Genomic DNA, 61,986 nt, shown 5'->3' with positions numbered 1-61,986 from the left:
CAATTTAAAACTAAACTATTTCACTGCATCGAGTGTGATACAAAATTCTCTGATCAAGACATGTTTTTAACTATTTAAAATTTAACTGATAAAGTAATCGTAATATCGCAATAGCAAAATCAGAGGAAGGAAAGAAAATGAGACTTCATGAACAAGTTTTTAATAATGAAGAACTGAGATCAAGTAAACCACATGTTGATTTAAAAATGATTATCAACAATTTCGGGAAAGTATAAAGAAAGATTAGAGAGAATATTCTATAAAAAAAAAATACGTATCTTTAATATATTTTAAGGAAAAAGATCAGTGATTACTGACAATTTCTATTGAATAATATATTTAAACTACACACACCAGTAATATATAGAGAAACACATTTACCTGCGACAAAGACTGCCACTACAACTGCTAACAAGATTGTTGCCTTCATGTTGTACGTTTTGAGTTTCAAGGGAAATCAAATTAAATTCCTAAATTTGAAAAAAAACAAGAAATGATAATAAATGAAAATTGTACAATGGAAAGCTTTAGGGTAACATTTTTGCAAATTTGAACGATATATCTGGAATTTTTTTTTTTTAAACCAAATATAATTTTCTACATTCAGTAATAAAATTAAATTAAACGAATTTCATTAAGCTGTGAATTTTTAACATATTGATACTCCTTGAATTGTGTGCTGACGTATGGCATATGATTCGGAATATTATCAGTTGTTGAATTGAGAGATAATCTCGGTGTTTGTTAGAAATAGATTTTCAATATTTTCCTTTTACTTCAGTACTCGTATAATCTAAAAAAAAAAGGATTTTTATAAAAAGATTAAAAATTTAAAGCAATTTATAAACAAGACGGATCATTATACTTTAGAATTAAAGTAGATTGATTCAACGATTTTCAGCATTCAGAAGCAGATCCTATGGGGCCCGCCTTCCCAAACCCTCATGACCGATATTAAATTTTAGAATATTTCTCTGTTTTTTTTTCAGGCATTCCCCTTATTTTCAGTGAGATCCCTTAATGATGATACTGCCACTATTATTCTATCTAATTTTTTAAAGAATGTTATAATTTGTAGGTTTACCTACCTTTCTTGCAATCTTGAAAACGCAAAAATATAATGTTAGATAGTATATATATATATATACATATTTCCTAGACAGGAAAGACGAACATTGTGGTTTAACCAAGCATCAATTGTTTTTGCGTAGTTGTTTTTTTTTCTTGTGCATTAGCTGATCTTATGAACTACTCTTTTTACGTAGTATATTTTTAGTGACTGTAGAGAAAAATTAACCGACTATTTTATTTTACATTTTTATTCGGAAGGACAATGTTAATCATCTGCATCACAATACTTCATAGTCGCCTGCGTTAGATATAATTTTATTCTTCAATCAACTTAACAGAATTGTCTAAGAAGAACATTATCTAGGTTTAAAATGAAAATAACACTTTTTTAAAAGTTTATGCGTCTAAAAAGCTTTTCTGGATTTACCTTGCAAAATAACAAATTTCTTTAAATTCGTGTCAATGCGATCAACCATTTGACATATGAGATGTTTGTACATCTGGGTTTTCTAAAATCGAAACAACATCTCATACAAAAATATAATAACACTTTTAAATATTTGGATGATATTTTGGCTCTCAATAATGATGACTTCAGTATGTAACCTAAAGAGATTTATCCTGCTGAACTGACTTTAAATAAAGCTAATACTAACAATGAACACTGTCCTTTCCTGGATCTTGATATCTATATCTTTAACGGGAAGCTGAATACCAAAATTTACGATAAAAGAGATGATTTTTCATATCCTATTGTTAATTATCCATTTTTAGATGGTGACGGTCCCTTGTCACCATGTTATGGTGTTTATATATCTCAGCTTGTTCGATTCGCTCGTGTATGTAACAAGGTATTTGATTTTAACGAAGGAAATCTCAGTATTACTGAAAAAATTATTACACCAGGGTTTTCGATATCACAAACTAGTCAAAACATTTAAAAAATGTTATCATCGGTACAAGGACATCATTCGTAAATATGAATCAACATGCAGACATCTTATACGTTCAGGTATTTCACATCCAATCTTTAATGGTAATATTCTATACAAAGCACAAAAATGTCGTCATTCACCTCAAAAGTTAACCAAGCCTTTAAACAGACTTACTCAGAAGGGATATAGTTACGATACTGTTGTCAGGTCATTAAAGATGGCATATTTTGGAATTAATATTAATTCACTCATAGGGTCTTTGCATCGGAAATAAACACATTTATTCTAAAACCAGTTTTGGCATGTTACGGATTATGTTCTTTTCATATATTTTATGATGGTATGATACTAAACCCCTAACGGGAGGGATTGTGCTTGATTTTCATATGATGAAGACATAATCTTTCAATCAGTTTAATTGAGGTCTGGAGCTGGCATGTCAGTAACTGCTAGTAGTCCTTTATTATTTTATGTATCATTGTCATTTTGCTTAGTGTCTTCTGTTACCTATTCTAACATCTGACTCGGACTTCTATTTAGCTGAGTTTTACTGTGCGTATTGCCGTTTGCTTTTTTATTCTACTTTGGCTTGAGGTATAGGGGAGGGTTGAGATCTCTCAAAACATGTTAAACCCTGCCGCATCTTTGCGCCTGTCCCAAGTCAGGAGCCTCCGGCCTTTGTTAGTCTTGTATGTTCATTTATATGTTTCGGAGTTTAGTGTGTCGTCCATTTTCACTGAACTAGTACACATTTTTGTTTAGGGGCCAGCTGATCATGAAGCCCGCCTCCTGGTGCGGGATTATCTCGCTGCGTTGAAGACCCTTTGATAGCCTTGGGCTGTTTTCTGCTCTTTGGTCGGGTTGTTGTCTCTTGTACACATTCCCCATTTCCATTCTCAATTTTATTTCTGAAGAGTTTTTGGCAAGGCCGACAAAAATATGGGTAATAAGGAGCCGGAAGAGATTTTTCTAGCCTGATGCACATCTTTTTATTTAGATTAGATTTCGATGCAGCTTTCTCTGTATTTAAAAGCTATTTCCATAGTTTAAATTAACATATACCTGGGCAAGCATTTTGAAGTTGGAATAGCGAAATGAAATTGCAAAATTACATATTGAAAATACTGTAACTTTTAACAAATTTACGCGGTCTTAGTTCTTTAGAAACCAAATAGTAGCCTAAATCCATGCTCTGAAAAGACAGCTCCATAATACAGTAAACTACATACTCTGAGGCCGCTGCTAATCATATGTTGATACTGGACAACTCGAAATATCTCACTGATTCAAACAAAGAATTCTCTGAAACTGACATCGTCAAGATGCATGATTTTGTTTTTATTTATAACTAATTAATTAAGGTTGAAAGGCGTATTTTTCAACAAACAATCACCATTCTCTTGGGAACTAACGGTGCCCCTTTTCTTGCCGACTTTTTCCTTAATGCATATGAGACAGATTTCATACATGAGTTTCTCAGGAAGAATAAAAAGAAGCTATCGATAATCTTTAAGTTCCCTTCCAGCTATATAGGCGATATTATTTCACGAAACAGTACAAAGTTGGATGACTGTTGAACGTCTCATTCCCATTGAATCCAAAATAAAGGATACCACAGATAAAGTTAAGTCTGCCTCATGTCTTGACTTACATCTATATATCGACGTTGAGGGTCAGTTGAGAACAAAATGGATGATGTCAGCTTCCAAGTTGCGATCTTTCTATTTCTATATAGCAACATTCCATCAGCGCCTGCATATGGAGTATATATGTTCCAGTTGATACGATATTCAAGAGCATGCATTTCTTATCATGATTTTTCTTGATAGCGGGTTGCTGCTTAGAAAGAAACTATTGAACCAAAGGTTCCAAGTACTGAAGATAAAGACATCGCTTCGAAAGTTTTATATTGACCGTTATGAAATATGTGTGTCAAAGATGATTCCGTCCTTTCTTCCTCGTTTGTAACATCACCAAATGTGACCTACCACCAGATACGTACCTGCATGAAAAATACGACGGGTGCCACTTGTGAAGCCGGAATTGCTAACCCTTCCGGAGTACATTAGTTCACCCTGGACTTTGGTGGTGTTCATGTTGCTCAATCTTTAGTTTTCTACCTAGTGTTTTGTGGATTTGTTCGTCTTTTTGTTGTTTTTCCTTGGCGGCGTCAGTTGTTCTTCGACTTATGAGTATTGCATGTCCCCTTGGTATCTTTCGCATCTTCTTATGATACATTACATTATGTAATTTATTCATATAATATTAAAGTAAAACAAAAAGATAAAACACCTTGTAAGAGCATAATAAACTTTTTATACATATTTACATTTTAAAGTATTATTATATATTCCTGTACTTTAATACTTTCATAATTATACAATTCCATGACACTGACAAGCGTACATTAATACATGTAAGCCGATGTAAATGATTGTATTCATGACTTGTTGATTGATCTAAGATGTTTTAACATCACTTTCAGCAGTCTCATTTATGGCAAGGTGTGGAAGATGATGGTGTACCGAGAGAGGACCAGTAACATTCTACAGGAAAACTGGCAATCCTAGTATATCATGCAACTACCACAAAAATTGTATAATAAAAATCATCACATAAATTAATATAAAAACAACTCTAATGATGAAAGGGTTGGAACGTATTTTGATTTTTGTCACCTCGCAAGTGACCCATCCAAAAGGTATGATTTCAATTATTTAGAGGAAACATAAGAAGAAGGAAGATTAATATGCTTTTTCATTGATATCTATATAAAATTGTATATTGTGTATATTCCATTATGATATTGTATGTACTTTATGTATATGTTATTATTATTTTGAGTACTCTCATGATGATTAGTTTTAACTAATGGGATTATCCGTTTGAAAGAAAGATTATTTATTTTATTTATTTATTTAAGAGAGTCTGCCCCCTCCCCTTTCCCCTAGTTCTGGTATGTTGATAGTTATATACCTTAAAGTTCAATTATTATCACGATATTTTGTTGAAAGAGACTTTCAAATAATCAGTTACAATTGTCAATTGTATTACATGTTACGGATGCATCACAGGTGATGCTTTCTTTGTCAATCCACCAGACAATACAAGGTTGTGTCTACATTTGTAAATGAAATAAAAGTAAATATGATTAATACATTTTGCGTTTTATCTGAAACTTGTTCTTGCTTATATTTTTACATATCATATGTTGATGTTCTGTGGTAAAAAAAAAAGACGATTTAGATCACGTATATATGCAGAGGTTTTTATTACATGTTTGGTCGGACATTAAAATCAAAACTGTAGGAAATACTTGTTGTTGTTTTTTCCTATTAAAGTCGGACATTTATATCCTTAACTTTGCAAAACATTATAAGAAAAGGCAATGAACGAACGGGAGAAATCTGTTAAAACTACATTAGATGTTTCTTTAATTTTTCAAAAGTAATTTATACAATAAAAGTATATTGACAAAATTTTGATACATGCATAGCAGGAGACGCTAATCCTTTCGACGCATCCGCTATCGCTTCTTTTGGAGTTCACACGATTCCCTCAGTGTTTGTTTGTTTCCTATTTCTAGTCGATTAACGAGATTTAAACATCGTTACACTGCTGTCGCCTTATTTCATTTAAATTTCCGTGAAACTATGAATTACCTTACTTGAAGGACTGAGTATTGAAAAATGTAAACATTTTTTTTTAAATATTTAATAAGTACGTTTTTATAATTTTGTAGAAACATCTAGACTTGATTTGTCTATGCTTGAAACCAATATTCCCCATGCTTAATTGAAAAACTACATCGCCTCATTCAATAGTGCTGTTTCTACAAAAATTGAATTCGTAGAAACAAATTCCTTCTTTGAATTCATGACAGATCTTATTTGTTGACAACCACATTGATTTCAACAACAAATTCACCGGAGATGATATCATCAAAATGCTGGACTTTTCATCGACATCATATTTGTTGAGTTTGGTGGATTGATCATTTAACAGGCATTTGATATATATGTGGGTGCTAATTGTTCGCTAATACTGATCAACTTGTTTTTGTACTTTATAAAGCAGAAATCATAGAGAACCTCATGCAAGACAAACACAAAAAAAAATCTTAAGCAACGTGAGATTAATAAAATTTCCGAAAATAGAAAGTCTGCTCCATATCTTGATCTTTTATATCGACACAGATGAACGACTTCAATCCAGAATCTATGACGCACATGATATTTTTTCACATTCAAATTGTCAACTTCCCATTTTCTTAGAAGAAACCTACTCGCAGCCCATCGTATGGCGTTAGTATATCCAAAATAATACGATTCGTGCGTGTATGTTAACACTATACGGATTTCTTTACATGTAACAGCGCTAACTACACAAAATATACTCCCACAGAGATTTGAGTAAGAACACACTGAAATCCACACTACATACGTTTTACGTTCACCATCATAAATGGTAAACCGATACAATACATCAACGTCTCAACTCACAAGCGATTTGTTTTCACGTTGTTTGATCTGCTATTTTACCGATAATGTTCTATTCTAAATATAATATTTTGAATGAGTGTGGATTCGCTTTTGTGAATGATGCATACATAACAGGTTCATACAATAACATAAGTTTGTTTTTTTTTTATCTTTATTTGTATCTTCTTAATGGAATTATGAAATTGGAAATCGATAAACAATTGTTTTTTTTTTTCAACTTTGTTTTTAAAAATGCGCCTTCTATCGGTATTGTAAATTAAGGTGACAATAGTTTACCGATGTTCAAATCTCGTAAACGATAAGGAAGATACAAGCAAATGTAACAACTGACGAATCCAATGTCTTAGAAGTAAAATTGATTATTTATATGTGATGTCAACATACCACAACTCAGAATTTAAAATGGGACAATTCACGGTCCAAACTATTAAACAATTACTAAAATAAAGTCTTGGCGATATAACTTTGATGAAACCACGACGATGTCACTGTGTATATCAAAATGTATAAATAAAAGTTCCTGAAAAAAGACCAAACAAATGATATCTTGGTTTATGATAAATCAGTTCATGAATTCATTTGTTGTAATAATAACCAGTCTATCTTTAATTATAAAAGTGATACAATCAAGTCGTTGTTCCTTGTTTGACAATTATTTTAATCGTCATGATAAGATTTTATACCAACGAATTATTGGAATTCCCATGAAACCTTTAAAAGAGAGGCGAAATATACCAAAGGGACATTCAAACTCATAAGTCGAAAATAAACTGACAACACCATTGCTAAAAAAAGAAAAAGCCCAACAAACAATCAATAGTACACAAAACACAACATAGAAAAATAAAGACTGAGCAACACGAACGCCACCAAAAACTGGGGGTGATCTCAGGTACTCCGGAAGGGTAATTGCAGTTGATTTTATAACTGTTATGAATCAGTTATACATTGTTACACGATTATCTTTTTATTAAGTATTTTATGAATAAAGAAGTTAAATCTAGGGTTGATGACCAAATAGCTGGTATAAGATTAAAAATTGACAAAACAGGTAAGTGTACATATCATCAAGAATATTTTTTTAAACAAGAAATTTGAGTTTTCTCTTATTCCGATGAATATTACCATTCTTCTGTCAATGTAAAAATATTTTTAAAACAACGGAAGCCATAATTGAAATTCAATTCCATTAATTGTACAAAGTTGAATTTGATATCACCGGATTAAACAAATGTATTATTCTCTTCTCTTTTATGAACGAACAAAAAATGTCAGTTTCTTGTTTAACCATAATCTTTTCTCTCAATACACATCATGTTATCAAACTAAAATACGTATTAATAGTTCACTTGTTTTATCAAGTTATCAAGTATATTGATTGATTGATTATAATGTGCAAAAGCTTGTTCATCAATATTTTTACTAAATCATTTCTTCTATTTTCTAATTACAAAAGAAATCCAAAATATAAGTTTAACTATACGTCTATTTTTATCGACGTTGATAATAGAAACAGCACATCTAAGCTCTCGGACTGTGAACATCCTCAGTCTAGATATAATCCCTGTGGTCATATTATTACAGGAGACCTCAGTATTGTCCAGCACATGGAACTGGTGAATTTGTAAGGAAGGGACCGATATTTCGACCATCTTCAGAGATTTTCTTGAAATAATTTCTAAAGCGACTCACACCTCTTGCATCAGGAACGCTCAAAGCCAAAACCCGATAGCTGGATGCATATCTATAAATACAGAGTCACGTCAAAGGTCAAACGACCAAAAGGAACATAGTAGCACAAGGACAAACAAAGGGAAAACTGTAAACAAAAGAAATAGACAACTTCAGCAACTAGAATCTTTAACTCAAGACCATCTTGTATTATTTGTAAAGTAGACACTGAATATTTATCTATTAAGTTTTGGTACTTCCCGATTTATATTTTTTTTTTGGAAAATAAGACAAGACGTTCTTTGACAAATCCCTGGCTCGTTTTCTGCTCAGACACCATTGCCGTTTTACAAAGTCTGAATAGCAGCTATAACCTCATTAATATCGTATGAGGATAGATATGTATACTCCATTCGAGAGTGGCACTGCTAAGGTGGGGAAAATTCATAATTTAAAAATTGAAATCGTCTCCTCTATCATTAAAGTGTTACTGTTACGCTTATTTTATCAGATGATTTTGTTATGTTTGAGAACAATATGACAAATTTATCTGTCCGAACAAGTATTCGGTTCTTAGTTCTTTTCCAAAATAGTCACTTCCTAAGCTCATTTTAATTACAGTATACGTAGAGATTTCATTTTTAAGTGAACATAACATCTTTTGTTGTAACAAAAAGACAACTTGGGTTGGATTTTGATGACTATTTGTGAAAACAATATAAACCCGCACCAGTCAACTAGCACTAGATACAAGGATAAAAAATAGAAGCGAAAGATACCAGAAGGGACATTCAAACTCATGAGCGAATACGATCTGACAACGCTATGGCAAAAACAAAAAGAAAAAAAACTAAAAAGGATCAAAATACAAACAACTATACACAAATCACAACATAGAAAACTTAAGAATGACCAACACGAATTCCACCAAAAACTGGGGGTGATCTCAGGTGCTCCGGAAGGGCAACTAATGCAAAGCATAGACATTTGTCCATTGTGCTTGGCTGACCTTTGGATTTTTTCATATTCCATACTTTCATAACTCCTTAATAAATTTGCAGTCAATTATTTTGACATTTTTTTAAGTGTCTTCACAACAAAGTTTGTCAAAATACATCACAAAGGGATGAACTAAAAATACCCTAAAATATATCAATAAATATGCACAAAATATTTGCTAACTGATTCACGCTAGGAACCTCGTCAATTATTATTGTTGTTGTTCCTAACTTTTTTCTGCACATTATAGAATCTTCCAAAATCGATCTATTTGGTTGTCTCTTATAAGTAATTTCAAATTTATAAACAAAGTGGTGATGTTGGGGGATGCTTCAATGACATAGAAACCTAACAACACAAACACCCAAAAGACATCTAAAAGTCATACAATTACGAGCTTGACATAATATTTGCGCTTGTTCGTTATTGAATATCATTTTCGCATTCTAGGTGTCAATTTTTCATTTGCTTTTCTTATTCAATTGCCGACTCATAAACATTTAACACACACCTTTTTCTATTCATGCCAACAATTCTAAAAGAAGATCACACAAACGGTATCCGTATAAGAATAAGGAGATGAGGTATGATTGCCAATGAGACAACTATCCCCCAAAGTTCAAATGAAGTAGATGTAAGCAATTATAGGCAACCGTACGGCCTTCAACAATAAGTAAAAACCATACCGTATAAATTACATGCTTAATTATTATAAATGATATAAATTAAACCTTGTTTAAAATATTATAGAAAAAAATAAGAAGATTTGATATGATTGCCAATGAGACAACTCTCCACAAGAGACCAAATGAAACAGAAATTAACAACTATAGGTCACATTACGGACTTCAACAATGAACAAAGCCCATACCGCATAGTCAGCTATAAAAGGTCCCGAAATGACAAATGTAAAACTATTCAAACGAGAGAACTAACGGCCTGATATGTTCTATTCATAGCAGCAATGATGAAAGGGCTTAACCGAGCGAATCTTGATAACTCCGCCGCAAGTTGAAAAAAGTGTTTAATTGTGCAACTTTAAAGAAAGTGTTATGTTCTTGTATCAAGTCAGGATATTTGAACCATTTGTTGTTCGTTTGTTGTCTGTCTTTGTTTGAACGTTTCTTTTTTCGGATCTGTTGAGTGTTTGGGGTTTATGGGAGTTGCTCTATTGTCCAAAAATTTTGGTAATCCCTGTGAACCTGTTCTTGTCTTATATAGTTTTCCTTTACCAAAATAAGTAATATGAATGAAATTGTAAATTGCTTGACACAGACGAGTATTTACACAAAAAAATGCAATTATCTGTCACTTTCGACACTGAAACTATGAAGCTATATGAGTTATGTAAATGAGTTTAAAGTTTTATTAGATAAACTTACTGCATTTCACATATAATGCACCTTTGCTGTATGGTCAATGGTATCTTAAAATCATAAAGGCATAGGTTGTATTGTATATTTGTATTACGCAGACATATATTTTATTAAAAAAAAACCCATTAAAATAGGATTTAGAATAAAATGAATAAAGAAGATGAAATTTTAAGACTGTAAATGCTACATCTAATATGGTGACATACTTCAGAAACAGATTGATCTTTAAAAAATCATCAATTTTACCACAATTACCATAATGTACACGAATACTAGAAAAGAAAACAATGTTATAGCCCATTTTGGCCCTTTTCCTAAAAACATTTCTTAAAATGAAATCGGCTCTTCAGCTTCGTACTTTAATTGGCCTTTAATCTTTTTTGATTCGAGCGTCATTAATGCGTCTTTTGTAGACAAAACGCGCCTGGCGTACACAATTATGAGCATGGTATTTTTGATGAGTTTTTTTACGGCAGTTCTGAATTTTAAATCTTTTTTTTAAATTTCACTTGAAGGCATTTTATTCGTCAAATGGTTGCATGCAAGAAAATGTTTTCATAATTTTGATATGTTGTCAGGTAGTTTAAGTTTTACTGAAATTGTAATTTGTTGTTTTCACAAAAGGTTGATATATAACGCAAACGACCAAAAAGTAATGATTTGATGAAGATGATCTATATTGGCCTTCAAATAACAAAAAAAGGATAGTCGGTTATTACGCAGATAGATATGACAATATTATTGACAGATTGACATAAACTTAAAACTACGCTTTTAAATTTAATGCAGAAACAACCACGTACAATGTCCGCTTTCCTGTTCAGAACATATATATATATATATTATACTATTACACATTTCTTTAACTTCTACAAGATTGTACGAAAGGTAGGTAAATTTACAAATTATATCACTCTTCAAACACATTTGTATTGGCTTTAAATGAAAAGGCAAAACTGTTTTTACATTAAGCATAGTTGCCCATCTTGTATTATTAGTTTCATTTAAATTTGGTTCAATAACGTGACGAGAACTGAAGGAAAATCTAATTATCAAAACCCAGAAACAGATTAACACCGATAGAAGAACAAAAAGGAAGATAACTTGCAAAAAAATATTCACAAAGACATGCTTGTATATCTATATAACACACAATACTAACAATTTGAACAAGGAGTACTAATACGGTTTTATTTCCATGCAATTCGCTTCATATAATTTTTGATACCCATAATTATTTCATTCTATTTTAAAATATTCAGATTGTTTTGAATTTTGAAATGAAATACCCTCTTATTATCTTTACTGACAATGTTGTTCGTTAAGATTACCATCTATCACCATTTCATGTTGTCTTTTTTTTTTATTTAGGTCGATAATTTAGGATTCCTCAAAACTGAAAACTTTTAACATGAAAGCAACAATCTTGTTAGCAGTTGTAGTGGCAGTTATTGTCGGAGGTAAATATCTTTATCGAAATTTATATGTGTGTATGTTTGCGTTAAAAATATATATTCAAAAATTTCTTTGTTATAATGATAAATGATTACAAACGATATATTTTTTAGTTATTTAGAATTATATGTAAATAATTAAATTACATGTATGTTTCATTAGAATCCGTATTTTTGATTGACTGACAACAATAGCGAGGCACTACAAAATCATATTTTATTTCCGTTTAAAATACAACAGCTATGACTGCATGTGCTATCCGTGACAATGTTAAGATAATGCATTGAAAAAAACGAAAAGCTTGATATACTCTTTATTTCATGGTTGTAGCATCACAATGTAATTATAAAAATTGAATGCTTCTTTTAATATTTTTCTTAGTGTTGAAACATCTTTGATCTTGCGCACATTTTAAATTTGAAGCGCTTCTGCGCTTCATTCAAAACGTGATTCGGTCAACGCTTTTACACCCAAATAAAATTATGAAATGAAGCATTCAATTATTAAACAAACGTTTACAGAGGCATCGTTATTAGTTCACAAACTTTAACATACTTATTTTTGAATTATATTTTTCTTATTTCAATTGAAGTTAAGGAAACCCAATCAATACCTTGCACATCGTTCTACTGTAGTAAGTTCTGTGGGACTGCTGGCTGCTCATTATATGGATGCTACAAACTTCATCCAGGGAAAATTTGCTACTGCCTTCATTGTAGCAGAGTTGAGTCCCCATTTGCACTTTCCGGAAGTGCTAAAAATGTAAACGAAAAGGATAACACTCCAATGTAAGTATTTAATTAAAGATTTCATTAAACCAAATCAACTTTTATAAATAAAACAAATATTTGTCTACATACCAACATATGAGCTGTGTCGGATAGAAATCGACCTTATGCAAATTGATATCATTACATCTGTTAACCTATTTCGGGTTGAAAATTTTCTACGTAGAATCTCTAACTGTGTTAAAATTGAGTTGTTATAAGAACCCTACAAAACAGACCAAAATGTATCTTTTATTTCGTATTTGAATGTTACAAAATCAATCAAAGTCTTATATATGTACATGTATACGTGCACTTGCATAAGGTCGATTTCTATCCGACGCAGCTGATATGTTGTATAAAAGATGTATACCCATTTTTGATATAGACCATTTTAAAATTTGAAAATAAAGAATTCCATCTTGAAAATATGATTGGTAGAATACAATATGCCATTATATACTCAGTCGTATAATTCAAAATCGTAGGAACAAGACGACTGCCTGAAACACTAGTACTCCTGCAAGAATCGGAAGGGACGGCTATTGGAAGGACGGAAATTTTCTTTCCATTTCGGTTAATGAATGGGGAAGTGGATATGGTGTCTTTCATTGTGTCTCTTACATAATTGCGTTCAAAAACACTTTCCTTTTAATCGCTGACTGGTCAATTGCACGAAAAAAATCAGAAGTAAAACTGGAATTTGAAATGATCTAGTTTAATTTGTGATAAGAAGAACACATCTCAGAAAACATTTACTTTTTTCAGAATGAATGAGATGGAAAATTTGGACCAAGGAATGGAAATGTTCTAGACAAACATTTGACATGAAGATTACAACTGTGTTATTTAGAAAATCAGCTATACGTCTTCCCTTGATGATGAACATTTTGTGCCTATTCTGTTATCAAAACTTGTATTATTAAATCTTCTGTCTCACTTTTAGCTTTTAAGCTTGAAGTAATATTATAACATTTAACAAATAACATAAGCGTGTCAAGTCGTCCGGATTTATATCTGGTAATAAAAGTTAGTTTTTTCCCTGTCTTGTTATGCAAAATAGGTTTTTATGCAGTTTATTATATTTCATTTCCTCCTTGGTGTCTTCATGGTCAAATAAAAATAACTTTAGAAGCTTATTGGAGTTGTGATTTGAATTTCCAAATAACCAATTTTAGGCGGTAAAAACCTCCCCTCGTATTAACCAGTAGTTTTACCTGTATTTACCACCCGGTCAATACTCCTTAATTGTTCAATACTTATAACTTGAAATTTTTATTGTGATATTCACTACTAATTCTAGTACACAAGTTGTGAAGTGGAGAACTTATTTAAACTGGGTTTTATTTTTGCACGATTCTGTTTAAAGCATATGTGATATTGGTATGTTTTATCAACTTTAAGATTGTATAAACATTCATAATTACTAATATAGTCTTTAGGGGTAAAGATTATGAATATTTATTATACTTTTGATATTTTTAATTACTAAACTATATAAAAATATTGTTTGTGATGAGACAAATGGGTCGGAACATTTTTTCACAAGAGTTGGCAAAGAAATATTGTAATACGGAACCCCTATCCTACCCATCTTTGGCTAAAATGTAACATTTTTCACTTTTTTGTTTTCAAAAAGCGTCCTATTTTAGTATTATTTCAAGTACGCGGAATCCCATTCATAAATTAACTTTTGTAAAATTAAAAGCATTGATGATTGGATAGGCTTTTACTGTTTGGAATGCATTGAATGCTTTTTTTCGGAATAGCTTGTTGGTTTTCGATCGATTTCAGATCACAGAAATCTAATGTACCAACAAATATGCCCCTTGCAAGCATACATTATTATGTAATCGTTGAGCTATAATTATCTATAGGGCGTTATCACAGGATATTGCAGGTTCTTGAATTGAGACAGACATAAAGTAAATCATGTACCCTGACATCCGATCCTCAGCTTTTGTTATTGCTGTTCCGGGTTGCATACATGTATTAGTTAATCGCGCTACCATTCTATATGTATACAAAGTCATCGCTGTCTTACTTCTAAATTCGATTTAATGTTGCCAAAATTGAAATATGTTAACTGTGAGTGCTCAACCCAATCAAGTATTTGTATAGTAAGAACTATATTATACAATAATGTCATGGCGAGTTCGACTTTTGAGTTTGAATATCCGTTTGGTATCTTCCGACTTTATATATATATATATATATAGATTAAGTTAGACGAGTCTAAATTGAAAACAACGTTCATACCTATGATTGCGTTGCATAAAAACCGCAATTTTTAAACGTGTGCATGCAAAACAAATTTCTTGGTAGAGGGGTCTAAATACAGCACAAACAACATTTTCCAAAAGACCAAAAAGTGAAAAAGTATATTTTAACAAAACCAAGGATTTGTATAGTGAGAAGGATCGGAATCTCGCGGTATATCGACACTTCTCGCGTATCGTGAGATGTTGCGTACTCGCCACTATAAATTTATACGCGCCTGTTAGTAAATATCCGGTTGAACAGCGTGTATTGCAAGATAATCATTTCTGACTTGTTTGTTGTTAGGTTTAGTTTGTTTTAGCATCTTTGATCATATTTTGTTTTAATTCGCAAAGATATCACGATTCCTTCTGAGTATGTCATATTGAGGACCTCTCTCAAGCTGGAAAATAAACTTTGATAGTCGTTTACATTTGGCAGTTGCCGAAAATTATCGTAATTATGTTGTTGTTTTTCTTGTGATCGTAATTTGAGTAGCCCAACACATCTTTATGATACTAGTAATAGCTGTTTAAGATAACCCCAAAGAGAAGGTCAAAACAATTATTTATTTTCGCAGCTTGTCTTTGTCCTTTCTTCTAGTATATGAAACTGACCCAACTACCACAAGAGCATTGACCATGTTGACAGTTAGAGGAAATCATACAGTCTTCAAGAATAGTCAGTCTCCATACAATATCTGTATGTTGATTTTTTTTATCATAGTTAAGTTATGAATAAATTTAACAGAACCAGTATACATGTTCAAATGTAAGGTCCGCAACAAATGAGAAATTAAATGAATTCATTGATTTTAATTAAAGAATTCTCGTCTGTTCAAACTGCAAATGCATGAGTTGTAACTGGATCTATAGAGGTTTGAGTTCATTGAAGGACTGGCAGGAAGTTAAAAATAAGTTCATGATTATAAACAACAGTAAAATAGAAACTGAAAAGATATGGAGTAAATGTACATGGGACTAAATCGCACACAATACATAGAAAACATAGAAAATTATCAATGAACATGGCTTTTATTCCTGTTCTTCATCTTGACAGTTGATGTAGGGTCTTCAACAATGAACGTATCATTCATACCCTAAAATCAATGGTTGTACCCATGGCAAGTACAAGTAAATTTCCCTTGTGAAAAACATTAGTAACACAAGCAACTAATAGCATTTTACGATTAACTTTGATGGGTTATCTGCTTATTGTGTCATACACCCTACTCATAATTTGTTTCACATTTTTCACGTTGTGGCCTTTTAGAGCCAACTATACAATATGGGTTTTTCTCATTGTTGAAGGCTGTACAGTTGCCTATAATTGCTTACATCCACTTCATTTGAATTTGATGGATAGTTGTCTCATTGGCATTCATACATCTCCTTATTTTTATATTGGTAAAGATTTGACATTTTTTATTAGCATTAAGAGCATACATTTGTATATAAGTGGACATTTTTAGGGGGTAAGGCAGGAGGATTTCTCTTGGACAGATTATTCACAAATAGTCAATATTATTTCATTTTTATCTGTTGCTCAGATTGTTTATGTCACATAGCTTCGTTTTCACTTTTTTACATAATTTTTCATGCTTAATGTGAGACAGAAATGCAGCAGCTTATTCATTTTCATCTTGAACGGGCAACATTATTTCTTCTACTAATTCTCACCAAGCTAAAATATTCATTCCCACATCACCCCACCTTCATCCCATTGACCCAATAAATCCATTGGTTATCCACTTTCAAAAAGTACCTACATTGGACCTAGAAAACCTATCTTAGTGAACACTGACCTGTCTTCGTTTACATCCTTGTCCTTTGATCTCCTGATAGTTGTCTTAATAGCAATCGTACCACATCTCCTTATTTTTATGCCCACATGAAATATTTTTTTACCTTCCTTATGAACCAAGCATGAAAGACCAAAAAAGGGAACATTGTTACAAACTAAACTATCCGGGAACACCAAACCACAGAAATACTGGTACCTGCTATGACATGTATGAAGACATGTATTCTGGATGTCTTGTAATAAAAGAAGTTTGTTCTTGCTGACAAATTTTATTCACACACACAAAACAATATTAAAACATGTTAATTTTTCAAGTCCTTTTTTTAATTCCATTCATGACACTATTTGAATAAATATATAGTCACTGTTTGGATTTTACATATTGATAATGGTGATTTCATACTCTGGTTAACTTCCGTCTTAAGTTTGTCACAGGAGCTGACACAATTTGTATTTGAATTTTTGGAACATAAAGTATCCTCTGCGACGTGTACATCATAGAAAATACATTCTACAAATGTATGTCTTCTGGAGGCTTGGTTTGATGCCTTTCCCTGTATTGCATGCAGTATGAGTGATCATTTTGTAAGTCAAAATATGGTGTTATTTCTTGCACTTTCACCACAAAGAAACATATCTCCTTTCTTTAACTTTGGTATCCTGAAAATAACAAACATTTGTTTTTTGTAAGACTAAAATACATAAAATATAATTAGGGTTTCCCTGACATTTTCCATATTGTAAAACTATAATATTAATCCATTTAATTTCAAAGCAAAAAAAATAAAACATTACATGTAAAACAAAATACACCTGCAAAATTTTCTGTAAAAAATATTAAGAGATGTGGCACACTGGTATGGTTCTTGCACAAATTCTGAATATAATGATTTTAAAGTAATTCTGGTATCAGTATTATTTTATATATTTAATAATGTAGTTACCTGATTATTATCCACAGCCATAACCAACTATTGTCTTCCGAGAGAAGTACTATTAGAACACAAAATATCTTTTACAGCTGAAAGTAAAAAACTTAATGCAAATATGATGTAAAACAATTATACACAGTAACTGAAATTTTATTACTTATGTATCAAGAGTCAGCTACTCTCCTAGCTGTCCATATATAAAAGCTAAATAATTATTTTTTATCAAATAAAATTTATAGAATTTTGCAGTAATTTAAAAACGAATAATTGGGCACTCGTCACTGCTGGGTTATGTATAATCTGTTACTGTTTAAACCATGTAAACAGATGTAATTTACATGTTCACTATAATAATGCTGGGATATGTATTTTATTGAAATTAATCCAGTTATCTTGGGTTTTATGGTATACATATATATATATATATATATATGAACATTAACAAAGTAACACAGTTCATAATACATCACAAAAATAATTAAAAAAAAAGACATGAATTTATGTAGAATATGGAGTCTGGTCAGAAAAAGTTCAGAATTTTAAAGTCCGCATTGGCACATTATGCATCCTATACAAGTACATAACCGGTTGATTGTATTGGGGTAACAAGGATTAATTATGTACTTTAGTAGACATGTAGCTATCCCAAGAATATCAAATGTTTGACCATGACAACATAAAATTTTTGACTATTTTGGTATTTCTTTATATTTCAAATGATGAACCCAGACACCCAAGAGTCCTGACAATACATGTATGAAGAGTTTTTAGTAGTGAGCTGATAGTTTATAACTGCTCCTTGATGAAGTGCCTAATTTTACTTTCAAATTCTCCATACATGTACATGTGAATGGACCGTTCTTTTCTTTTTGGTTTTTGTTTATGAGTGTTAAGAGATTTTGTGTATTATGGAACACTTTTTGACAACAAAGCCTGAAAAATAGTCTTTCATAAATTTTCTTTTTATTCATTTGGGCAGTTAAGCCTCAGAAAAATTATACTGGTCTGGGACGAGCGCTTGTGATTTATCCTGAAGACGGCAATATATATTTTTTATTTCATTAACTGAATGAGTCGCACTGAAATCGTACCCTTATCCCCCACAATTTTAAGCACATATATACACATATACAAATGTAACTATCTCCTGTTATCTTTGGTACAGGCCTGAGGTATACCAAAAAATTGGAGAGATAGACAGTCTTAATATATGATAGTAAGAACACGCCTTTAACTTGTAAATTAATAGTGTCCCTATATTTTCACTTTATACTACTGCCAAAATATGCTATCACCTATGACAGTAGCCTATGTGCAGTATGACTGTATGATATACTCAGTCGATGTGGTGAACATAAGCAGGGTTCTGTAAACCCTTGAAGGCATAAAGGAATTTCCCAGTACATTTTCACATCATATCTAAAGGAAAAAGCAATACCTTTTGGTGTAAATGTCCATGAAACAACAGATGCAAACTATGTATTCTACTGTAAACATTTTTCATCACGTTCGAGGGACTACAGGAAGTTTATTTATGTTAATTTGGTCCCGCCCATAATAACGACTTTTGGATGCATCTAGTAACCGTAGCGGTATTTTGAAAATATGAAAATATCACACGTTATCATTTTGCAAGCCAAATGTTTTAGAAAGTACAACAAATAAACTATGATAAATTGATTTAATTACGTTTTAGTGTTGAAATCGACAGATTGTGGCACTTTATTGATATTTTATCAGTATACCCTTTTCTACACTGACGCGGGACGATTTTTGACGGTTGGTCTGAAATAACCATTAAAACAACAACAACGAAAGCTCCTTACACTATATAGTTTATAATATGCACGCATCACACATTTATTTCATATAATTCAAGTTTCTGAACACAATTCCTTATTATGAAGGAGGAGATTGAGATTTAATTGTGGTTTGGACCGCCTATTTGGGCGGGATTATTACGATGACCAACATATAAAATGCATAGTATATTTAGATGCAGACAATGTGTTTTGTAAAGATATAAACTGTTTTTTGAATCAGAACTGTCATAAACTTACACTTAAAAGTATCACATCATGTAATTTTGTTATAGTATACTTACAATACGCCGAGTTTATCTGGAAATGACATAAATTCAACTTGTAATGGTGGACGAAAAACGACTAACGAGATGCATCTCGCAAAATCTCATCATACGCAGCTTATTTCAATACAGGCAATGCAAATAGTCCACGAGATTCCAATCCTTCTCACTATACAAATCCTTGACAAAACGCATTTGACTAGCAGGTCGAACAACTGATGTTCTTAAACCCTGCTGACTGCCATTGGCGATTGCCAAATAAACGGATCACAAGATGTAACAAAATGGATCTTATAATAATTTATTACCAAACAGAAAACAATAAACTTGCGGAAAAGATGGTATACCGCAAACATGAGGACCAAAAATTGGTACACTATATCCGGATTTCGACAATTAATGTCTCTTCAGTGATGTTAGGAATCGAAACGTTATTTGGAAGGCCGTATAATTTACCTCAAATTAGGATAGACTCTTGAATTTTGAAGGGTCGAAATAGGATGAACGGATCACATAAACCCGAAGGCAAATATAATACAAGCCCAAACGAAGAAATATAAACGAGTCTAAATTGAAAACAACGTTCAAACTTATGATTGCGTTTATAATTCAAAATCAAAATCGTCTCGCTTGTCATAGATTATGGTTTTGAGATGACAACTTATGTCAAATTCGAGGTATAAGTCTAAAACTGAGGCGGAGGAAACTGTGACTTGTGTTTCTTTAATTTCTAGTTCTAGAGGATTTATTAATGAAACCCAATCAGAAAAGTTTGGATTGTTAATGGAAAGAACATCATCAATATATCTGAATGTGAAATTAAATGATCTGGCTTCTTTGATTTTCCTATTTTTGACAAGTGTCTGAAGGAACAGAAGGAAGTAAGAGTCTTTATCCATAATTGGCATATAGACATTAATTAGACAAGCATCCACGTGAGATGAGATTAAAATGGCTATCACCCTTTCATTTCTATCAGGTAGTTTCTGAATTTGGCTGTTTCTCGCCATAAGATGGAGACCCCTGAACGGCTTCTAGGAAATTTAATACAAGTCAGAGGTTCATTTGAATCATGACATCTAGTATGATTATCATGGTCAGGTAGTATTGAATATAAGATACTTATTTAGCATTCCCAGAGAAAATGTTCTTGTAGGCATATAATGTGCGATTCTTGACTTAGGAGTTGAATGAAATATTTATTTGATCTCACTCCCTCTATATTGCAGGTTGTTATTCTGATGTTCGCGATTTTAGGAGTGATTCCACCTGAAGTAGTTGATCTGGTGGTTGTTCTATGAGGCACATCTCTTGAAAAAGGTTGGTTCTGTTCTTCTATTGTTGGATTATCATCTTTGAGTAGGATTGAAACGTGTCCAAGTTGTTGGCATTGGTCAAGTGCTTCTGTTCTCGTGTTGTTATTTTCTTGAGCAACCTGTGTATTGTGAACAATTGCTGTGTGTTGAACCAGTTTCTCTGAAGTGGGAGCAGTCATAATGAGGCCAGAGTGTCTGTCTTTGTCTGGTTGTACCGTGCTTGCATTTGTTCTACATGGTTGTACATTTTTCTGGAGGAGAGAGTAAGAGGGCTCATGCTGGTGATGTTTTGTATATCATGCGATATATTTCTATTTTGATTTGATGAAATGCCTCTATGTTGTTTGGTGCGTTGACTTGTTTGTGGTTGGTATAATGAATCATTGTCGTATCCTGGATATTTCCTGGTATGGATTGCTACTGTAGAATGATTCAAACTTGTTGTAGGTTGAATGTTTGGATGAAAAGTTTGCTGTTGCTTGAGTGATTTGGGTAGACGTGTGCTCTACGGGGCCAAATTAGCCGAATTTGTCATCCAGTTTTTCGGGTGTTTGAGTCCGAGGTTCCTTGATTAGGGGATGTACCTCTTTCATCAGGACAATCAGTAGATTCAACTTGGTTATTGCTTTGTTCAATATATAGTAAATCATCATTTTAAATTCAAATTAGATCTCTCATATAGTTTCAGGTCGTCTTCCTTGATGTTTGAGCAGATGTGGTGGTACCAATTGTTCCAAGAATCACAGGCAATACCTTCATTTAGGACAGATGATTTGTTTGTTTTTATCCTCTTCCTATTGCTGAGTATTGAAGGTATCAATGATTGCTGGTCTGGAGATAGTTTCTCCGTGGCTCTCCAGGTTGCTCTTCACTCTTCTCGATTGTAGTGACCATTTTTGCGGATAGGTTTTTCCATCCTGATGTATAATAGTTGATGTGGTATCCTTTAGGTTTTTTAGTTGAGTCTTGATAGTGTTGTTACATATATCTAGTTCTTTAAATTTGCTCTTAATTTCTGAACATAGACTATCAAAGATATCATTAATGAAGATATCAATTCTATTGCAATTAACTGTCATTTTATTTGTATAGAAACAATTGATGGTAAATTTGCGCATATTTCTAGTTGATATTTTGAATTTCTGTTATATACCTTGTAGCAAGAATCGATCTTGAGATTTGTGAGTTCAATGCAATGTTGTTCAAGTACATAGAAATAAGAAGATGTGGTATAAGTGCCAATGAGACAACTCTCCATCCAAGTCACAATGTGTAAAAATTAAACAATTATACGTAAAAGTACGACAGTATAGTTAGTAGAAATGTCAGTAGATTGTAGTAGTGTTAAACTTCTGGACTGTGCCAGTTTGTATGCTGCTGTACTGAATTCTGCCACAAAAATATTGCTTGCTTTCATCTCGAATGTTAAATGTTGGTAGTTGCACTTGAATGTTGTTGTTTCCAGAGCCTTGTCTCTGTTTGTAGCATAATTTATATTACTGTTGGTTGTATGATTTACCGGCAGTCAATTGTCTGTTATAGAGCCTTTTTACATGTTCCCATCTCCATTGCGCTAGCCATCTTGTTTTGCTGTAGCCACAGGGAATTTAGGGTTGGTACATGTAGAATAAAACTGAATTAAGACAAATGACACATTTATAGCAACTGGGTTCCCACCTGGCACCACAAGAAGTCACTAAGATGGTTTCTATTGGTTGTATATGTATGGAGTGTTTGGTTTAGCGCTGCACAACCACACTAACCAGGTTAGGACCAGTAAATACCTCTTGTTGGTATAGCGCGGAAAAAACCACACTAACCAGTAATAAATTTATCTTTTAATACGGCAGGTTTCAGACTTTCACTACGTATGTATCAAAAGACTGAAAATGCAGGACTTCCTTTCCAATTTGGTGGCTAAAGTTTAAGAAAGAACGTGCAGCAGAAGTGACTATTGAAAATAAATAAACGTAATTGAAATGACATACGGAATGGTAACGTATTTTCCTTAAGAGGGATGATACCTCTTGACATTATGAACACGAAATGCCTATCGTTATCAAAACTCGCCAGGTTAACCGGCCGTGTGTCAAATCAACAGGTCCAAAATTGGCGATCGACCAAAGGGAGATAACTCAAATGGTAACTCGTTCAAGGGACGGCTGATCAGAAACGAGTGAAAATTAGTAATTCGCTCAATTTAAGTAAGAGAAAGAGTGTTTCTGAGGCATAATAACCCATCATTTTCTGTATGCGGTAGTAAAATGTTTAAATATAAAAAAAAAACATCTTGGAAATTACAATTTATCATTGGCATAGAGCACCTGTTAAGTTCAGGACCTAAACAGTGAAAAGAAAGTATAACAGAATGTATGTCTGTTTTGTTTCTTATTTTGGCAAAGTTGACCTTAGATGGATTTGGCTATTAATTGTATGTCATTTTTGGTTATATAGCTATTTAACTGTTTGGGTTCCTATGTATCCTTGGCATTCAAATATTCGGCTTTGAGCGTTCCTGATGAAGGTAAATTCAGTTAAACACTTCGGACGGATGCAATTTATAACGCGTTGGTTTCATGTTTTATTAAATCAATGTTTAATCGAAAGATTTCCAATGTTTTTCTTATGATCTAGAAATCATGGATATTGCCAATTTTCACTTTAAGATATTTTTTTTTCAGTTTCCAAAAAAAAAATCATTGCTTTTAGACATTTAATGCTACACACAGTAAGCTTAAAAAATAAAAAGAAGCATGTAGTAAAAAACATACATAAAGGGAGGGGACTTGGACCAGTAAATTATTAGAAAAAAATATTAATCCCAAGCTTTTTAGGGGAAAATATGTTTCAGCACTTTCTCTGATTGCATGTTTACCTCTATTTTGTCATAATTTGAAAGATATAATTATTGATTCAAGGCATACATCTTCTTAGAGTACACATAAATACTTCATATTGATTCAGCATTCAATGATTAAGAAACAGATGGTTTTCTTAATAGATCTACACGAAAAGATGTTTTATAAAGATTATGGATATCAAATGTACATGTTTTATATAATCTATTCTATTCTAGAGTAATATTTTGAGAGAATTTCTGTTAGAATCCATTGTCAGTTATATCTGTGAACTAAATTTTTTCCCGATCCTAATTGGGTGTTTTATATGCAATATTTAAATAAAGATAATGTATCTAAAACTAATGATGAACACTGAAATGCAACAACTCCAGGCCACTGGCATAATTATGATGCCCACGACAATATAAAAATAAGAAGATGTGGTATGATTGGCAATGAGAAAATTCTCCACAGGAGACCAAATGACACAGAAACTAGAAAAATAACGGCCTGATTTCTGTTTTGTTGTGTGTTGTTTCATTTCAAAAAAAGAGATTATAAAATAAAAAGAAAACATTTACAAAATGTAGTTGTTTCTGTTTTTAATCATTCAGAACTTGCCAGGTCTTAAGAGATATAGAGCTTGACATATGACATGGATACCCATCCACCATTTGCAGTCCCCCTTGAGTTGTCATGTCTGTATTTAACAATATATATTGAATTTTCAAGGTTTCAACAGAAAATAAAAACTTCAACTCTTATTATAAAATAAAACCACCAGTCCCTCAATTGCTGAAAGCTTAATAGAATGATGAAAAAGTTGCATTTTCAGGCTTCAACAGAAATGTCAAATTACTTCATAGAACATATGTACAAATGCAATAACAGGTATTGCCAATGCCAAGAGTATCAGGATGTATTCTGGGTGTGACAGCTACTAAGTATTTTTCAACTGAAAAACACAATTCCAAATCACGAATATCAAATAACTGAATATTTCTAATCAAGATATAAACATGATTAAGTAAATTGACAATATACTGTAAAAAACCTGAAAATTGCATTTCATGAATAATATGAAATGTTGTATCTTTCAGTGGATATAAATGTAATCAAATTATTAAATCAAAACATAAAACAAGCCCATGTGGTGTGAAAAATAAATACATAATGATATAAAAAAAATATGTAAGTCTAAATTGTACCATATATAAAACCATTTCTGGTAACATATACATAAATATGTGGAATAATGAAGAATTATCAATTAAAAAAAATTACCATGTTGACCTGATATGTAATTTCTCATCAAATGCAGGTGCATGCAGCTAAATAATTGTAAACCTATAATGGACTTAATCATAATAAATATGGATTTATTTATGTAAACTGCATGTAGATAGAACAACTAATGAAGGATTGATTGGAGATGAACAGGGAATAAGCAAAAACATTTATATTTTAATGTGATATCATCTTCGTTCTTTTGCAATTACATATGTAAACCATAACATAAAGATCTGACTGTGTTCAAATTAGTTTTCCTCTGTCTTTTATCTATGATATATCAGATTTTATTATGTTTACACTGCGGTCATGTCATCAAGGACAAATCCTGACATGCTAACAGATCACAATAATTTACAACTGGACTTCGCAAAAAAATAGGTTTAATTTATAAAAATAGGTCTAATTTATTTGTTCAGTGTATGTTCAATGGTGTTAATATGTCCTTTGATTGAGCTAAGCTATTTCAGTTGATATTTTATAGTGTGTCTTTCTATGTTGTGATGTGACACTATTGTTTCGAAAAAAGGGTGAAGGTTTGGTACCATTAAAACGTTTAAACCCGCTGCATTTGTTTGCACCTGTCCTAAGTCAGGAATCTGATGTTCAGTAGTTGTCGTTTGTTGATGTGGTTCATAAGTGTTTCTCGTTTCTCGTTTTTTATATAGATTAGACCGTTGGTTTTCCCGTTTGAATGGTTTTACACTAGTATTTTTTGGGGCCCTTTAAAGCTTACTGTTCGGTGTGAGCCAAAACTCCGTGTTGAAGACCGTACTGAGACCTATAATGGTTTACTTTTATAAATTTTGATTTGGATGGAGAGTTGTCTCATTGGCACTCATACCACATCTTCTTATATCTAATTAATAAGGCAGTTATTAAAGGATATGATCAGTCAGGATTCTACTTCGTCAAAATGATCTCCCCATTACGCCACTTAATTATTATAATCATAAAAATGGAAGCCATTGTAATGATAACACGCTGTCAATGTAGCTCTAAAAAAAAATCAATTTATCCTCATAGCATCATTACGATCCTAAAAATTGAGAATGAGGACTAATTACCCTTGATAACACACACACAAAATGAATGTTTTTGAAGTTATGCATTTTCAAATTTACCAATTTGGCATTTTTTACCTTCTCTAATAAAGAGTTCTTTTTCTTTTGTTTAATTTCAACTGGGTTTCCGCCTGATGATTGGGAGCTCTATATACATATTCTTATATGGATAATGTGCTGAATTCAATATATCTGTGTGATTTTTAAGAAAATAGACAACTAATATTCACATTTTGTAATTGTGTACTGAAAAACATCATTGAGGCATGCAAAGGGAAAATAAATCCCCAAAAAAATAACAGATTTTATTCATTTCAATGACATGTTGACTGTCTTTTCCTCTGCGACGGTTTTGTCATATTTCTGAGCTGTTTTGGTCAAGAGCAGAGAAATTTAAAGAAACAAATATAGGAAATAATTGAGCGGCCTTACCAAATTGTGCAAATGTGAATAGAACTTGTGCTCGTGTGTAAACAACGAATGGTAACGTAATGTGACCATCCCTGTTCTGTTCTCCATGTTCCAGTTTATCAAAATAAACCAGTCACATTTTTTTTCTAGGTTAACCAGGTCTGTGTCAATTCGTTCAGAGCTGAAAATTTGTCAATGACAGTCGAAGTTGAAAAATGGCGGTTCCGACAACTAAAAAAAATGGCTTCAATTTCTTTTTCAACGACACATTACTTTGACTTCTTATGTTTTTCAAATAATTAAAAACTCATGATATCATGTTTACCGGTCATGATATGTTTGGTTTCATAAAATATGATTCCTACTAGGTCGTTTTTCCACGCAAATATTTTTTTCTGCGCCGTGACATCTGTTGATGGCTTTCTTAGAAAGTATCTCCATTTGAATCTCGGATAATAAATCCGGGGTTATTAACGGACAAATCAGGGATTTGTTGTCCGGCTGGATAATTTAACCAGCTAGCACGATCAAGCAAACAAGGCGAAAGATTAAAAATAGTATTTACGTCGAGTTAGCTACATTTTTAAACGCCCGTATATCAAAACACACGAACAAACACACGATGACATTCACGTATAAAACATTTTTCAAATATTGATCTTATCATTATTTGATATTATTCAACCATATTTAGGGGTTTTTAACTATTTGTGACAGAGCGAATTCACTTTTGTCAAGCCATATCATAATGACCAAAAACAAGAAAAACAATCTAATTTTATTATTTATTTAAAAACACCCTAAATTGTTTAATGATTACGTAGATAACAAGAATTAAGGATTAAAGAATATTAAAAAATAGATTAAAATGGAGAGATAAAGGAACGTCATCTTTCTGTTTTTCGATTTTATTTTTAAAGGGGAGCAACCCTTGATACACACCGGAAAATTTTCACCCATTTTGTATCCAAATTATTAAAATCTGAACACGACTGAACTCGATCTGACAATATATGAACGTAAATTTGTATACATGGTCTGATTTCATCTGAAACCGCCTTAACAGATCTAAAACGCTCGCTAGAACATTCCGCTTTATTCATTTTGACATGCCTGAACGGACTAAATTACCTGCTGTACGTGACTATCGATCAGAACGGCATTTGAAAGTTTGAAAAAGTCTTGACGTTTTGTTCTTGCGTTAAATTCAATCGATTGAGACTTGATCAGACCAAAATGACCGTTTGAAACTGAAATCTTGTTACCAGTGTTTTGCTTGACCGACTGTGACTTATCACCATTTTTTACTTCCAGTAAATAACACGACGGTTGTCACTTTTGAAACAGGAACTGCTCTTCATCGGGGTTCACCCTTGTTAACCTTTGTTTTTTGTAGTGTGTGTATTGTTCAACGTTTATTTTTCTGTGTAAATATTAAAATCTATATTCTACTTCGCTAGATATGTAATTCAATCAATTCAGAGATTACGACCTCTAATGTTCAATAACGATGGATGAATTTAATGACAGGAAAAAAATATCCCATATATGAAACCGAATCCGTTTCATTACAAATTTCTCAAACCGTTTATTATAATCATCAAGTGTCCTAAAGCCTATTCAACTTGAAGAACATTTAGAAATGGAAGACAAAATATGAACGTGATTAACACAAGTTATTTTTTCCTTCGGTTGATTAACAACATTCAATTTTCCAACGGTCATCTTATTGTGCATGTAAAAAGAAATCTAGTGGAATGTGTTGTAAATGCATTTTTAAGAACTACAATAAATAGACAAAAGATAAACGTGTCTTTGCTAGAGTAGTTATTATATATTTTTTTTATTTGACTCTATAAACGTAACTGCAGCAATCTCTTTATCATGTGAAAGGGAAGATGCTTGAAAAAGTAAAATAACATAAATACCGAACTCCACAAAAAATCAAAACGGAAAGTCCCTTATCAAATGGCAAAATCAAAAGCTTAAACACATCAAACGAATGGAAAACAACTATCATATTCCTGACTTGGTATTTCCTGCAAAAGACATACTACTATATACTATGTACTGAAGACGTTAAAGTTGAATTAACCTTAACTTATTCCACCTGTATATATAGAAATGAAAAAAATATATGGGCATACATTTTTGTATTACATCACTTTACTATTTGTTTGTCACAATTTGGTTAGGAAGAGGTTGTACTTAAGTGCGCTGCAACTCGTACTTGAAACTTTTAATAATTGCACAATACACAGCTAATGAGGTAACACTTGTTTCTAAGAACAACTTTTTCTCATTCAATTAATAAAAACATCCATATCGTCACACGTCTGTTGGGATATAACAATTTTTTTCGAACATCCATTTTGTTAAGTTTAATTTAGGACTTCGTTTATACTTATTATTGAGTTTTTCACAGACAGAACAATACATAGACTGCAAACCCTCCTTTCGTGTATGTCCTTTGAAAAAAATCTTATCTTTTGCTTTCAAATAATTAGTGTATGTACTTTCATTACTTCCTACATTTGTCATGTACAAAGCAAGTTGTGTAGGCGAACTAAAATCTAATGAAGATATAAAGGTGTCGTGTGGTAAAATGTCCTTTATATTTCGGGCTCCTCGGTAAACGGGAATAATGTCAAAACCGTCCTGATATAGTCGGAATATCTTTTCAGTAACGTAGTCATTACATATTGAATTTTCAAACGCCAAGTAAAACTTGTAATCTTTACTTAAATCCTTAAAGCATTTGTCACTATTCCAAGAAGAGGAACATTTTTTACCGCAGTTCCCATATATATCTATTTGTATGGTTTGCATCATTTCCTTAATATACTGGTACCTCTTTGAAACGGATTTACAGTTGCTTACTACCCAGGCAACATTCTTTGACTTTTCTCGGAAAAGACTCGTATAATTTTTTTCACTTTGTATGTGTCTCCTGTCCGGTAACCCATACGGATAAGATATATCAGCATCCGATCTGTAGCTATATACCCAATCAAATTTATTGTCCCATCCTTTTTTCAAAAAGTGCTTTGCTGTATGTATTTCAGATTCATATGACGTGAATACCCATATTTGACCGGATGTTTTATTTGGAACCTTTATATTCATCTCTGTGTGATGAAATAATATTGCATCACATGTGCCATGCGTAGTGTCATCTGATGATTCACGGACTATGCAATTCCTAAACGCACAATTTCTAAATTCATATGAAAGGATATCTTTTGGAGCCCAGAATGGTTTTGTGTGCCACATCATTGAATAAACTTGGTTAATATTTGTATCTCCTTTACCTGTGTTTATATTCTCAATTGAATGTGTTATTTCCCCCTCTGTCGTAGATAGTTTTATGAACTCTGACTTATCATATTGTCTCAGAATTTTATTATATTTTCCTTCAGCTAACTTTGCGGTGAAGTTTAAAGTTTTAAGACTGGCATCATCGAAATATACGTAAATCAGACGGATTAAAGTTAAAGTTGTTGTAAATATACATATTCCAAAGTACTTTTTAATTGTTCTGTTGTTTGTGAACTGCATCTTAAGGGCCCCTACAATATATCAAAGTCATACTTTTTTAAATAGTTGTTTACCAAAAAAACATCAAATTAAGATATAATCACTATTAAATGAAATTAAGTCTTGAACGGTAACTTTAATCTTAACAGCAATTGAAACAATAAATTATTCTGTCACATTCAGCTTTTCAGACTTAAACTGTTATATAAACTGTTCAGGCAATTACGATGACCAACAGATAAAATGCATAGTATATTTAGATGCAGACAATGTGTTTTGTAAAGATATAAACTGTTTTTTGAATCAGAACTGTCATAAACTTACACTTAAAAGTATCACATCATGTAATTTTGTTATAGTATACTTACAATACGCCGAGTTTATCTGGAAATGACATAAATTCAACTTGTAATGGTGGACGAAAAACGACTAACGAGATGCATCTCGCAAAATCTCATCATACGCAGCTTATTTCAATACAGGCAATGCAAATAGTCCACGAGATTCCAATCCTTCTCACTATACAAATCCTTGACAAAACGCATTTGACTAGCAGGTCGAACAACTGATGTTCTTAAACCCTGCTGACTGCCATTGGCGATTGCCAAATAAACGGATCACAAGATGTAACAAAATGGATCTTATAATAATTTATTATCAAACAGAAAACAATAAACTTGCGGAAAAGATGGTATACCGCAAACATGAGGACCAAAAATTGGTACACTATATCCGGATTTCGACAATTAATGTCTCTTCAGTGATGTTAGGAATCGAAACGTTATTTGGAAGGCCGTATAATTTACCTCAAATTAGGATAGACTCTTGAATTTTGAAGGGTCGAAATAGGATGAACGGATCACATAAACCCGAAGGCAAATATAATACAAGCCCAAACGAAAAAATATAAACGAGTCTAAATTGAAAACAACGTTCAAACTTATGATTGCGTTTATAATTCAAAATCAAAATCGTCTCGCTTGTCATAGATTATGGTTTTGAGATGACAACTTATGTCAAATTCGAGGTATAAGTCTAAAACTGAGGCGGAGGAAACTGTGACTTGTGTTTCTTTAATTTCTAGTTCTAGAGGATTTATTAATGAAACCCAATCAGAAAAGTTTGGATTGTTAATGGAAAGAACATCATCAATATATCTGAATGTGAAATTAAATGATCTGGCTTCTTTGATTTTCTTATTTTTGACAAGTGTCTGAAGGAACAGAAGGAAGTAAGAGTCTTTATCCATAATTGGCATATAGACATTAATTAGACAAGCATCCACGTGAGATGAGATTAAAATGGCTATCACCCTTTCATTTCTATCAGGTAGTTTCTGAATTTGGCTGTTTCTCGCCATAAGATGGAGACCCCTGAACGGCTTCTAGGAAATTTAATACAAGTCAGAGGTTCAATTGAATCATGACATCTAGTATGATTATCATGGTCAGGTAGTATTGAATATAAGATACTTGCTTAGCATTCCCAGAGAAAATGTTCTTGTAGGCATATAATGTGCGATTCCTGACTTAGGAGTTGAATGAAATATTTATTTGATCTCACTCCCTCTATATTGCAGGTTGTTATTCTGATGTTCGCGATTTTAGGAGTGATTCCTCCTGAAGTAGTTGATCTGGTGGTTGTTCTATGAGGCACATCTCTTGAAAAAGGTTGGTTCTGTTCTTCTATTGTTGGATTATCATCTTTGAGTAGGATTGAAACGTGTCCAAGTTGTTGGCATTGGTCAAGTGCTTCTGTTCTCGTGTTGTTATTTTCTTGAGCAACCTGTGTATTGTGAACAATTGCTGTGTGTTGAACCAGTTTCTCTGAAGTGGGAGCAGTCATAATGAGGCCAGAGTGTCTGTCTTTGTCTGGTTGTACCGTGCTTGCATTTGTTCTACATGGTTGTACATTTTTCTGGAGGAGAGAGTAAGAGGGCTCATGCTGGTGATGTTTTGTATATCATGCGATATATTTCTATTTTGATTTGATGAAATGCCTTTATGTTGTTTGGTGCGTTGACTTGTTTGTGGTTGGTATAATGAATCATTGTCGTATCCTGGATATTTCCTGGTATGGATTGCTACTGTAGAATGATTCAAACTTGTTGTAGGTTGAATGTTTGGATGAAAAGTTTGCTGTTGCTTGAGTGATTTGGGTAGACGTGTGCTCTACGGTGCCAAATTAGCCGAATTTGTCATCCAGTTTTTCGGGTGTTTGAGTCCGAGGTTCCTTGATTAGGGGATGTACCTCTTTCATCAGGACAATCAGTAGATTCAACTTGGTTATTGCTTTGTTCAATATATAGTAAATCATCATTTTAAATTCAAATTAGATCTCTCATATTGTTTCAGGTCGTCTTCCTTGATGTTTGAGCAGATGTGGTGGTACCAATTGTTCCAAGAATCACAGGCAATACCTTCATTTAGGACAGATGATTTGTTTGTTTTTATCCTCTTCCTGTTGCTGAGTATTGAAGGTATCAATGATTGCTGGTCTGGAGGTAGTTTTTCCGTGGCTCTCCAGGTTGCTCTTCACTCTTCTCGATTGTAGTGACCATTTTTTCCATCCTGATGTATAATAGTTGATGTGGTATCCTTTAGGTTTTTTAGTTGAGTCTTGATAGTGTTGTTACATATATCTAGTTCTTTAAATTTGCTCTTAATTTCTGAACATAGACTATCAAAGATATCATTAATGAAGATATCAATTCTATTGCAATTAACTGTCATTTTATTTGTATAGAAACAATTGATGGTAAATTTGCGCATATTTCTAGTTGATATTTTGAATTTCTGTTATATACCTTGTAGCTAGAATCGATCTTGAGATTTGTGAGTTCAATGCAATGTTGTTCAAGTACATAGAAATAAGAAGATGTGGTATAAGTGCCAATGAGACAACTCTCCATCCAAGTCACAATGTGTAAAAATTAAACAATTATACGTAAAAGTACGACAGTATAGTTAGTAGAAATGTCAGTAGATTGTAGTAGTGTTAAACTTCTGGACTGTGCCAGTTTGTATGCTGCTGTACTGAATTCTGCCACAAAAATATTGCTTGCTTTCATCTCGAATGTTAAATGTTGGTAGTTGCACTTGAATGTTGTTGTTTCCAGAGCCTTGTCTCTGTTTGTAGCATAATTTATATTACTGTTGGTTGTATGATTTACCGGCAGTCAATTGTCTGTTATAGAGCCTTTTTACATGTTCCCATCTCCATTGCGCTAGCCATCTTGTTTTGCTGTAGCCACAGGGAATTTAGGGTTGGTACATGTAGAATAAGACTGAATTAAGACAAATGCCACATTTATAGCAACTGGGTTTCCACCTGGCACCACAAGAAGTCACTAAGATGGTTTCTATTGGTTGTATATGTATGGAGTGTTTGGTTTAGCGCTGCACAACCACACTAACCAGGTTAGGACCAGTAAATACCTCTTGTTGGTATAGCGCGGAAAAAACCACACTAACCAGTAATAAATTTATCTTTTAATACGGCAGGTTTCAGACTTTCACTACGTATGTATCAAAAGACTGAAAATGCAGGACTTCCTTTCCAATTTGGTGGCTAAAGTTTAAAAAAACGTGCAGCAGAAGTGACTATTGAAAATAAATACAATTTAAGTAAGAGAAAGAGTGTTTCTGAGGCATAATAACCCATCATTTTCTGTATGCGGTAGTAAAATGTTTAAATATAAAAAAAACATCTTGGAAATTACAATTTATCATTGGCATAGAGTTCCTGTTAAGTTCAGGACCTAAACAGTGAAAAGAAAGTATAACAGAATGTATGTCTGTTTTGTTTCTTATTTTGGCAAAGTTGACCTTAGATGGATTTGGCTATTAATTGTATGTCATTTTTGGTTATATAGCTATTTAACTGTTTGGGTTCCTATGTATCCTTGGCATTCAAATATTCGGCTTTGAGCGTTCCTGATGAAGGTAAATTCAGTTAAACACTTCGGACGGATGCAATTTATAACGCGTTGGTTTCATGTTTTATTAAATCAATGTTTAATCGAAAGATTTCCAATGTTTTTCTTATGATCTAGAAATCATGGATATTGCCAATTTTCACTTTAAGATATTTTTTTTTCAGTTTCCAAAAACAAAAACATTGCTTTTAGACATTTAATGCTACACACAGTAAGCTTAAAAAATAAAAAGAAGCATGTAATAAAAAACATACATAAAGGGAGGGGACTTGGACCAGTAAATTATTAGAAAAAAATATTAATCCCAAGCTTTTTAGGGGAAAATATGTTTCAGCACTTTCTCTGATTGCATGTTTACCTCTATTTTGTCATAATTTGAAAGATATAATTATTGATTCAAGGCATACATCTTCTTAGAGTACACATAAATACTTCATATTGATTCAGCATTCAATGATTAAGAAACAGATGGTTTTCTTAATAGATCTACACGAAAAGATGTTTTATAAAGATTATGGATATCAAATGTACATGTTTTATATAATCTATTCTATTCTAGAGTAATATTTTGAGAGAATTTCTGTTAGAATCCATTGTCAGTTATATCTGTGAACTAAATTTTTTCCCGATCCTAATTGGGTGTTTTATATGCAATATTTAAATAAAGATAATGTATCTAAAACTAATGATGAACACTGAAATGCAACAACTCCAGGCCACTGGCATAATTATGATGCCCACGACAATATAAAAATAAGAAGATGTGGTATGATTGGCAATGAGAAAACTCTCCACAGGAGACCAAATGACACAGAAACTAGAAAAATAACGGCCTGATTTCTGTTTTGTTGTGTGTTGTTTCATTTCAAAAAAAGAGATTATAAAATAAAAAGAAAACATTTACAAAATGTAGTTGTTTCTGTTTTTAATCATTCAGAACTTGCCAGGTCTTAAGAGATATAGAGCTTGACATATGACATGGATACCCATCCACCATTTGCAGTCCCCCTTGAGTTGTCATGTCTGTATTTAACAATATATATTGAATTTTCAAGGTTTCAACAGAAAATAAAAACTTCAACTCTTATTATAAAATAAAACCACCAGTCCCTCAATTGCTGAAAGCTTAATAGAATGATGAAAAAGTTGCATTTTCAGGCTTCAACAGAAATGTCAAATTACTTCATAGAACATATGTACAAATGCAATAACAGGTATTGCCAATGCCAAGAGTATCAGGATGTATTCTGGGTGTGACAGCTACTAAGTATTTTTCAACTGAAAAACACAATTCCAAATCACGAATATCAAATAACTGAATATTTCTAATCAAGATATAAACATGATTAAGTAAATTGACAATATACTGTAAAAAACCTGAAAATTGCATTTCATGAATAATATGAAATGTTGTATCTTTCAGTGGATATAAATGTAATCAAATTATTAAATCAAAACATAAAACAAGCCCATGTGGTGTGAAAAATAAATACATAATGATATAAAAAAAATATGTAAGTCTAAATTGTACCATATATAAAACCATTTCTGGTAACATATACATAAATATGTGGAATAATGAAGAATTATCAATTAAAAAAAATTACCATGTTGACCTGATATGTAATTTCTCATCAAATGCAGGTGCATGCAGCTAAATAATTGTAAACCTATAATGGACTTAATCATAATAAATATGGATTTATTTATGTAAACTGCATGTAGATAGAACAACTAATGAAGGATTGATTGGAGATGAACAGGGAATAAGCAAAAACATTTATATTTTAATGTGATATCATCTTCGTTCTTTTGCAATTACATATGTAAACCATAAAATAAAGATCTGACTGTGTTCAAATTAGTTTTCCTCTGTCTTTTATCTATGATATATCAGATTTTATTATGTTTACACTGCGGTCATGTCATCAAGGACAAATCCTGACATGCTAACAGATCACAATAATTTACAACTGGACTTCGCAAAAAAATAGGTTTAATTTATAAAAATAGGTCTAATTTATTTGTTCAGTGTATGTTCAATGGTGTTAATATGTCCTTTGATTGAGCTAAGCTATTTCAGTTGATATTTTATAGTGTGTCTTTCTATGTTGTGATGTGGCACTATTGTTTCGAAAAAAGGGTGAAGGTTTGGTACCATTAAAACGTTTAAACCCGCTGCATTTGTTTGCACCTGTCCTAAGTCAGGAATCTGATGTTCAGTAGTTGTCGTTTGTTGATGTGGTTCATAAGTGTTTCTCGTTTCTCGTTTTTTATATAGATTAGACCGTTGGTTTTCCCGTTTGAATGGTTTTACACTAGTATTTTTTGGGGCCCTTTATAGCTTACTGTTCGGTGTGAGCCAAAACTCCGTGTTGAAGACCGTACTGAGACCTATAATGGTTTACTTTTATAAATTTTGATTTGGATGGAGAGTTGTCTCATTGGCACTCATACCACATCTTCTTATATCTAATTAATAAGGCAGTTATTAAAGGATATGATCAGTCAGGATTCTACTTCGTCAAAATGATCTCCCCATTACGCCACTTAATTATTATAATCATAAAAATGGAAGCCATTGTAATGATAACACGCTGTCAATGTAGCTCTAAAAAAAAATCAATTTATCCTCATAGCATCATTACGATCCTAAAAATTGAGAATGAGGACTAATTACCCTTGATAACACACACACAAAATGAATGTTTTTGAAGTTATGCATTTTCAAATTTACCAATTTGGCATTTTTTACCTTCTCTAATAAAGAGTTCTTTTTCTTTTGTTTAATTTCAACTGGGTTTCCGCCTGATGATTGGGAGCTCTATATACATATTCTTATATGGATAATGTGCTGAATTCAATATATCTGTGTGATTTTTAAGAAAATAGACAACTAATATTCACATTTTGTAATTGTGTACTGAAAAACATCATTGAGGCATGCAAAGGGAAAATAAATCCCAAAAAAAATAACAGATTTTATTCATTTCAATGACATGTTGACTGTCTTTTCCTCTGCGACGGTTTTGTCATATTTCTGAGCTGTTTTGGTCAAGAGCAGAGAAATTTAAAGAAACAAATATAGGAAATAATTGAGCGGCCTTACCAAATTGTGCAAATGTGAATAGAACTTGTGCTCGTGTGTAAACAACGAATGGTAACGTAATGTGACCATCCCTGTTCTGTTCTCCATGTTCCAGTTTATCAAAATAAACCAGTCACATTTTTTTTCTAGGTTAACCAGGTCTGTGTCAATTCGTTCAGAGCTGAAAATTTGTCAATGACAGTCGAAGTTGAAAAATGGCGGTTCCGACAACTAAAAAAAATGGCTTCAATTTCTTTTTCAACGACACATTACTTTGACTTCTTATGTTTTTCAAATAATTAAAAACTCATGATATCATGTTTACCGGTCATGATATGTTTGGTTTCATAAAATATGATTCCTACTAGGTCGTTTTTCCACGCAAATATTTTTTTCTGCGCCGCGACATCTGTTGATGGCTTTCTTAGAAAGTATCTCCATTTGAATCTCGGATAATAAATCCGGGGTTATTAACGGACAAATCAGGGATTTGTTGTCCGGCTGGATAATTTAACCAGCTAGCACGATCAAGCAAACAAGGCGAAAGATTAAAAATAGTATTTACGTCGAGTTAGCTACATTTTTAAACGCCCGTATATCAAAACACACGAACAAACACACGATGACATTCACGTATAAAACATTTTTCAAATATTGATCTTATCATTATTTGATATTATTCAACCATATTTAGGGGTTTTTAACTATTTGTGACAGAGCGAATTCACTTTTGTCAAGCCATATCATAATGACCAAAAACAAGAAAAACAATCTAATTTTATTATTTATTTAAAAACACCCTAAATTGTTTAATGATTACGTAGATAACAAGAATTAAGGATTAAAGAATATTAAAAAATAGATTAAAATGGAGAGATAAAGGAACGTCATCTTTCTGTTTTTCGATTTTATTTTTAAAGGGGAGCAACCCTTGATACACACCGGAAAATTTTCACCCATTTTGTATCCAAATTATTAAAATCTGAACACGACTAAACTCGATCTGACAATATATGAACGTAAATTTGTATACATGGTCTGATTTCATCTGAAACCGCCTTAACAGATCTAAAACGCTCGCTAGAACATTCCGCTTTATTCATTTTGACATGCCTGAACGGACTAAATTACCTGCTGTACGTGACTATCGATCAGAACGGCATTTGAAAGTCTGAAAAAGTCTTGACGTTTTGTTCTTGCGTTAAATTCAATCGATTGAGACTTGATCAGACCAAAATGACCGTTTGAAACTGAAATCTTGTTACCAGTGTTTTGCTTGACCGACTGTGACTTATCACCATTTTTTACTTCCAGTAAATAACACGACGGTTGTCACTTTTGAAACAGGAACTGCTCTTCATCGGGGTTCACCCTTGTTAACCTTTGTTTTTTGTAGTGTGTGTATTGTTCAACGTTTATTTTTCTGTGTAGATATTAAAATCTATATTCTACTTCGCTAGATATGTAATTCAATCAATTCAGAGATTACGACCTCTAATGTTCAATAACGATGGATGAATTTAATGACAGGAAAAAAATATCCCATATATGAAACCGAATCCGTTTCATTACAAATTTCTCAAACCGTTTATTATAATCATCAAGTGTCCTAAAGCCTATTCAACTTGAAGAAAATTTAGAAATGGAAGACAAAATATGAACGTGATTAACACAAGTTATTTTTTCCTTCGGTTGATTAACAACATTCAATTTTCCAACGGTCATCTTATTGTGCATGTAAAAAGAAATCTAGTGGAATGTGTTGTAAATGCATTTTTAAGAACTACAATAAATAGACAAAAGATAAACGTGTCTTTGCTAGAGTAGTTATTATATATTTTTTTTATTTGACTCTATAAACGTAACTGCAGCAATCTCTTTATCATGTGAAAGGGAAGATGCTTGAAAAAGTAAAATAACATAAATACCGAACTCCACAAAAAATCAAAACGGAAAGTCCCTTATCAAATGGCAAAATCAAAAGCTTAAACACATCAAACGAATGGAAAACAACTATCATATTCCTGACTTGGTATTTCCTGCAAAAGACATACTACTATATACTATGTACTGAAGACGTTAAAGTTGAATTAACCTTAACTTATACCACCTGTATATATAGAAATGAAAAAAATATATGGGCATACATTTTTGTATTACATCACTTTACTATTTGTTTGTCACAATTTGGTTAGGAAGAGGTTGTACTTAAGTGCGCTGCAACTCGTACTTGAAACTTTTAATAATTGCACAATACACAGCTAATGAGGTAACACTTGTTTCTAAGAACAACTTTTTCTCATTCAATTAATAAAAACATCCATATCGTCACACGTCTGTTGGGATATAACAATTTTTTTCGAACATCCATTTTGTTAAGTTTAATTTAGGACTTCGTTTATACTTATTATTGAGTTTTTCACAGACAGAACAATACATAGACTGCAAACCCTCCTTTCGTGTATGTCCTTTGAAAAAAATCTTATCTTTTGCTTTCAAATAATTAGTGTATGTACTTTCATTACTTCCTACATTTGTCATGTACAAAGCAAGTTGTGTAGGCGAACTAAAATCTAATGAAGATATAAAGGTGTCGTGTGGTAAAATGTCCTTTATATTTCGGGCTCCTCGGTAAACGGGAATAATGTCAAAACCGTCCTGATATAGTCGGAATATCTTTTCAGTAACGTAGTCATTACATATTGAATTTTCAAACGCCAAGTAAAACTTGTAATCTTTACTTAAATCCTTAAAGCATTTGTCACTATTCCAAGAAGAGGAACATTTTTTACCGCAGTTCCCATATATATCTATTTGTATGGTTTGCATCATTTCCTTAATATACTGGTACCTCTTTGAAACGGATTTACAGTTGCTTACTACCCAGGCAACATTCTTTGACTTTTCTCGGAAAAGACTCGTATAATTTTTTTCACTTTGTATGTGTCTCCTGTCCGGTAACCCATACGGATAAGATATATCAGCATCCGATCTGTAGCTATATACCCAATCAAATTTATTGTCCCATCCTTTTTTCAAAAAGTGCTTTGCTGTATGTATTTCAGATTCATATGACGTGAATACCCATATTTGACCGGATGTTTTATTTGGAACCTTTATATTCATCTCTGTGTGATGAAATAATATTGCATCACATGTGCCATGCGTAGTGTCATCTGATGATTCACGGACTATGCAATTCCTAAACGCACAATTTCTAAATTCATATGAAAGGATATCTTTTGGAGCCCAGAATGGTTTTGTGTGCCACATCATTGAATAAACTTGGTTAATATTTGTATCTCCTTTACCTGTGTTTATATTCTCAATTGAATGTGTTATTTCCCCCTCTGTCGTAGATAGTTTTATGAACTTTGACTTATCATATTGTCTCAGAATTTTATTATATTTTCCTTCAGCTAACTTTGCGGTGAAGTTTAAAGTTTTAAGACTGGCATCATCGAAATATACGTAAATCAGACGGATTAAAGTTAAAGTTGTTGTAAATATACATATTCCAAAGTACTTTTTAATTGTTCTGTTGTTTGTGAACTGCATTTTAAGGGCCCCTACAATATATCAAAGTCATACTTTTTTAAATAGTTGTTTACCAAAAAAACATCAAATTAAGATATAATCACTATTAAATGAAATTAAGTCTTGAACGGTAACTTTAATCTTAACAGCAATTGAAACAATAAATTATTCTGTCACATTCAGCTTTTCAGACTTAAACTGTTATATAAACTGTTCAGGCAATTACGATGACCAACAGATAAAATGCATAGTATATTTAGATGCAGACAATGTGTTTTGTAAAGATATAAACTGTTTTTTGAATCAGAACTGTCATAAACTTACACTTAAAAGTATCACATCATGTAATTTTGTTATAGTATACTTACAATACGCCGAGTTTATCTGGAAATGACATAAATTCAACTTGTAATGGTGGACGAAAAACGACTAACGAGATGCATCTCGCAAAATCTCATCATACGCAGCTTATTTCAATACAGGCAATGCAAATAGTCCACGAGATTCCAATCCTTCTCACTATACAAATCCTTGACAAAACGCATTTGACTAGCAGGTCGAACAACTGATGTTCTTAAACCCTGCTGACTGCCATTGGCGATTGCCAAATAAACGGATCACAAGATGTAACAAAATGGATCTTATAATATTTTATTATCAAACAGAAAACAATAAACTTGCGGAAAAGATGGTATACCGCAAACATGAGTACCAAAAATTGGTACACTATATCCGGATTTCGACAATTAATGTCTCTTCAGTGATGTTAGGAATCGAAACGTTATTTGGAAGGCCGTATAATTTACCTCAAATTAGGAAAGACTCTTGAATTTTGAAGGGTCGAAATAGGATGAACGGATCACATAAACCCGAAGGCAAATATAATACAAGCCCAAACGAAAAAATATAAACGAGTCTAAATTGAAAACAACGTTCAAACTTATGATTGCGTTTATAATTCAAAATCAAAATCGTCTCGCTTGTCATAGATTATGGTTTTGAGATGACAACTTATGTCAAATTCGAGGTATAAGTCTAAAAATGAGGCGGAGGAAACTGTGACTTGTGTTTCTTTAATTTCTAGTTCTAGAGGATTTATTAATGAAACCCAATCAGAAAAGTTTGGACTGTTAATGGAAAGAACATCATCAATATATCTGAATGTGAAATTAAATGATCTGGCTTCTTTGATTTTCTTATTTTTGACAAGTGTCTGAAGGAACAGAAGGAAGTAAGAGTCTTTATCCATAATTGGCATATAGACATTAATTAGACAAGCATCCACGTGAGATGAGATTAAAATGGCTATCACCCTTTCATTTCTATCAGGTAGTTTCTGAATTTGGCTGTTTCTCGCCATAAGATGGAGACCCCTGAACGGCTTCTAGGAAATTTAATACAAGTCAGAGGTTCATTTGAATCATGACATCTAGTATGATTATCATGGTCAGGTAGTATTGAATATAAGATACTTGCTTAGCATTCCCAGAGAAAATGTTCTTGTAGGCATATAATGTGCGATTCCTGACTTAAGAGTTGAATGAAATATTTATTTGATCTCACTCCCTCTATATTGCAGGTTGTTATTCTGATGTTCGCGATTTTAGGAGTGATTCCTCCTGAAGTAGTTGATCTGGTGGTTGTTCTATGAGGCACATCTCTTGAAAAAGGTTGGTTCTGTTCTTCTATTGTTGGATTATCATCTTTGAGTAGGATTGAAACGTGTCCAAGTTGTTGGCATTGGTCAAGTGCTTCTGTTCTCGTGTTGTTATTTTCTTGAGCAACCTGTGTATTGTGAACAATTGCTGTGTGTTGAACCAGTTTCTCTGAAGTGGGAGCAGTCATAATGAGGCCAGAGTGTCTGTCTTTGTCTGGTTGTACCGTGCTTGCATTTGTTCTACATGGTTGTACATTTTTCTGGAGGAGAGAGTAAGAGGGCTCATGCTGGTGATGTTTTGTATATCATGCGATATATTTCTATTTTGATTTGATGAAATGCCTCTATGTTGTTTGGTGCGTTGACTTGTTTGTGGTTGGTATAATGAATCATTGTCGTATCCTGGATATTTCCTGGTATGGATTGCTACTGTAGAATGATTCAAACTTGTTGTAGGTTGAATGTTTGGATGAAAAGTTTGCTGTTGCTTGAGTGATTTGGGTAGACGTGTGCTCTACGGTGCCAAATTAGCCGAATTTGTCATCCAGTTTTTCGGGTGTTTGAGTCCGAGGTTCCTTGATTAGGGGATGTACCTCTTTCATCAGGACAATCAGTAGATTCAACTTGGTTATTGCTTTGTTCAATATATAGTAAATCATCATTTTAAATTCAAATTAGATCTCTCATATAGTTTCAGGTCGTCTTCCTTGATGTTTGAGCAGATGTGGTGGTACCAATTGTTCCAAGAATCACAGGCAATACCTTCATTTAGGACAGATGATTTGTTTGTTTTTATCCTCTTCCTGTTGCTGAGTATTGAAGGTATCAATGATTGCTGGTCTGGAGGTAGTTTTTCCGTGGCTCTCCAGGTTGCTCTTCACTCTTCTCGATTGTAGTGACCATTTTTTCCATCCTGATGTATAATAGTTGATGTGGTATCCTTTAGGTTTTTTAGTTGAGTCTTGATAGTGTTGTTACATATATCTAGTTCTTTAAATTTGCTCTTAATTTCTGAACATAGACTATCAAAGATATCATTAATGAAGATATCAATTCTATTGCAATTAACTGTCATTTTATTTGTATAGAAACAATTGATGGTAAATTTGCGCATATTTCTAGTTGATATTTTGAATTTCTGTTATATACCTTGTAGCTAGAATCGATCTTGAGATTTGTGAGTTCAATGCAATGTTGTTCAAGTACATAGAAATAAGAAGATGTGGTATAAGTGCCAATGAGACAACTCTCCATCCAAGTCACAATGTGTAAAAATTAAACAATTATACGTAAAAGTACGACAGTATAGTTAGTAGAAATGTCAGTAGATTGTAGTAGTGTTAAACTTCTGGACTGTGCCAGTTTGTATGCTGCTGTACTGAATTCTGCCACAAAAATATTGCTTGCTTTCATCTCGAATGTTAAAATGTTGGTAGTTGCACTTGAATGTTGTTGTTTCCAGAGCCTTGTCTCTGTTTGTAGCATAATTTATATTACTGTTGGTTGTATGATTTACCGGCAGTCAATTGTCTGTTATAGAGCCTTTTTACATGTTCCCATCTCCATTGCGTTAGCCATCTTGTTTTGCTGTAGCCACAGGGAATTTAGGGTTGGTACATGTAGAATAAGACTGAATTAAGACAAATGCCACATTTATAGCAACTGGGTTTCCACCTGGCACCACAAGAAGTCACTAAGATGGTTTCTATTGGTTGTATATGTATGGAGTGTTTGGTTTAGCGCTGCACAACCACACTAACCAGGTAAGGACCAGTAAATACCTCTTGTTGGTATAGCGCGGAAAAAACCACACTAACCAGTAATAAATTTATCTTTTAATACGGCAGGTTTCAGACTTTCACTACGTATGTATCAAAAGACTGAAAATGCAGGACTTCCTTTCCAATTTGGTGGCTAAAGTTTAAAAAAGAACGTGCAGCAGAAGTGACTATTGAAAATAAATACAATTTAAGTAAGAGAAAGAGTGTTTCTGAGGCATAATAACCCATCATTTTCTGTATGCGGTAGTAAAATGTTTAAATATAAAAAAAAACATCTTGGAAATTACAATTTATCATTGGCATAGAGCACCTGTTAAGTTCAGGACCTAAACAGTGAAAAGAAAGTATAACAGAATGTATGTCTGTTTTGTTTCTTATTTTGGCAAAGTTGACCTTAGATGGATTTGGCTATTAATTGTATGTCATTTTTGGTTATATAGCTATTTAACTGTTTGGGTTCCTATGTATCCTTGGCATTCAAATATTCGGCTTTGAGCGTTCCTGATGAAGGTAAATTCAGTTAAACACTTCGGACGGATGCAATTTATAACGCGTTGGTTTCATGTTTTATTAAATCAATGTTTAATCGAAAGATTTCCAATGTTTTTCTTATGATCTAGAAATCATGGATATTGCCAATTTTCACTTTAAGATATTTTTTTTTTCAGTTTCCAAAAAAAAAATCATTGCTTTTAGACATTTAATGCTACACACAGTAAGCTTAAAAAATAAAAAGAAGCATGTAGTAAAAAACATACATAAAGGGAGGGGACTTGGACCAGTAAATTATTAGAAAAAAATATTAATCCCAAGCTTTTTAGGGGAAAATATGTTTCAGCACTTTCTCTGATTGCATGTTTACCTCTATTTTGTCATAATTTGAAAGATATAATTATTGATTCAAGGCATACATCTCCTTAGAGTACACATAAATACTTCATATTGATTCAGCATTCAATGATTAAGAAACAGATGGTTTTCTTAATAGATCTACACGAAAAAATGTTTTATAAAGATTATGGATATCAAATGTACATGTTTTATATAATCTATTCTATTCTAGAGTAATATTTTGAGAGAATTTCTGTTAGAATCCATAGTCAGTTATATCTGTGAACTAAATTTTTTCCCGATCCTAATTGGGTGTTTTATATGCAATATTTAAATAAAGATAATGTATCTAAAACTAATGATGAACACTGAAATGCAACAACTCCAGGCCACTGGCATAATTATGATGCCCACGACAATATAAAAATAAGAAGATGTGGTATGATTGGCAATGAGAAAACTCTCCACAGGAGACCAAATGACACAGAAACTAGAAAAATAACGGCCTGATTTTTGTTTTGTTGTGTGTTGTTTCATTTCAAAAAAAGAGATTATAAAATAAAAAGAAAACATTTACAAAATGTAGTTGTTTCTGTTTTTAATCATTCAGAACTTGCCAGGTCTTAAGAGATATAGAGCTTGACATATGCCATGGATATCCATCCACCATTTGCAGTCCCCCTTGAGTTGTCATGTCATATATTGAATTTTCAAGGTTTCAACAGAAAATAAAAACTTCAACTCTTATTATAAAATAAAACCACTAGTCCCTCAATTGCTGAAAGCTTAATAGAATGATGAAAAAGTTGCGTTTTCAGGCTTCAACAGAAATGTCAAATTACTTCATAGAACATATGTACAAATGCAATAACAGGTATTGCCAATGCCAAGAGTATCAGGATGTATTCTGGGTGTGACAGCTACTAAGTATTTTTCAACTGAAAAACACAATTCCAAATCACGAATATCAAATAACTGAATATTTCTAATCAAGATATAAACATGATTAAGTAAATTGACAATATACTGTAAAAAACCTGAAAATTGCATTTCATGAATAATATGAAATGTTGTATCTTTCAGTGGATATAAATGTAATCAAATTATTAAATCAAAACATAAAACAAGCCCATGTGGTGTGAAAAATAAATACATAATGATATAAAAAAAATATGTAAGTCTAAATTGTACCATATATAAAACCATTTCTGGTAACATATACATAAATATGTGGAATAATGAAGAATTATCAATTAAAAAAAATTACCATGTTGACCTGATATGTAATTTCTAATCAAATGCAGGTGCATGCAGCTAAATAATTGTAAACCTATAATGGACTTAATCATAATAAATATGGATTTATTTATGTAAACTGCATGTAGATATAACAACTAATGAAGGATTGATTGGAGATGAACAGGGAATAAGCAAAACATTTATATTTTAATGTGATATCATCTTCGTTCTTTTGCAATTACATCTGTAAACCATAAAATAAAGATCTGACTGTGTTCAAATTAGTTTTCCTCTGTCTTTTATCTATGATATATCAGATTTTATTATGTTTACACTGCGGTCATGTCATCAAGGACAAATCCTGACATGCTAACAGATCACAATAATTTACAACTGGACTTCGCAAAAAAATAGGTTTAATTTATAAAAATAGGTCTAATTTATTTGTTCAGTGTATGTTCAATGGTGTTAATATGTCCTTTGATTGAGCTAAGCTATTTCAGTTGATTTTTTATAGTGTGTCTTTCTATGTTGTGATGTTACACTATTGTTTCGAAAAAAGGGTGAAGGTTTGGTACCATTAAAACGTTTAAACCCGCTGCATTTGTTTGCACCTGTCCTAAGTCAGGAATCTGATGTTCAGTAGTTGTCGTTTGTTGATGTGGTTCATAAGTGTTTCTCGTTTCTCGTTTTTTATATAGATTAGACCGTTGGTTTTCCCGTTTGAATGGTTTTACACTAGTATTTTTTGGGGCCCTTTATAGCTTACTGTTCGGTGTGAGCCAAAACTCCGTGTTGAAGACCGTACTGAGACCTATAATGGTTTACTTTTATAAATTTTGATTTGGATGGAGAGTTGTCTCATTGGCACTCATACCACATCTTCTTATATCTAATTAATAAGGCAGTTATTAAAGGATATGATCAGTCAGGATTCTACTTCGTCAAAATGATCTCCCCATTACGCCACTTAATTATTATAATCATAAAAATGGAAGCCATTGTAATGATAACACGCTGTCAATGTAGCTCTAAAAAAAATCAATTTATCCTCATAGCATCATTACGATCCTAAAAATTGAGAATGAGGACTAATTACCCTTGATAACACACACACAAAATGAATGTTTTTGAAGTTATGCATTTTCAAATTTACCAACTTGGCATTTTTTACCTTCTCTAATAAAGAGTTCTTTTTCTTTTGTTTAATTTCAACTGGGTTTCCGCCTGATGATTGGGAGCTCTATATACATATTCTTATATGGATAATGTGCTGAATTCAATATATCTGTGTGATTTTTAAGAAAATAGACAACTAATATTCACATTTTGTAATTGTGTACTGAAAAACATCATTGAGGCATGCAAAGGGAAAATAAATCCCCAAAAAAATAACAGATTTTATTCATTTCAATGACATGTTGACTGTCTTTTCCTCTGCGACGGTTTTGTCATATTTCTGAGCTGTTTTGGTCAAGAGCAGAGAAATTTAAAGAAACAAATATAGGAAATAATTGAGCGGCCTTACCAAATTGTGCAAATGTGAATAGAACTTGTGCTCGTGTGTAAACAACGAATGGTAACGTAATGTGACCATCCCTGTTCTGTTCTCCATGTTCCAGTTTATCAAAATAAACCAGTCACATTTTTTTTCTAGGTTAACCAGGTCTGTGTCAATTCGTTCAGAGCTGAAAATTTGTCAATGACAGTCGAAGTTGAAAAATGGCGGTTCCGACAACTAAAAAAAATGGCTTCAATTTCTTTTTCAACGACACATTACTTTGACTTCTTATGTTTTTCAAATAATTAAAAACTCATGATATCATGTTTACCGGTCATGATATGTTTGGTTTCATAAAATATGATTCCTACTAGGTCGTTTTTCCACGCAAATATTTTTTTCTGCGCCGCGACATCTGTTGATGGCTTTCTTAGAAAGTATCTCCATTTGAATCTCGGATAATAAATCCGGGGTTATTAACGGACAAATCAGGGATTTGTTGTCCGGCTGGATAATTTAACCAGCTAGCACGATCAAGCAAACAAGGCGAAATATTTAAAATAGTATTTACGTCGAGTTAGCTACATTTTTAAACGCCCGTATATCAAAACACACGAACAAACACACGATGACATTCACGTATAAAACATTTTTCAAATATTGATCTTATCATTATTTGATATTATTCAACCATATTTAGGGTTTTTTAACTATTTGTGACAGAGCGAATTCACTTTTGTCAAGCCATATCATAATGACCAAAAACAAGTAAAACAATCTAATTTTATTATTTATTTAAAAACACCCTAAATTGTTTAATGATTACGTAGATAACAAGAATTAAGGATTAAAGAATATTAAAAAATAGATTAAAATGGAGAGATAAAGGAACGTCATCTTTCTGTTTTTCGATTTTATTTTTAAAGGGGAGCAACCCTTGATACACACCGGAAAATTTTCACCCCTTTTTGTATCCAAATTATTAAAATCTGAACACGACTGAACTCGATCTGACAATATCTGAACGTAAATTTGTATACATGGTCTGATTTCATCTGAAACCGCCTTAACAGATCTAAAACGCTCGCTAGAACATTCCGCTTTATTCATTTTGACATGCCTGAACGGACTAAATTACCTGCTGTACGTGACTATCGATCAGAACGGCATTTGAAAGTCTGAAAAAGTCTTGACGTTTTGTTCTTGCGTTAAATTCAATCGATTGAGACTTGATCAGACCAAAATGACCGTTTGAAACTGAAATCTTGTTACCAGTGTTTTGCTTGACCGACTGTGACTTATCACCATTTTTTATTTCCAGTAAATAACACGACGGTTGTCACTTTTGAAACAGGAACTGCTCTTCATCGGGGTTCACCCTTGTTAACCTTTGTTTTTTTTAGTGTGTGTATTGTTCAACGTTTATTTTTCTGTGTAAATATTAAAATCTATATTCTACTTCGCTAGATATGTAATTCAATCAATTCAGAGATTACGACCTCTAATGTTCAATAACGATGGATGAATTTAATGACAGGAAAAAAATATCCCATATATGAAACCGAATCCGTTTCATTACAAATTTCTCAAACCGTTTATTATAATCATCAAGTGTCCTAAAGCCTATTCAACTTGAAGAAAATTTAGAAATGGAAGACAAAATATGAACGTGATTAACACAAGTTATTTTTTCCTTCGGTTGATTAACAACATTCAATTTTCCAACGGTCATCTTATTGTGCATGTAAAAAGAAATCTAGTGGAATGTGTTGTAAATGCATTTTTAAGAACTACAATAAATAGACAAAAGATAAACGTGTCTTTGCTAGAGTAGTTATTATATATTTTTTTTATTTGACTCTATAAACGTAACTGCAGCAATCTCTTTATCATGTGAAAGGGAAGATGCTTGAAAAAGTAAAATAACAAAAATACCGAACTCCACAAAAAATCAAAAGCTTAAACACATCAAACGAATGGAAAACAACTATCATATTCCTGACTTGGTATTTCCTGCAAAAGACATACTACTATATACTATGTACTGAAGACGTTAAAGTTGAATTAACCTTAACTTATACCACCTGTATATATAGAAATGAAAAAAATATATGGGCATACATTTTTGTATTACATCACTTTACTATTTGTTTGTCACAATTTGGTTAGGAAGAGGTTGTACTTAAGTGCGCTGCAACTCGTACTTGAAACTTTTAATAATTGCACAATACACAGCTAATGAGGTAACACTTGTTTCTAAGAACAACTTTTTCTCATTCAATTAATAAAAACATCCATATCGTCACACGTCTGTTGGGATATAACAATTTTTTTCGAACATCCATTTTGTTAAGTTTAATTTAGGACTTCGTTTATACTTATTATTGAGTTTTTCACAGACAGAACAATACATAGACTGCAAACCCTCCTTTCGTGTATGTCCTTTGAAAAAAATCTTATCTTTTGCTTTCAAATAATTAGTGTATGTACTTTCATTATTTCCTACATTTGTCATGTACAAAGCAAGTTGTGTAGGCGAACTAAAATCTAATGAAGATATAAAGGTGTCGTGTGGTAAAATGTCCTTTATATTTCGGGCTCCTCGGTAAACGGGAATAATGTCAAAACCGTCTTGATATAGTCGGAATATCTTTTCAGTAACATAGTCATTACATATTGAATTTTCAAACGCCAAGTAAAACTTGTAATCTTTACTTAAATCCTTAAAGCATTTGTCACTATTCCAAGAAGAGGAACATTTTTTACCGCAGTTCCCATATATATCTATTTGTATGGTTTGCATCATTTCCTTAATATACTGGTACCTCTTTGAAACGGATTTACAGTTGCTTACTACCCAGGCAACATTCTTTGACTTTTCTCGGAAAAGACTCGTATAATTTTTTTCACGTTGTATGTGTCTCCTGTCCGGTAACCCATACGGATAAGATATATCAGCATCCGATCTGTAGCTATATACCCAATCAAATTTATTGTCCCATCCTTTTTTCAAAAAGTGCTTTGCTGTATGTATTTCAGATTCATATGACGTGAATACCCATATTTGACCGGATGTTTTATTTGGAACCTTTATATTCATCTCTGTGTGATGAAATAATATTGCATCACATGTGCCATGCGTAGTGTCATCTGATGATTCACGGACTATGCAATTCCTAAACGCACAATTTCTAAATTCATATGAAAGGATATCTTTTGGAGCCCAGAATGGTTTTGTGTGCCACATCATTGAATAAACTTGGTTAATATTTGTATCTCCTTTACCTGTGTTTATATTCTCAATTGAATGTGTTATTTCCCCCTCTGTCGTAGATAGTTTTATGAACTCTGACTTATCATATTGTCTCAGAATTTTATTATATTTTCCTTCAGCTAACTTTGCGGTGAAGTTTAAAGTTTTAAGACTGGCATCATCGAAATATACGTAAATCAGACGGATTAAAGTTAAAGTTGTTGTAAATATACATATTCCAAAGTACTTTTTAATTGTTCTGTTGTTTGTGAACTGCATCTTAAGGGCCCCTACAATATATCAAAGTCATACTTTTTTAAATAGTTGTTTACCAAAAAAAACATCAAATTAAGATATAATCACTATTAAATGAAATTAAGTCTTGAACGGTAACTTTAATCTTAACAGTAATTGAAACAATAAATTATTCTGTCACATTCAGCTTTTCAGACTTAAACTGTTATATAAACTGTTCAAGCAATTCGCTTGAGGTCAATCCAGTACTGTTCAGTAGCATCTCAGACAATTCAGTATGATGTTAATGTGTACTGGTAAATAGCAGCTACGGAATAGTCTGAACATAGACTGAACATATCGTAATTGAACTGAAACGAAATGTTTGAACAGTACTGAATTTAACGCAGTGCATAAGTCTGTAAAATGACTGAAAAATTGAAAATGACGTATAATTTTTTGTTCAGTCTTTTAAGAGCTGTTCAGATCAAAATGACCGTTGGAACAGATCAAAATTGGTTTACTAGCGAATGCTTTGGATTAATTCCTTATTTAGGCGTAAATCAATATATTAAATATATAAATGCCTAAGAATTAACTTAAACAATGAGTGTTATAAAATAGTTGTTACATTTTATTTATTCACGCAATATTTCGCTAAACAAATTATCTTCATCGGGCGCGTGCAGACATCCAGGTAAAATCGGATGCTGTTCAGAAATTTTTACAGTTTATCGTACATGTACTTTAAAGTTAGTTTTGCAGATTATTGTACATTAGCGTGTTAAAGTTACATTCTTAGGCATTTTTATAATTTATTTTAGTAACTGCATCAGTTTATCTTCAAACTGATCCACGCCTAGACAGATTGAATGTTGATTGTTGCTATTTTTAGACACTATATACATATAAATGTTATATATTTATATATATCGTGTATGACAAACACGTTAAAATATCCATGAAATAAACCCCCTTGTGACGTAATGTAACAAATATTACTTGTTTAGTATATTAAAAAGTAAAATCACAAAAATACCGAAATCCGAGGAAAATTCAAAACGGAAAGTTTCTAATCAAATGGCAAAATCAAAAGCTCAAACACATCAAACGATATATAACAACTGTCATATTCCTGACCTGGTACAGGCATTTTCTAATGTAGAAAATGGTGGATTAAACCTGGTTTTATAGCTGGCTAAACCTCTCACTTAAACGGTTATATGCACCCGTGATATATGTACAAATAACAAACTAATGTGAACAATCATGTAGCATGTTACACGAACTCGTCTTCAACAAATTTGTGATATTCAACACTGTGTTTTTGCAAATTTATTGTAGTAAAAGACATTACAATTTGCAAACAATAGAACAATGCTAAAATTGATGTCTGTATGGTCCTATTTCAAAATTATTTCGTTTGGATCTTCATATTTTTTGTTGACTGAATTTGAATAAGAACCATAGAGCTACGGTTCCGCGGCTAACTGGCATATGGGTTTTACAAATAGTTCTAAAACAACTTATCCCGATTAATGGGTCTGGACAAGTCAAAAATGTATCTGAAGCAAATAGATAACACATAGGATGATTGACCATTTTCAAAACATAGATGAAAAAGGATATGATTGTCATTTGATACAAACACAAAGCCTCTGACATGATGAAAAGTGGATTGAATTTGGTTGGTCGGATAATGTTTCAAACAAGTTTTCAGACAACTGTTGTTGATGTGTTCAACTGTTATTCAAGGGGCTTACGCATGTATTAAATAATATCGCTTTAAATGAAATTATTTATCGATTCCGATATCTCTTGGACAATGATGTCTTACAGCTTTCTTTTTATATGTTTTACAAGGAATTTTTGGCCTGTGCATTAAGGCAGAACACGACATTTCATGCTTTATACTGTTTGACGTAGAGATTTTAGAAAATTAAATCAAAATCAAATGCGTAAGCAGACAACACACAATTGTACAATGCAGTACAAAGTAAAATAACAAAGGGAAATTCAAAACGGAAAGGTCTTTATAAACTGGCAAAATTAAAAGCTCAAACACATCTAACGAATGCAAAACAACTGTCATATTCCTGACTTGGTCTTTGATTTCCTTATGAAGAAAATGGTGGATTAAACCTAGTTTTATAGCTAGCTAAACCTCTCACTTGTATGAGTCGCATAGAATTATGGTAGACAATCATTTGAAATATGAACAGAAAATATCAAAATTCTTCACTATATTACGAAAAAAAATGTTTGGAGTCAAATAGTAGCGCATACAAAACATACAAATATTTAAAAATATGTATTTACAAGTAAAAAATAAAAATAAAATCGCTAGGTAATTACCTTGGTTATAACAACGACAACATATGTAGATTAATAGTTGAAAAGATGCATTCGAAAAGAGTTAATCTTTACTACATATTAATCGATTGTATTCTGCCAACGCATCCGGTAATACTCCTTTTGGAGATCATGTGATTCCCTTAGTTTTATTTCTTACCTTGATTCGTCTATCCGTAGTCGATTTATGATATTTTCATTATCTATCACGAGAACAGTTTTAAATAATTCTCGAATTCCTGAATGATGACACACGAATTATTCTGCAGTATATGTTTGTCAATAAACATATGGCGTTATTAATTATATTTACAATGATCGTTTTTAAGTTATGTTATCATACATTTATGTCCTATTACTTTGTGAACAGCATTTTTTTACATAAAATCGAGAATGGAAACGGGGAATGTGTCATAGAGACAACAACCTAACCAAAGAGCAAAAAACAGCCCAAAGCCCCTAATTGGTCTCCAACGCAGTGAGAAAATCCCGCACCCGGATAACAATGATTAGAAAAGTTCCTGTTTTTCAACCCAAGAGGCTTGCCAGTGTAAACCAGTAGTAATGATCTAAGAAATGCTTTATGGGCCAGTGATGTGCATAAACTTATCTTCTGCTCACGCTCTAACCGGATAAGACACGGCGAATTGTTCGGCTTTGCCATAAGGATAGTTCTAGCTATAAAACCAGGTTTAATCCACCATTTTCTACATAAGAAAAATGCCTGTACCAAGTCAGGAATATGACAGTTGTTATCCATTCGTTTGATGTGTTTGAACTTTTGATTTTGCCATTTGATTATGGACTTTCCTTTTTGAATTTTCATTGGAGTTCAGTATTTTTGTGATTTTAATTTCCATTTTTTGGAAGGCGTAGGAAAATCCCATATACGTATCCCGATTTATTTGGTTCAGATATGGATCGATTATCGGCTTTCTGCACATTGATATCGTAAAATATCAGCCTCAAGCCACAATATTAACCTTTTTGGTGAGTGAACTTGTATAAGTAACCATTATGTTGCGTAATGATTTAATTGAACCTCAGAACAAACATGATAAAACTCTTATTCATATATTTCATCAATGTAACTGTTTAACCATTGACCAAACCATTGCAAAAGCGTTGAACGATGTTACGAAAAAGAAATTTAATGAATACAGAGATATAAGATATAATTTTATAGCAACACAATATTTACCACACAAAAGCACGTAATTTATCTAAAACCTCCAAAGAATTTTTAACACTCCAAAAATAATTAATACCATTATTTTCATAAACTTTATTACAAAAGTTAATAAAAAGTTCTTTGATAGTAGTAAAGGAGGTAGTTAGAAGCACTGAAAGATTATTAGTAGAACACTTACTAGATTATGAGATGAAACGAAATTTAAATGTTTTTTTGTGTAATTTAGGTAACCAGTATATGGTGGGGACTTTTAGATGTTCGGAAGAGGCTTTAAGCTGGGTAGTTGCAGTGATATGCTTATTTACAATTTGACTATCTGTGGAGCGTACAGACCTGAATGTAGAAGAATTAATGATTTCGTTCTGGAGAACTTCCGTGTAGTATTTGCGTCACACCACCACTACATTATTGGCTGCTTTGTCTGCCGGTACGAACACAAGCCGCTTTGCGAGTACTTGGAGTTTATTTTTTATTCTAGAAATGGGCATATCATTAACCCTATTATTAATTTTCAGAATTGATTTCAAAATGAGATATACGAATATCAACAGTTTTCATAATTTTATTCAAATAACTATCTAGAGATTTTTTATCAGATTTTTCACGTTTACACCAATTTTTACAGTAGGCAGACAGAGCGTCTTTAATGACCTCACGACATTGTTTCCAATCTATAGTAGATGGAGGACGATATTTAGGTCCTTTGCTGAGGTCTCCTGTAATGACATGACCATAGGGAACATATCTAAAATTAGATGTTTCACAGTCTCAAGTGAAAGGAGCATTGTTTTCTATATCGACGTCTGATGTAACTGACGTATAATTAAAAATCAAACTTCTGCTAGTTTTTTTGTATGAATACGAAATAATATGTGGTTCTGTATTATCAAAATATGGAGGTATCTGGCTCATTGAATATACTAGATCAGTTAATAAAATCAAAACCTTTATTTATATATTTTAATTTAAGAAAATGCCGTTTATGATTTTCAGGTTTATCGATACTAGGAAACAACCTGTGATGACAAAAGGCTGTAATAATACAGACGTATTCATACAACGGGCTGAAAAAAGAAATTTTATCACAATCCAGAAAAATATTATATAGTTTACTTATTGGTATATGGCCAAGTTTGCATTATAATTGATGTCTAATATTATTTATTATTATAGATAGCAGATCATCTAGTGTATAATTTATACGATGTTTAATACGTAGATTACGATTTTTACGTTTACCATGAAACTTTTTGTTTCGTAGCCTTTTATCGACAATATTCACGACATCAAAAGAAGTTTTAGTTATGTTCCCTTGTCACAATATTTTGTCATTGAGACCGAGAGGATAAGCTGTTTGAAGTCTTTTCATCCAAAATAGTTCGCGAACTTCACGGGATTTTTCAAATTGTTTATCTATTTCTTTTCATCAATAGTCTTCAAATAACTTTAAAAAAGGCCTACACAAACAAGCACAGACCGAATCAGCAGGAGTTAGTCATTTATTTTAAGAAATTTATTAATTCTTCGTATCGATTGACCTGTTTTTCTTTGACACAAAACGCAATTCATAACTAACGGAGCCAACAACATATGTATCAAATCATAATTGTGGTTGTTAAGTGGAAAAATGGTTCTATCTAAAATCATTGGCAACGGAATATGTGTGTTTAAAGCATCTGGCTTAATTTTTTGGCACCGAACGAATAGAGATGATTTGGCAACGGCCTACTTGTGCTTATTATAATCATTTAAGAATTGAATGATTCTTTTTGTTATTTTATTTAAGTGTAAAAGCATTGACCGAAACACAATTTGTACGAAACGTGGAAGCACTTCCTCCTAAAAATGTGCGGTCGATCAACGCTATGACACCCTTATAAAATTACTAAAAGAAGCATTCAACTCTGATAATTACATTATAATTCTAATGTATTTTGAACTTGGAAATTATGAGTAAAATCAAACTTTATTTGTTTTTCTTTGCATTGCGTAACGATTTTAGTTCTTTCTGTGAGGTCCGCGTTCGGAGCGGCGATGTGTAGAACAATGGAGATAACTGTGCGTTTTATTTTTCCAAGGAAAATAATTTTCACCGTTTAAGATGTCGGTTGTGATTTTCATGCGGTGTTTTTATGGCTCATCAGAACACGGCTCTCCAATAGCGTTAAGATGTTAATTTCATAACGGGATAAGTTGTTGCTCCTGAAGCTCAAATGGTGCTTATTTCACTCTTTTGAAGGTCTTGCTCCTGCTGCTGCTGCTGCTGCTGCTGCTGCTGCTGGGAGGGTTTTTGCTGCTGTTGCCGTGGTTGTTGTTGCTGAAGAGTCTTATAAAGTTGTTTTTTTATGAAGGGTTTTCACTGTTTTTGCAGCTGTTGTCATATTCATTTATTCTTATGAGGGCCTCTGCTGCTGCTGCTGTTGTTGCTGAAGAGTCATTTAAATGTGTTTTCATGAAGAGTTTTCGCTGCACTTACAGGTCGTGTCGTGCTCAATTTACTCTTATCAGGCTTTTTTTCTTCTGCTGCTGCTGCCGCTGCTGCTGGTGGAGAGGGTTTTGATGCTGCTGCCGCTGCTTTGATGAAAAGTCATACAAGGGCTTTCTATGAAGGGTTTTCGCGGCTCCTGCAGCTCAATTCACTCTTTTGAGGTTTATTTCTGCTGCAGTTACTGCTAGGGGTAAGGTTTTTTTTTCTGTTGTTGCTGCTGTTGCTGAAAAGTCATATAAAGGTTTTGTCATAAAGGATTTTTGCTGCTCCTCAAATCGTGCTCATTTCATTCTAATGATGTTCTGCTGCTGCTTTGGTTGAGAATATATCAACTGCTGCTGCTGCTGAAGGATCAGATAAAGGTGTTTCCATGAAAGATTTTTTGCTGTTCCTGCAGCTCAAGTCATGATAATTTTAGTTATTTCATTGGTTTTGCTGCTGTTGCTGCTGCGGGAGGGGTTTGCTGCTGCTGCTGCTGCTACTGCTTAAGGATCAGATTAAAGATCGTGATGGGGATTAAACTGCTCATGAAGCTTTTACTCTTAACATTTATTTTTCTCTATATGCTCGCGTCTGCTTTAGATATTTTTTGAGATACTTACAGCTGCTCTCGATATATAAGCTACAATACTGATATTTCCTCAGTCAGGTGTGCTCAAAACATTTTTGTCATAATCTACGAATAACCATTCTCGCGTTTTTTTTTTCTCTCTTTTATTCACGTTTCAAAGGGAGATAACTTTGTTTTCCCGCAATTTTCATTCACAGGAAGTGACGTCATATTAATCACATGGCAGGAAGTAATGTCAAAGGGATAATGTAACAGGAAGTTATCTTTGGAACGGAAGTGAAGTCACAATAATTGACCTCTGAAGTAAATCAATTATGTTGTTAGCAGTATCCACTAAAAACTGGGAGTGAAATCAGGTGCTCCGGAAGAGTTAGCATTTCCTGCACCGTATACGGCACCCGTCGTGTTATTTCTTTGTCCAGTCCGATAATGATGGAAGGTAATTTATGACTGAGGAAGAATATCAGATATAATTTCTGATACACTTTTGTCATAATGGCCAATCAGCTCATGATGGCGACAATAAAATTTCTTGAGTGCTGACCTTAATTTGACTGATTCATAGCCCTGTCCAAGTAATTATTGAGAAAGCAGTATTCCTCGTTCAACAAAATTAACATACCTAGAACTAGCTCTAGAGTAACGTATCAATTGAGACACATATACTCCATAGGCTGGTGACGCTGGGATGTTGCTACTCAGAAATGAAAAGTTGACTATAGGAAAATTAAAGTCATCGCGTTTGTCATAAATTTTGGTTTTTAACCTACCATCAGTAGTAATTTCAAGAAAAAGGTCTAAATGTGAAGCAGATTTATCTGTGTCGGTAGCATATTTAATTTCAAGTTCACATCTGATTAACACCACTTCTTAAAATGTCGTTTCGTAATATTTTTGAAGTCCTTTAACTGTAGATATTTTGACAGTAAGAACTTTAGAAAGGGGTTTAATGGAACACTTGGATGATCCGGCAATATACCTTTCCTTATTAGGGTTCTTGTGAAGCTGAAGGATCCAATATCAGGATTGAAGATCCTCAAAATGTTACTAAAGTGTTACATGGGTTGTCTTGGTGCACTCCTGAATGCACATTTACTAGAGTATGAGATATAGAAAACCCAAAAGGTTACATGGGTTGTCTTGGTGCACTCTTAAATGCAAATTTACTGGAGTGAGATTTAAAAATTTTATGAAATGTTACCAAAACGTTACATGGGTTGTCTTGGTGCACTTCTGAATTCACATTTACTAGTATGAGATATAAAAACTTTATGATATGTCACCAAAAGATTTCATGGGTTGCTTTGGTGCACTCCTGAATACACATTTACTAGTATGAGATAATAACTTTATGAAATGTATCCAAAAGGTTACATGAATTGTCTTGGTGCATTCTTGAATGCACATTTACTGGAATGAGATAGAAAAATTTAATGAAATATTATCAAAACCTTACATGGGTTGTCTTGGTGCGCTCGTGAATTCACATTTACTAGTATGAGATAATAACTTTATGAAATGTATCCAAAAGGTTACATGGGTTGTCTTGGTGCACTCTCGAATGCACATTTACTAGTATGAGATATCAAAACTTAATAAAATGATACCGAACGGTGCATGGGTTGTCTTGCAGCTCTCCTGAATGAACATTTACTAGAATGAGATATAAAAACTTTATGAAATGTTACCAAACGGTTACATGGGTTGTCTTGGTGCACTCCTCAATGCACATTTACTAGAATGAGATATAAAAACTTTATGAAATGTTACCAAACGGTTACATGGGTTGTCTTGGTGCACTCCTTAATGCAAATTAAATGGAATGAGATATAAAAAATTTTGATTTGCTACCAAATGTGACATGGATTGTTTTTGTGCACTCCTGAATACACATTTACTAGTGTGAGATAATAACTTTATGAAATATATCCAATAGGTTACATAAGTTGTCTTGGTGCATTCCTGAATGCACATTTACTAGAGTATGAGATATAAAAACCAAAAAGGTTACATGGGTTGTCTTGGTGCACTTAGAATGCAAATTTACTGGAATGAGATAGATAAATTTAATGAAATATTATCAAAACCTTACATGGGTTGTCTTGGTGCGCTCCTGAATTCACATTAAAGAGTATGAGATATTATAATCCAAAAAGTTTACATGGGTTGTCTTGGTGCACTTAGAATGCAAATTTACTGGAATTAGATATAAAAACTTTATGAAATGTTACCAAAACGTTACATGGATTGTCTTGGTGCACTCCTGAATTCACATTTACTAGTATGAGATATAAAAACTCTATGAAATGTATTGGGAATGTAACATGGGTTGTCTTAGTGCACTCCTGAATGCACATTTAATAGTATGAGATATAAAATCCCGAAAGGTTACATGGGTTGTCTTGGTGCACTTATGAATGCACATTTACTAGTATGATATATCAAAACTTTATGAAATGATATCGAACGGTGAATGGGTTGTCTTGCTGCTCTCTTGAATGAACATTTACTAGAATGAGATATAAAAACTTTATCAAATGTTACCAAACGGTTACATGGGTTGTCTTGGTGCACTCCTCAATGCACCTTTATGACGGATGCCGTATACGGTGCAGGAAGAGCTTACCCTTCCGGAACATCTGCTTTCACTCCCAGTGTTTAGTGGAGTTTGTGTTGTTTCTTATTTATTTTAACTGTTGTTGTAAATGTCTTTTGGTTTTATGAGTATTTGTTTACTCCTTGGTTTTGATTGTTATTGTCTTACTAGAATGAGATATAAAAACTATACGAAATCTTACAAAAGGATTTCATGGTTGTCTTGGTGCACTCTTGAATGCAAATTTACTAATATAGAATATAAAAACTTTATGAAATGTTGCCAATCTGTTACATAGGTTGTCTCGGTGCACTTCTGAATGCACATTTACTAGTATGAGATATAAAAACCAAAAGCTTACATGGGTTGTCTTGATGCACTTCTGAATGCACATTTACTAGTATGAGATATAAAAACTTTATGAAATGTTACATAAATAGATATACCATTCTACACATGCATGCTCATATATATATTTTATATTGTATTTTTATAAATGTTAAACGGAGAAGACTTTGTAAGTCTGTCTGTCTTATCCAATTTGTATCATTGATCAAATGAAATATGTTTAAACTAAACCATGCTTTCTAAATCGTTAAGGAAACTTACAAGTTTACATTAAAAACAAAGTCAAAATAAAAAGTTATAATGTGTTCATCATTTTTAATAGTTTCAAATAATGATACAATTTTCAACTTTTCGGATAACAACCCAGTATACATTTACTGTCAATTTAGAATAATAATGTCAATTTCGTGTATAGCTTCTAAGCTTCCGATAGAGAGTCAAGAGACGTCTCCTAAATCATTGCACCAGTCGTCGTAGCTTATATTGTGCAACCTCACTAAACCGAACCTCATCTTTGGTCCTTAATATTTTGTTCGGTTATTTCAGATTCACAACACATGAAACTTGATATGACCGGACTCAAGTTATGTTCAGTTTAGACAAGTTTTCGGCTTATGCAAGGTTCGTTTTCGACAAGTTTAAATGTACTGTGGAAATCTCTGCCGTTTTTGTACCAAAGCGAACCTCAATATTAGTATTGTTGCACATTTTGGTTATCTCTAATTAAGTTTACGGCCAAAAACCCATACAGCAGGGTTCATATTAGGTAACATGACCGACCGAGGTAAAGTGGCGATTGATTCCGACGTCATGTATGCGTTTACAATTCGTGCACGACGAGGTCTCGCATGGTCATCTTCTTGAAAGACTGGTCTATGAGATAACTCGTGATTATCAAAATGAGGCGATATTTTGGTGTTCAGTGTGTCATCCCGGTATCTTTGTCCATTCAGGATACCGTCAATAACATGCATGGCAAGCTTACAGTCATGGGTAAAACATCCCCATGCTGTTAAACTGTTAAATATGTTATTGTCCCGATATGTGTTGTTTCTTTTCCTCCAAAC

The 61,986-nt window shown here is 32.7% G+C and overlaps 3 protein-coding genes and 1 long non-coding RNA gene across 6 annotated transcripts; 1 reads left to right on the top strand and 3 right to left on the bottom strand.

Annotated features, from left to right (window-relative positions):
* The first annotated feature begins 11,355 nt into the window (after positions 1–11,355).
* On the top strand, positions 11,356–13,815 carry LOC127736490 (myticin-B-like). The gene is made up of 4 exons (XM_052247041.1): positions 11,356–11,442; positions 11,926–12,014; positions 12,602–12,797; positions 13,545–13,815. Exons 2-4 carry the CDS (start codon positions 11,966–11,968, stop codon positions 13,588–13,590), a joined length of 291 nt encoding a protein of 96 aa, XP_052103001.1. The 5' UTR covers positions 11,356–11,442; positions 11,926–11,965; the 3' UTR covers positions 13,591–13,815.
* A 1,556-nt stretch (positions 13,816–15,371) lies between these two features.
* On the bottom strand, positions 15,372–19,672 carry LOC127736494 (uncharacterized). The gene is made up of 2 exons (XR_007998984.1): positions 17,783–19,672; positions 15,372–17,498 (listed from the first exon to the last, which is right to left on the bottom strand). It is a non-coding gene; the product is annotated as an uncharacterized LOC127736494 (long non-coding RNA).
* A 9,329-nt stretch (positions 19,673–29,001) lies between these two features.
* Positions 29,002–53,973, bottom strand: LOC127736486 (4-galactosyl-N-acetylglucosaminide 3-alpha-L-fucosyltransferase 9-like). Of its 3 annotated transcripts, none has more exons than XM_052247037.1 (2): positions 53,885–53,973; positions 29,002–30,346 (listed from the first exon to the last, which is right to left on the bottom strand). In XM_052247037.1, the coding sequence occupies exon 2, from the start codon at positions 30,333–30,335 to the stop codon at positions 29,106–29,108; it is 1,230 nt and encodes a 409-aa protein (XP_052102997.1). In that variant the 5' UTR covers positions 30,336–30,346; positions 53,885–53,973; the 3' UTR covers positions 29,002–29,105. The 3 variants fall into 3 exon arrangements, 2 of the variants coding, with proteins under 2 accessions (XP_052102997.1, XP_052102996.1); XM_052247036.1 differs by lacking the exon at positions 53,885–53,973 and adding an exon at positions 53,728–53,842; XR_007998982.1 differs by lacking the exons at positions 29,002–30,346; positions 53,885–53,973 and adding exons at positions 51,399–51,428; positions 53,728–53,844.
* LOC127736488 (glycoprotein 3-alpha-L-fucosyltransferase A-like) lies at positions 39,564–40,891 on the bottom strand. Its single transcript, XM_052247039.1, has one exon. The coding sequence runs from the start codon at positions 40,613–40,615 to the stop codon at positions 39,668–39,670; it is 948 nt and encodes a 315-aa protein (XP_052102999.1). The 5' UTR covers positions 40,616–40,891; the 3' UTR covers positions 39,564–39,667.
* Positions 53,974–61,986: the final 8,013 nt, after the last annotated feature.

This window comes from Mytilus californianus, unplaced genomic scaffold (assembly GCF_021869535.1).
Source record: "Mytilus californianus isolate M0D057914Y unplaced genomic scaffold, xbMytCali1.0.p SCAF_31, whole genome shotgun sequence".
In the NCBI taxonomy this organism is placed as follows: Eukaryota; Metazoa; Mollusca; class Bivalvia; order Mytilida; family Mytilidae; genus Mytilus; species Mytilus californianus.
Note: the sequence above shows the minus strand (reverse complement) of the source record. Positions and strands in the feature narration are given on the sequence as shown.

Coding starts and splice junctions, on each gene's coding strand:
- LOC127736486 (XM_052247037.1), bottom strand. CDS start 30,335: ATGCAGTTCACAAACAACAGAACAATTAAAAAGTACTTTGGAATATGT.
- LOC127736490 (XM_052247041.1), top strand. CDS start 11,966: ATGAAAGCAACAATCTTGTTAGCAGTTGTAGTGGCAGTTATTGTCGGA. Junction 12,015..12,601: donor AGTGGCAGTTATTGTCGGAG/GTAAATATCTTT, acceptor TTTCAATTGAAG/TTAAGGAAACCCAATCAATA. Junction 12,798..13,544: donor GAAAAGGATAACACTCCAAT/GTAAGTATTTAA, acceptor TACTTTTTTCAG/AATGAATGAGATGGAAAATT.
- LOC127736488 (XM_052247039.1), bottom strand. CDS start 40,615: ATGATGTGGCACACAAAACCATTCTGGGCTCCAAAAGATATCCTTTCA.